The sequence below is a fragment of the Puntigrus tetrazona genome, chromosome 14 (genome assembly GCF_018831695.1).
Source record: "Puntigrus tetrazona isolate hp1 chromosome 14, ASM1883169v1, whole genome shotgun sequence".
In the NCBI taxonomy this organism is placed as follows: domain Eukaryota; kingdom Metazoa; phylum Chordata; class Actinopteri; order Cypriniformes; family Cyprinidae; genus Puntigrus; species Puntigrus tetrazona.
This window is the reverse complement of record NC_056712.1, coordinates 8888381-8960469: the sequence shown is the minus strand read 5'-3', so window position 1 is coordinate 8960469 and position 72089 is coordinate 8888381. Positions and strand designations below refer to the sequence as shown.

Sequence of the window (72089 nt, the reverse complement as noted above, 5' to 3'; positions counted from 1 at the left end):
CATTTATTGCTTTTGGACAACAGACGTGTGTGTGTGTGTGTTTTACAGTACATCTATCTATTTAAGTGTTACATATAAACTTCTGCCCTACTTTTGCGACGAATGGCGCGTGTGAGATTGTGAAGAGAGAAACAGAGACAAAAGAAGACAAATAAACACGACCAATAGCTCAAACTACACGGGATCTGTGTGGAAAGGCAGGCCTTATTTTGAAAGAGAATTCGTGGAATTGTTGCAGATTTTTTTTTTGTTGGTACGACATGTCTGGTTATATTTTACTCATTTGGAATTTGGTTTCTTAGAAATGTCTGCATCATTATCTTAGAAACAAACATATACTTATCCATTTTTCATATTTTCACCAAAACACTGTCTTTTTTTGTAACCTAGAGATGAACCATGTTTTGTCTATCAGGTCTTTACATACTGAAAAATTATTAAACGTTTCCACCATTGATGCAACACATTACATAATATAAAAAATTTTAGAACTTCTATCAGAAATCATGGAACACTGGTATATATATATATATATATATATATATATATATATATATATATATATATATATATATATATATATATATATATATATATATATATTGTATAGTGTGTAGTATTAAACATGTCAGACTTCATAAAGAAACATAAAAAATAAAAGGCAAACAAAATATTAATAAAAATGGTTTAACTGAGTTATTTTGCTCCAAAAACTTGATTTAACACACTTGTGTTCCCTTGTTTACCCGACAGCTTTTACAAAAGCCTAACAATACTGGAGGAAGCACAAATCCACAAACATTGCAATTCAAGCCAGTTTTGAACACGATGTTGGAAAACATCATACGAGCTCACTGCCAAAAATCTTTGTGTCAGTGGATGTTTGGCTAAACCTCCACCTTATTTTTCAAAGCGGAAGTAAGCTTTTCTCTGTGAATGACTCTTGATTAATTAGCCACTGTAGAGAAATAATCAGAATAACAACAACGTTTGGTAAAGAGTAAAACGGCTTGTGCTACAAACCAGTGTGTTCATGATTGAGATAATATATTGAAGTAATATATAAGACCTCCGCAAAACAAGCTGATTTTAAAAGCTAAAAATAGCTGGAAGTGGATGAGACCGGAAGCTAGACACATAAAATTGTCAATTGGCCATGCCCGCTCTTACAGGAAAAATAATACTCAGCTAACACTTTTTTTACTACTTCCTGTGTCACAACTTGCCCCACACCCTTGTGATAAAGAGGTAGTCTAGTACTTAGCATACACTTCTAAAAAGAGTACTTTTTGTATATTAAACCCTGGACTTTAGAGTTATTTTTGGCTCATTTGGTAAAACTAAAAGACATATTTATATGTAATTCTTAATAAATACTTTTTTAAATATATGTATATATGTTATATGAATGTGTAAAAAGAAAGTGAATGTACAGACTTCAATCTAATCTTGTATGGCACAATATATTGTAGACATTTCTAATGATGAAGCTGTATTTAGTATCATATTTTTGCTTTAATTGTCTAATAAAACATTACTTGAGTGTAAAACAAGTGTACCTTTAAAGCATGGCAAACGATTATTAATGCATTGATTTAAAATACACATTAAAACTTTTGCATAAAGTGCACATTTTAAAAGTGTACTTGAAGTAAGTGTAGGCTGAGAAAAGTGTACTCAGGAAAGTGTGCTCTCTTTAAGTACTCTTAAGTTTTTATTTTATTAATGCACATTCTTAAAATAAACTTTTGAAGTGCACATGCAATACAAATAAACACATTTCTTACTTTTTTTTGTGTGCTCGCAAGGGACACTCCTCACTAATATTATAACCAATTCAAACCGCTCTGGCGAGTTTAAAGTGAAGTATTTCCAAGCTGCCTCTTCTACGAGAAAATAACACCACTTTACTGTTAAGCGGCTTAATTTAAATAATAGATCTATATATATTCCAAAACTGTGATGCAGCCCTTGGACCGGGGTCCTAACAAGAGCCTCTTGTTATTTTACACATCCTGTCTCACTTCTCCCTGGAGTCCGCTGGTTTAGGCTGGGCTTAGACTGTGGTCATATAGACAGGGGCCAGACGTTTCTGTCTGTTTCTCTATACACACTCCATTTCTGATGTTCTCAGAAGGCTGCTGCTGCTGTGCCTGACTGCTTCACGCTTTATATAACAAGCTCTCATTGACAGGTTTATTTTAGCAAGTGCTGGGCACATTACTTAAAAAAAAAGTAATTAGTTACAGTTACTAGTTACTCTCACAAATAGTACATCACTATAAAACATTGTGCGTTAATGTACACTATTTTAAATGTGAATATTATTAACTCTCTACTGACACCTAGTTATTGTTATTGCATTATAATATGATATTGTGCTAATTTAGCATTATAAGACAATGCAACTTTAGTAATTAAAATAGTCATGGATGTATATTTGTCGTCTGAACTTAAGACTGGCGGTGGTGCTTAAGATGTTATTTGTCATTTAGCGTTTCTATAAAAAAAAACCTAAAATAATTGTGACTACGAATTCTACAACTAATAACAATATAAATCGCCCTGTGATTAATGAGCTGCTGGGTTCATGAATATTAATCACGTTGTCTGCGTTCGCGTGAATTGATTTGCTGAAATCAAAACAGGGGCGACAGTAGGTGAGCGCCAGCCAATAAAATTGTCGTTAGCGCATTAGCTCCGCCCACTACGGGAGAAACCGGCAGCTCTGAAAAGCTGAAGAATTCCGTTATTGTGACAGAAAATTACAGAATAAAAAACAAAGAATATCGTTTACATGTAGCGCGTCACAGTGTAAACCTTCACATTATAGTTTATGGTAAATCCATTAAGATGAACTGAGCTTATAATAAATGATAGTAACCCCGCATTTTATTGTTAGTAAATGTAACGGCGTTGTAACGAGGGAAGCTAGATTACTCGTTACTGGAAAACACAACTCCGCGTTTGGGGGCCGTTAGCCGTTTTAAAAGCGTTTCTGACGCTAAGGAGTGTTTCGTTACATTTGCCACACTATTACAGTTGTGGTTTTTACAACTATCGCTATTGAGTGTGTACTCTGTATTGAATGTGTGTGTGTAACTTCAAGAGGCTTCCCAAAGTCCATTTCTTCTCGACATTGATTCTGGGATCAAGGTGCGAAGCCATTGTCTGCTCCGCCTCACGTGTGCTCCTCGACATCTGCTCTCCACAGCCATTCCCTTCCTTTCCGACAAACCGTTCACACAGTTCGTGATGCTTTCTGACAAAACCCAGATTCTGTCTGTATGAGGATAGGCGCTCCGCTCGGAGTTTGGCACTTTGGGAGTGTTATTATTAGAGTGCAGGAGTTTTTAGAGAGTATGAAGGGTGAAAACATTCGAAGCGGCTCACATTCCGTTAATCAAACCTTATTTCTGGCTACTTTATTATGTAAGCGATGCATTCCTGCGTAAACCTCGCCATTATCGCGCTTGGCTGTTATGGTTGTCAAGGTGTTTTCGGTGGTAGTTAGCTTGTTGCTATGCAGATGACTCTAATAAGTAATTAGAGGGTGAATACTAAACGACAATGAGCATCCCTGTGCCCCGCTTCCTTTGAAGGGCAGAGCGCTTGAAGTGAGTTCTTTGAAGGGTGTAAGGCATTACTGTCTCGTTTAAGCGGTCGGAAATCCGTTGGAGCTGACCGAATGTTACCTTTACAGCATTTTATCAGCTGTTGCCAATAAACATGTCTTATTCACCATTAAACATTCCCCCTCTTAAATCACATTCCTATCGCTGATGGCCAACGTCAACCCCAACTTCGCTTCAATTTTTTTTTTCGAGAACTCTCAACCCAACATCGCATGATGGACACCCACCCCCTGAAGTGACCATCTCATGTTCCCTTCGCTAAGTGCTCTTCGTGAAGGGATTCAGTTGTCCACTTTTACCTGGAATGTCCCTACAAATGGCGTCTCCTTTCTGAAGCGCCCTTGAAGGACGCAAAAAAAAAAAGCCAAACTGATTTTCTCAAAACTATAGTGTAGCTGTTTAAAAAAACAAACCCCCCCAATTATGATTACATTTTTAAATCAAACATTTTTAAGCATTATCATAATAATTATTATTACATTAAATAATTTATACAAATACAGTGGCAAGAAAAAGTATGTGAACCTTTTGGAATTTCATGGTTTTCTGAATAAATTTGTCATAACATTTTATCTGATCTTCATCTAATTCATTGGTAGTGACAAACACAATGTGTCTAAAAATAATAACACAAAAAAAAAAATCTGATCTTTCTTGTTTTTATTGAACACAATCATTCAACATTCAAAATGGCAGTGGAAAAGTATGTGAAACCTTGAGTTAATGACCTCAAAATAGCTAATTGGAGCTAATTGGTTTTAGCACACCTGGAGTCTTGTTAAGATAATAAGTTTGGAGGTGTGGACTACAGCTACTTTGACTGATAAAAACCCTCAAACCTTTGGATATTGCTCTGCACATGAAGAACATGATTATGTGAGCCATGCCTGCGCCAAAAAGAGCTTTCAGAGGACCTACGATCAAGAATTGTTGATTTACATGAAGCTGGCAAGGGTTACAAAGTTATTTCAAAGACTTTAGAAATTCACCAGTCTACAGTTAGGCAAACAATCTACAAATGGAGACAATTTGGGACTGTTGCTACTCTACCTAGAAGTGGGCGCCCCGTCAAAATGACACCAAGAGCACAACGAACACTCATCAATGAGGTAAAGAAACAACCCGAATGACAGCCAAAGATTTGCAGGCCTCACTGGAACTTGCTAACATATCTGTTCATGAGTCTACAATACGTAAAACACTGAACAAGCAGGGTATCCACGGCAGGACACGCTGCTTATTAAAAAGAACATTGCTGCACGCCTTAAGTTTGCAAAAGAGCACTTTGACACTCCACAGCGGTATTGGCAAAATGTTTTGTGGACTGATGAAACTAAGATTGAACTATTTGGAAAAAACACACAGCACTACATCTGGCGTAGAAAGGGCACGGCATATCGTCATGAAAACATCATCCCAACTGTAAAGTATGGTGGAGGAAGCATCATGATTTGGGCCTGCTTTGCTGCATCAGGGCCTGGCCAGCTTGCAATCATTGAGGGGAAGATGAATTCCCAAGTATATCAGACAATTCTTCAGGATAATGTGAGAATGTCTGTACATCAGCTGAAACTGTGATGCAACAGGACAACGACCCAAAACACCGGAGCAAGTCCACAACAGAATTGCTTCAGAAAAACAAAATCCGCCTTTTGGAGTGGCCAAGTCAGAGGCCAGACCTCAACCCAATAGAGATGCTATGGATTGACTTGAAGAGGGCCATACACATGAGACGTCCAAAGAATATGACAGAGCTAAAGCAGTTCTGCCAGGAAGAATGGCCTAAAATTCCTCCTCAGCGATGTGCAGGTCTGATCCACAGCTACAGGAAGCGCCTGGTTGAGGTTATTGCTGCCAGGGGTCAACCAGTTATTAATTCTGAAGGTTTTCAGTTGTCCACTTTTACCTGGAATGCTACATTTTGAATGCTTGAATGATTGTGTTCAATAAAGACAAGAAAAAGCCAAACTGATTGTGTCAAAACTATAGTGTAGCTGTTTGTCAAAAAACAAACTAGATGAAATTATGATTACATTTTTAAATCAAAATTTTTTAAGCATTATCATAATAATTATTATTACATTAAATAATTTATACAAATATATACTTCTTTTAATTTCTAATGATCTATTTTGAATAACATTTATTATATTTCTACTAATTTAATTTGCATAATAATAATAATAATTGTTATTATTATAATTAATTTCTAATATTTAATTTAATAGGAATATTTCGATTATTAATTTAACTGTTATTGTTAAATAAAAATATCATTTGACTTGAGTAGAAAAACAACAACAACAACAACAACAACAACAATAATAATTTCTGCGAATTAGATTTTAATAAAATATTTTAGACCATACTGCTAACAAAAATATTATTTTACTATATGTGTACATTTTTAATAAATTTTACTTATGTCTATTATTTTATTTTAAACCAGATATTTTAAATACTTACTAGATATGCTATAATTATTTTATCATTTTTTTATTATTCCTATGGATTGAAGTGAAATTGGTTTGAATTTTCCCTTTTGGGGTGGGCCAAACACAGCTGTAACCAAACCTGATTTTATTTAATGATCAGAGATTTTCAGTTTAAACTAAAGTGATACTAACGCTTGCCTCGTCAAACACCATTAAATCGCTTCTTTTAGTATAAGACCAAAGGAATTTGACAAGCGCGCTCGGTTACAAATGCCAGCCTTGAATGTTATTTTTCAAGCAGGACCGCAGCGTCCCAGCAAATGAGGAATTGAAGGTTCACCCCAACATTTACTGTAGGTGTCAGCAGAGCCGTGTGTTACCATGTGGTCTGCCTGGATGCTGCTGCGACGCTTTGAGCCAGATGCGGTCATGACAGCCGGGTCATTTTCTGAGGCCATCATCAGCTGTCAGTCATTTGGACATCTGTGGATGCGCCGTGTGTGTTTGCTCAGTGTAGAATATCAGGGCAGAGATGATATGTTGTACCATTACGGAGAACTATCAGTCTTACAGCGCGCTGAAAGCTTCGTACGAGTTGCTGTGGAGACTTTTGTGCTTCTGTCTGTGATGATTCATTGTGTTTGTAGCAATGCACAAACAACGTTCGACAAATACACACACAGTGCATCATCTTTGTTTAACCTTCAGCTGTGCCATTTTGAACCCGTACAAATGGGATGAAGGCAGAAAGGTTTTCTTGAATGTTTGAGCTTTTATAAAGAACCTTGAAGTTCTTTTGAAGCATTCTTCTCATCGTGTTGACTCTTACGCTCCATGAATAAAGCGAAACTGCGAGTTGGTCAACCTAGTCTGACTTGGAAGTAAACAAACCTCTAAAACATCTCATCTGTTCTCCAGAAGCGTCTTTACTGTCCGCCAGCACACAAACTCTACTACGGCGACGTTTAAAGTCTTGCAAAAAAAAAATCTATTTAGTTATGTTAAATTGTCTTTTTTTTAATCTCACTGTCAGCTGACGCCGTTTCTGCCATAAGAGTTAAGAGAGAGGTTTTTAAATTGTATTTGCTATAGTAAATAAATGAACTAAATAAAGTAACATGTCTGAAAAAGCAGAGCGAGAGAACAGATTTAGGATTTACCAGCACAAACCAGCTTGTGATAAAAAGCTATTGTCAGGATTAATGAAGACATGTAGTGAAAAATTAGCAATGACCTTAATGCATGTGCATTTGTAAGATTTTCCCTTTGAGAGGCAAAATGTACAAAAGGAAAGTATTTAAATAAATAATGCTAGGTGATTATATAGCATAGTCAATTTACTGGTATTTGTGCCGTCGTGTAACGCAAAAAAGCACGTTCTATCACATGTTGCGCTTGGCGTGACTGTGATAGCTGCTAATTTGCGCTGCTTTTGGTAGGTTGTGTTAAAACCATTGTTAAAATGATCCGACTGCATCCGTGTTTGGTAATTTGTGCTTTGTCGGTAGTTCACCTGCAGAGCTTTCCCACCGGATTGCAGTCTGGTTAATTTGGCCCTTTTTGTAAATTGCCTCTACTTTTTGAATGCAAAATATTTCCGAATATTTAGAACAAGTCAGAATTTATCGTGCTTCCGTTCTAAAGCGTTCTGTCTTTTTGATGCTGAGGTTCAGTTTGTGAAGTTCAAAAGGATGAGCCTTTATGCGAAATGCAAACACTTTTTCTAATATTTCTAATACACACAATGAATTTCTAATATTTGTAAAGGATATAGTAAGATGTAACTTACTGTATGCATTGAGAAAACCAACATATGCGTCTGACAGGAGGACATGTTTTAATTAAGTCTGAAGCACTTAAAATCGAGCATGGCCAACACTCGATTTTAAGGTGTCCTTGATACACATATTACATGTACTTACTGTAATGATAACAATTAGTTTTGCAAACTTACATGCAAGTAACTCTAAGCCAAATCTTAATCTTAAACCTAAACGTATATTAACTACATCTGGTTAATTAATATGTAATTACACTGTAACAAGGACACCGTAAAATGAAGCATAACCAGCATGTTTATGTTTAGGACAGTTCACTGGTTAAAACACTGCATGTGTTCTCAAAAGAAATATATTGAACTGTATTTTTGGTATGCTAAGTCAAGACATAATCCTAATGCTATCCATATAATAAGTACATTGAGGTACTTACACTGTAACAAGGACACTTAAAACAAAGTGTAACTGCATTTATAGTATGTGATACTTGTAATACATGAAACTTGTAAAGTGTTTACTTTAATGCGTTCTTCAGGTGTTGGGTGTAAAGTGTTACACACAATATTCAATATAAGTTGAAAAATGCATTAGAGTTGTAACACGTTACATGCAACATTTCCACCCAGCACTGCATGCTAATGTTCAAAAAAAGAGAAAGCCGAGATGGTTTGAGCTGTGCCTGACCAGGATGTTTGTCAGTGGCACTGCAGGAGCGCAGGTGTCCCCCTGCAGACCGTGAGTGCGTATTGAGAGGGGAGATGGAGAACAATGGGATCGTTGCGGCGGCCGTGCTGCTTCTCTGGGGCTTGCGCTGTGCTTGCTAATTGCGGCTCTGGATGTGTTCAGATCTCTTTGAAGTATGTCTGAAGAGGATGCATGAAAGACCGGCAATTACCGCACATCATGTAATTGCTGTGAGACAGGCAGCCGTATGAGAGAACTCACTGCTTTCTCTGAGAGCGAGTGTGTGTGTGTGTGTGTGTGTGTATACACTTTCTTGAATTAATGGAGTAATACTTCACAATATCTGTGTAAGAAAACATCAAATCAAAGGGATTGAAAGCCGAGCAACAGAGCGGTTTGAGCTTGTTTGATGCGCGATTTGTACATATTTTAATAAAATAGCTGAACTAATGCTTAATTTTGGTTACATAAAGTTAATCTCATTTACATACATACCGTGTTTAAGTTTGATCCAAATCTTAATTGATGATATTTAGCAGCATTAAAGTTGCAATGAAATCAAAATGATTTGTTAATTTTTAATGGAATATTGCAATGTGTACGATAAATGATTTATTGTTATGATTTTAAAATGTATGTGTCTTTGTAATATTTAATTATAACAAAACAATGCTACATTTGTTTAGTACACACGAGTGTCGACCAATACAGGACATTTTTATTATTAATATATTATACCCCTGATTATTGCATGAAAAAATATGCAGTGCATAAAAAAATAAAAGTGTAACATCACTATCATAAGCATGTGTGTAGTGTGTGTTACTTGTACAATGCTTTCTTTTAAAAAGTGTTACTTGTAAAAAGTTGTAAAATGTTATATTAGTTACATATAGCTTTATACATAACACATTACAAATGGTGGTAAAATATGTTACAAGTTGTAACACTTAGCGTTACATAGAGCAGTATATACATACATACACACATGTTATATATATATATATATATATATATATATATATATATATATATACATGCATTACATGTTGTAAAACATTGTAAAAGTTGTAACATGTTATTTGTAAAGTTACAAATAGCGTTACATTATATACCATTCATTACAAGCTTTAAAATATTAGTTGTAACAGGATATATGTAACATTACATGTAGACACCCAAGATCAGTTTTGTCTGTTGTAGTGTTGCTTACATCATACTGTTGTTCGCCTGGTTTTTACTCTTCTGTGATATTTTATTGTAACAGTTGCAAACTGTTGTGTGTGGTCAGGTGTTAATTTGCACTTAACATTCAAAGTCTTAATATATATTAAACGGCTTACTTGGTATAAAAGTAGCCAAACAAACCAGCAGACAATGCATTCACAGAACATAAATATGAATTAAAGTTGTAATTTTATTACACGTTATATGCTTTTATAATAAATATTAAACAGTTGAGAGCTGATCAAGAACAACTCTTGATCTATAGCTAGCTAATAATGATATTTGATTATAATAGCACCCAAAAGGTAGGCTAAGGTGAATCATTTTAAGCTGTTATCGGTGTTTGAAACACATTTTTATTACAAAGTTATATACCCAGGAAAGTTACTCTACGTTAAGACAAAAGCTTTAACCAGGTAAAATGTTATATTATATTAAAATGTCTATTGATGTTTTGACGCTCAAACATTAAAACAAACAGATACCCTACCTAGGCTATGAAAATGAACTGAGGTCCGATCTGATCATGGGTGCGTTTCCCAAAAGCAACTGGTCGCAAGTTCTGTCGCTACCAACAGTTCAATGGAAATAACGAGAACGACCATAGTTAGCTAACGATGGCCCTGCCATAAACCCCCATGGCCTCTGGCCCTGAGCCAGAGAAAGACAACTCAGAAAAAGTATGCCGACAATGTGGAAATAATAACATTTTATGTACTGATTACATTTTTTTAATATTGCGCTTTCAATTACCATTGCCTATGGACATATCACAAATTAAATAAAATAAAATGTAATTTCGGGTAGGCTACTGTTGAGGGCCCTCTGGTGGTCACGGGGCCCTAAGCAGCCGCTTAGTTCACTTATGGCTTGAGCCAGCTCTGCCGGGCATTACAAGTTGTAAAATATAAATAACACGTTTCCCCCAACCATGCACTGATGTTCAAAAAAGAAAGAAAGCTGGTATCAGATTGAAACCACTGCACCATATTATATTATTTTTTTTACTTGAAAATTGGAAGTGTTTTTATGCTCGTACCGACAATTAAAAAAAATACAGCTCTTTTCTCCGGTTTGGATGAATCTCAACATTCTGGATGTGCATTCAATCAGACCTGGGAAGGTTCACACCAGAAAGTGCACATTAGATATATAATTTATGTGGCCACATCTGCTCTGTGCTTGTATGTGGATTTGCATGTGTGCGTGTTTTAGAGAGAGCGAGGGAGGGAAAGGCAGAGAGAGCAGTGTGGATGACTGCCAGACTCCTATGGAAGTGCTGGCACGGACAGCCGTGGTGTTTACCTGAAGGTCACACTGCATATCAGCGGTAACCCTGAGCACATCTCATCACAAACAGACACTGAAAATCACACAGAGGCAAGACTGAACTCGGTGCGCAGCAACCAGCATAAACCTAATTCCATATAAAAATATATATTATCACAAGATCAATAGAAGCGAGTGTCATTGCTTCTCGTTCATATTATATTTCTAATATATTTTTAGTATATAGTCTAGTGCAGGTGCGTAATCCTGCTACTAGAAATCTGCCTAGAGACTTTTCCTGCAAAGTTCAGCTCCAACCCTAATCAAACACACCTGAACCAGCTAATTAAGATCTTCAGGAACATGTGATAATTACAGACAAGTGTGCTGGAGCAGGGTTGGAAGTGAAAATAGCTCTTCACGATCAGGTTGGTCTCTACTTTTTAAGGAACCTTTTGGGCCACAAATATTAAAGCGCATTGTATGATTGTTTTTTATAATTGTTGCTTCTCAGACGCAATCCCAACTGCAAGCCACGTCACTCTGTGGGATCTCAGGTGTCACCGATGTCTTAATGACATTTATTAAAACGGTGGCTAGCCAACAAAAATATCTTGATTGCAACGATCATGAATGACCTGTTGGTTGATTAATAAATTTTTACATCATTATGTAAACTTGTTGAATTTGCACATTACTTTCAGTGTTGGTGGTTTTACAAGTTGTAAAATATGTAATAAGTTGTAACATGTTATATGTAATGTTACATACAGCATTTTATGTAACAAGCATTACAAGTTGTAAAATATGTAAATTTTTACATTATTGTTATGTAAACTTGCTGAATTGCTTTCTTTTACACTTTTCTTTCAGTGTTGGGGGTTTTACAAGTTGTAAAATATGTAATAAGTTGTAACATGTGACGTGACATGACATTTAGCCTTATATGTAACATGCATTACAAGTTGTAACGTTATATATACTGTTACTTGTAGCATTCTACATACCATGCATTACAAGTTGTAAAATGTGTTCAAAGTAAAGTGTTATATTTAATGTTACATACAGTGTTACGTTACATACGTAACGTGCATTACAAGTCGTAAAAAATGTTATGTTAATTTGTAACACTTGTAACATGTAGCGTTACATGTAGCTTTTTACATACCATGCATTACAAGATATAAAATATGTTAAAAGTTCTGACATATTACATGTAACGTTACATATAGCAGTATATGTAACATCTATTACAAGTTGTAACATGTTACTTGTAACATGTTTTCCCCCTAACACCATCTTTGATTAAATTGTGGCTAAAAGCAGTCTTTGTGCAGCTCTGTCATATTAGTTACGCTATAATTAAAGACATTTTTTATGGCTATAGTTAAAAGTTCTTTATTTATTTTTTCTTGAATGCTATGTTTGGGGTTTTCAGTTCGCCCGAAAAAAGCTCTGTGCTACTTATACTGGCAAAAGACTAAAATTATATGCTTGTCTAGCTCACTTATAATAGACGTTTTGTGAATGAGCGTAATGTTTCTTGGGCGAGTGCATACTTTTGTGAGAAAATGCACTAGCATTATAAACATTTAAATGTAAATAAATGATTCTTGACCATTTTGTGCTGTGTGGTATTGTATATAGTGATCAAAGCTAGTAGAAACATTTCCGTTAAAAGGGCTATAAAAAATGGTTCACACAATCAGTACGCTGTACTTAAAGTCTTTTGAAACCATGCAACAACTTGGTAAATTTTAACAATCATATTTAGATTTTAGTGCTTTACTATATTTTGCTGTTTTAAATATTGTTTATTACTAACCAATTGTTTATTATGAATATCATTTATTTTCAGTTAAATTAATTTGAATTCTGAAATTAATGATATTAATAAAGCCTACTGGTAGACTCAAAACGTTAACGTTAAAGCTACAACTAGAATTGGTTGCCGTTTCCCTTGATGGCCTCGATGTGTTTAGCTACTCTGCAGATAATGCTTTGATATGAGCCGAATAAACAAAAAACAACCTTGAGGCAAACTCCACATTTGCAGTTATGCCAGGTATGCATTCGTACTGCGTCTGTCACATTTTGAGCAAAGCAGAGAAGTTTAAGTGATGGCATACAGCAGGAAACCTTAAAAAAGTTCAATGATGCAAAAAAAAAGATATAGTTTTTATTTTGATAAAGTGTGTCACTGAACCATACCTTAAGTATTTTTTTTAAACATGATTTGCAGTTTGAGTATCATATACCATGTTTCAATAAATATATAAAAATATTATCCGCATAGATACGTGTCATCTTTATTATCTGTGATTAAATAATGATTGGATAAAATGTACTAATATCATAAGTCAGCAATTTTGCTGCAATATAGGTTTGGATACTTAATGACTCCATAATAAGTAACTAAAAAATTGTATTTTGTTGCGCTTAAGCACTGAACTTCACACAAGGCCAAAGGAATCAGTTTCATCCGGTTTGTGATGTCAGCGCTGGATCTCGAAACGCCATTGGTCCACAGCTCAGCAGGCCATGATGTCAGCAGCTCAGACGGGGGTTGTGGTAGTAATGGATTAGTATGGCTATTGCTGCAGGAAAGTGCATGTTAGGACGTGTGATGTAATTGTGCGTCTACTAGGCCTACATGAGGAAAGTTCTATTTATTTTGCTGTCAGGTGGAGATTGTGACATGTGCCGTTTCAACATTATTCGAATGTTACAGTATGTATAAATAATACTAGTATTTGCAGAGTTAAAATGGTAATGCTAGAAATGTCATTGAAACTATCTCTTCATAAAGCCTGTTGTATCATGTTCAATGCACAAATCAAAATTTTGTTAAAATGACAGTATCACGCAGTCGGCTCCCTCCGAATGAGTTTATAATTTTCTGTAAAAAGCATCCTTTAGGTTGTGTTTTTAATGCTATGAAAAATTACGAATTAACGAATATATGAATGAATGAAAAATGAAATAAAAGAAAAAAAATAAATTAACTATGTAAGAATACGTTTTCAAGATGAACTAAAACTGTAAGTCTTTTACCTGATTGCAATATTTTATTTTATTTTATTATTATTGGAAACATTTTGAAATGTATCAAAACGCAATATAAATAAGACATATTACTGGAATATATAAAGGTGACAAATTATATTTATATGCACTTTATGCGAGTGGCTACTATAGTTATTAGAATCTTATATATTTATCAGAATTTCATCGTACTTTTTGGTCATATAAATATCAGCAATGACACCAAATTGCCCGATAAAAGGTGTTTTTTCTCTTCAAGTATGAAATCATATCAAATATATAAAAAACAGTCTATTATTCCTGTTATTATTATAGTGTTCAAAGTTAATATAACAAACACTCCTATAGTTTTCCAAATACTTAGCATCTTTTTTGTATTTTAGGTTCTCTCTCTCTCTCTCTCTCATATATATATATATATATATATATATATATATATATATATATATATATATATATATATATATATATATATATATATATATATATATATATATAAAATAAACAATTGCATTTTCTTAAACTTTTAAGACTGTTCTGGTTTTGTTTAGTAATATATCTACATATGTCTAAACCCCCACACCCTGTTCTTACATAGTGTTAAGATAGCATGCATGTACACGCACACACACGCACACACACACACACACACACGGCCGCCATTCCTTCACACAGCAGCAATCAGTAATCAGAAACCTCTGGCCTGCTTTCCACACTCAAAAAAAGGCAACTGCCAGAGAGAGAAAAAAACGATTTCACCCAGCCAGTTTACCAGGGCAGCCAGCCAATACTGAAAAAGAGAAAAAGAGTGAAAGGGAGGGAGTGAAAGGGCAGGAAACTCCATACATAGCCAACAGGAAGACAAGAGTTGGGGAAGGAAGTGCCTTGTATGGTCACAAAGGTTTCCTGGCTGGCCGCGAGAGACCACATTTCTTTAGCTGGTTGGTTCCCTAAGCCCTGGATCACATGACACGCAGCGGGAGAGGAGAGATTTGAGGGCCTGGGCCACAGCGTGTGTTTATGTGTGTGTTCAGCGCTCAAGCCACTCCCTGCTCTCCCGTGCTCCAGCCCTACTGCTCGGTGACTGGGCTAAGCTAAGCTAATCCTTCCAGCTCAGACCGTGGTTATGTATGCTTAAAAAAAAAAAAATCCCCCAAACGGCCACTCAAGCAGAGCAAGTAACCGAGCCACACATTCCTTCGGCGTCATCGCCTTTATGCCGTAAAAGACAAAACAAAACTGTTCAAACTTGTTTTTTAAAATGAGGAAAGTGAAACTAAATAAGGAGCAGATTCCACAGAACTGCTAGCTTGATGTGTTCGAATGCATTTTGACCAGTATTTTTGTTAGGATCTTATCTGAGAGTAATATTTCAGATATGCTAACATCAGGTTCGTCGAACGCACGAGAGTCTGGCCAGAAATGAGGATTCGCGTTTGTTTTGAACGCTTAGTCCAAGCCTGAGTTCAGTCCCACTGTCCTCTCATGTCTTCACACATCCCTATTCACACTGAATAGAGGGTAAAGTGGGACACTTAAGCATAATAAGCATAATTAAGCATGATCTATCATTATGTGCATTTTCTTCCATTGCTAAAAATCTTACATTTATTCTAAACTGTGGAATGCCATCGAGCATAATTATCATTATCACCAAGTGTCCCACTTTTCATTGTGTCAAGTATTCGTCCTCTTGGAGTTTAAAAATGTAAAATATAAATTTTATTTATGACATAAAATAAAATAAAAGCGCAATCTTGTGCAACACAGTTTAAACAAATCCAGTTTCAGGTAAATGGCTGTAACATCCTAAAGCACGTGTGTCAAATATGGTTGCAGTTTTTGTTGTAGTGCATTTTTGGGTATTACATTCAATATATTTGAAGCACACTGGACTGCAACTTTATTGCAAATGTATTTAAATATATGGCATGCTTTCAAATGATGATGAGTCATTATAAATGCAGTTGGCAGTATTCTTATTTAACCATATTTTATGAGTTCAACTAATTGCATTTAATAATTTTACACCGACACATTTTAGACAACATTCAAATCATTTGGTTCACAATTAAAAAGCAGATTTCAAGTGTATTATTTCCATAAGTATTCTTTTAAAGTGTTTTTCTTTTTTGCATAGGAGTATTGTATATATAAAGATATGTTATTTGCAGCGAAGAATGCAAATGGCCAGATATTCAGATATAACATGCTATAAGAATTGACCCGAGCAATGGCATTAGAAGATGCAAACCATATCATAAAAGGGCAGTTTATTTCATGATTAAGGACAGGTTGCAAGAGTTAAAATAATAATAATTAATAATAAAAAGACTTTAAAGAAACACGCAATCCAAATTATGACATCGAATGAATCGGACTGCAAAAATATCTCATTAAAAGGGCCATGGCTAACGATGCACATCAAATATATTCTGTGTACCTTAAGAAGTGTTTATGAGTGGCTACGAAACGCTTCGGTAAAGCAAGCCCTCTGATTGTTAGTCCTCAAACAGGATTTCTACATGAGGCTGTTTTACCTTATCAGCTCATGTGCAGGGCAGCATCTGACCTTTTAGACTGCACCGAGAACAGAACAGTCGATTTTCTAGCCTTTGTGCTGGTGAGCGTTTGAAAGCGAGAATCTGCGTAAGAGAGAGAGAAAAGGACACAAAACAGAACGGCAGAGATTTGAGTGTTTAAGCCATGTCAATGTATCGACGGCAGGATCTACCGGATGATTGACATGTTGATGAGCGAAAATCAATTCACACTCATTCAATTATCATCAATTGCCGCCGTCTGAAAGGATTCGGCGTAACCGCATGTTTATTTCAGCGTGTCACAAATCATCATTGATTCAGAAAATGAGTGGTTCTGTTATATTATTAGCGGGAAATTCGTGTTAGTGTTTGTGGAAGCGCGCATATCTAGGCTAGATGTTATACATCGGAACGGCCTTTGTTTAATTTCGGAGAACGTTTAAAAGCTCCTTGGTTCCTGGGAGAATTTACATAGCAATATGTACGTAAACATAGCAGGTGCGTGTTTGCTTGATAATAAAAAAATATTGCTTTTTACCATTTAAAGAAGCTCGGATGCACACCGGGAGCTTTCCAGGAGCTTTTTAATACAGGCCCAGAGAGTTGCGTGTGTTATTCATAAATCTTCTCTGCTTGTGACACATGTAAGTCCAAACACCTGCTGCAGTGGCGTATAGTAAAAGAAGATGATGGATGGACGCGTGTTTGTGTGTGTTTGTACACAAAGCAAGGGATGGGCTGCAGACATGGATATAGGGGCAGTAAAGCAGACATCCATATTCTGTCAGTTCATAACATACGTTGGGACTTAACCACACACCTGCCCAGTGTGAATTCAGAGAGCTAGTTCTTAGAAAAACACAGGTGATGGATATAATGTAAACAGTGAACCATATATTAATGTCACAGACCTAGAAAGCAGCAGGGTAACCTTTTACCTTCAGTCCTTTCAGGAATGCTGTCATACCTGAAAAATTGTTTTTCTTGAATATTGCACAACACTTTAAGAAAAAGGCTATTTTTGTAATGTTTTTTTGAAGGACTTCTCAGTCAAAGACTTCCAGCGGTTGAATACTTATGCCTGAATTAATGTGATGCGTTTAAGCGTCCATCCTGATTTTGGAGCTCTTCACCAAATATTGCATGCAATTCACTCTTGGAAATAAAAGGATTGGATATGGATTTCTCTGTGAAGCCAGAGAAGAAACATTTCTGCCTCCCCAAAGAATATTTTAGTGAAATTTTTTAATTATATATATGAATATTTTATATATATATATATATATATATATATATATATATATATATATATATATATGTGTGTGTGTGTGTGTGTGTATTTTTTTTTTTAATGTGAAGAACATTGAGGAATACTTAAACCAGAAATGAAGCTTTGCTGAAAAGTTACTTATACAATATAAGATGCAGATGAGTTTGTTTCTTAATCAAAACGGATGTCAAAATGTTGCATTACATTACTTGTAACGTAAGAGTAAAACATCTGATGAAAACATCACAATAATCTAAGAGTAATCCACACCACTGCAGTCTATCAAAGTCTTGCAAAGTGAAATATTGCATTGTAAAAAACTAATTGTTAAATTCTGTCGTAAATTACCAAAGTCCGTAATCTTAATTAACATAGGCTATCCTCTGCTGTCTTTTCACATGCATATTTATTTAAAATGTTATATTGTCAGGGTGTGGTTTGCGAGAGACGGAGTGCTAGACGAGAATGCTCTAAACATAAATCTTTTAAGCTTTCCAAATACGAAATAAACAATATAGGTACAAATAGGCAGACAGGCAGGCAGAACATAAACCACACGTATTAACCACGACAAACTGAATGCAAATACACTGGACTTAAATACACACAGGAAATCACTAAATTAAGTAGACACAGGTGAACACACTAAGACAATTAACTCAAACGAAAAGTAGGGCACACAGAGCACATGGCACAAGATAAAAACAAAAACAACAACAAAAGAATCCCTACGTAATAATATATATATAATATATATATATATATATATATATATATATATATATATATATATATATATATATATATATATATATATATATATATAATATATATATATATATATATATATATATATATATATATATATATATATATATATTTTTATATATTTTTTTTTTTTTTTTTTTTTTTGCAAAACCTGCTTTAAACGCAATGGATGTTCGCACTAAATGTTGATTTAATTGAGTTAAGTTCATTACTAAAGAAATTCTATTTATTTTTATATTGCATTATGCGTTATTTTTGACAGCAACCTCATTTTACAGCATTTCTGCACGAGTGCCTACAATTTTCACAGTACTATAAGATCGTAGGTAGGTTTTATGTGCACGTATATCTGTATATTGTTCCCAGATACAAGCAGTTTCTGAGTGGCACTTGTGCCATTAATTCCAGTTTTCAAAAGTTTGAGAATACACAGTTTTGCTGTGTGCCGTGCTGATTCAATGCTGCTGCAATTGTTGAGGCTGTATTGTTGCAGCTATCTGCGGTGTGTCCATCTGTCTCTGTCATGGAGCTATGGCCTGTCATTATTCTGAGACTTTTCCTCTCGACTCATTAGACATTTTTGCACCTGTAGTTAGGTCTCTTTGGAAATCCGTTAGCTGCTTAAAACTAAAAAGTCGTTGCAAACCTAAACCAAGCTACATATTTACAAAGAACCGTACGGTTTTTGTCACCACAACATCGTTTCAGTGTGTTTTCAGGCGATTGCTGGGTGTTTCTATATCAGTTGTTCGGTTTTTATTTGTGTGTGTGCGCGTGTGTGTGTTTCTAGGTGGTTGTGGAGGTGTTGCTGTACGTTTGTAGGATGTTTTAAATGCTTGTTGCACAATACGGTTGCGAATGTGTTCTGTCAGGAGAAATAGTTTGAAAAATAACAGCACATCTCTCTTCGACAAGTGCTGAGTTAGGATCGTTCAAATCCCTAACCAAACGCAATAGTAATAGTGCCGTTTGCTTAACTAGTACTAATTAGCACTAATTGTCATACAGTACCTCAGCCGAGCTGCTAATTAGCAATCTGCCAGTCTCATCTTTTCAGATGCGTGTTTATTAGTCGCGTTGTTTCTTTAAAGCTGAAACCCTTTTTTCTTATATATGCTTTTTGACTCATTTTATCCATCCACCATGCATGTGCGACTTCCTGACTTGACTAACTCCAACACGTGCACACACAAACATGGCTTGGCTCAGTGTCAGACAGTAAATAATGGGCATCCCGTAGGAGGTTACTTCACGCAGCAAGATTGTCAGGGTCACGGCAAGAGCCTTTACAGTGTGGGACACATGCGTGGCATTGCTAGCGTTCTTCTGGTTGGAGGAATGTGTGTTCCCTGCATTCATTTTGTTATAAGATTTCCCCAGTCGAAGCGCAGAGGCAGTTCAGCTGAAGAACAGGACACTAGTGGATGTGCTTTTGGACCTGGCAGACGTCAATGAGCTAGGAAAAGAAAGAAAAGTGCAACTGAAATCTGCTTTAAAGCTTTTGTGTAAAACTGACTCTTTCTATCCCAGTCCAATATGTAGCACGTCGAGGGTTGGTTTTAAGTGCAAAATCGGTAAGGAGCAGGTAGCAAGCATTTTAGTTGGATATATTTGCACTAATGGTCCTCTGGGGTCCTCCACATATTTACAGATTGCATAGGAAGTCATAATTAATACATCGGTCGTGTTCACCAATCAATCAATCAATCAATCAATCAATCAATCAATCGATCAATCGATCAATCGATCAATCGATCAATCAATCAATCAATCAATCAATCAATCAATCTGCCAACAATCAGCCAATCAATCAATCAATCAATCAATCAATCAATCAATCAATCAATCACTTTTTGGTGAATAACCAAAATTTGGAGAATAAAGTGTCAGTAATGTATAATGACAAGATTAAACACTCAATTTTCAGCTAAAGGATTTCATTATTAAATGCAGAGACATCGTTGTCTGGATCAGCTCAGTTACAATAGGATCTCTGTAATCAAATCGACGATAATCGCTGGAAATTAAGTGTCCCCGAGTGAGCAAGCTAGAGGCAACAGAAGCAAGGAACCTGTGACAGAATGGAGAGAAAGAAAAACCTTGGCAGAAACCAGGCTCAGTTGGAGCCAGTTCTTCTTTGGCCGGACAATCAGCACTTGATTTCGAGTTCAATTTTAAGCCCATGTGTAACAGGTTTATTGTGTGTGTGATCTGTCCACGGGGCTCATCTGGGTGTTCTGCTCTCCGATGAAGGTCACCTCTTGGTGCTGATCTGGATACGGACTGAGAAACCGAATAATAAAGAAACTAATATTAGCGTAGACGCTTTTCTTTTTTACAATGTAACGGATACATTGTGTGTTATGGTTCCAGCTGATCTAATTAATACAGCCTGACAATCCTTTAACGAATTTTGAATTTAATTTGTCATACCTATTTATCGGGGAAATCTTATCACAACCTACCTATTTAGTCAATATCTAAGAAATTTTTAATAAAATGTATTGGTATTTATCGTATTTATTGGCAACCACACACACGGTACTATCTAGAGATTCAGCTTTCTGATCATTCTGAATTGAATTTAATTTTCAGTGTGTTGAATACATACAATATGCAATACATACAATGTCAAATAGCCATTTATATACATGCATATACATGACTGTAACAGCAAGAAAAAACAAAGCAGGTGTTCTGGGAAAATAATTAAAAAATGTATAAAACGACAGATATATTTCTTCCCTTTCACCAAGTTTCAAAACTCAGAAAACGAATGTATCAAATGATCTCAGTTTCTCAGTTGCAAACATGGTTTGAGGTTTAATTTACGTTAATTCTGATAGCAAATAATGCATTAAAAAGGTTTCCCATTCCTAATTCCTTTATTGTTCATTTGTGTTCAACTCAGAAATACAATCTTTGCTACATATGACATGTACCAATAACTCTCAATGAGCTTGCTGTTGCAATATTGTCTTAACCAAGTTGGTATTGGACTGCCTATTTGTTCATTCAGTGGCAGACAGGTAGCGTATACGAAAAAAGCATGTTTAGGAAAACTCTGGAAACTGTCATTACTCTTGCAATTACATTAGGTGCAGCTAATGGCAGAGAAATTACACAGTGTACTGAAAAAGGTGTGTGGGATTATATATGTGTGTGTGTGTGTCTAAAAATGCATTTATCACTTACCTCTTCAACCTCAACATACGCTGATAATTGCTTTCTGACATCCATTAATGTCAGTAAGCTTTTGATGAGAGCTTGAGAGGGAAGTTCTCCGCTTCTCCATTAAAGTAAACAGAATTTCGATTTTCATGTGCAGGAGTGCTATGCCCGATCATAGAAAACCGCCTTGCGACAATACAAATAGCGTTTCGAGCGTCGGATCTGATATTTTTGAATAACACGCGCTGTAATTCAGCATCTTTCGCGCTCGTGCAGTTGCTTTCTCGGCCCATGCAAACATCTCTCCTGACCTTCGGTGAATCGAGCGCCTGCGTGAAATTCGTCAAAGAGCGACACCGCAATGGACACTGTGACATATTCACCGAGGCTCTTTTGAAACCAGTCCTTTCAACGAATTCCCGACGACGCTATGAACGAGCGATAAGTTACATCTGCTTTAAAGGCCAATATAAAGCGCAGGAGAATGGCTGGCGAGCTGAAGCCGACGGGTAAAAGCTTAGCGCTCATTTCCATTCTTATGCGAGCTTTTACCCTGTTGAACCAGATGGAATAACAGCGCGGATCGGAGGGTCATTACTCACAATGGAGTTCTATTAGGGCACATCAGGGTCCACGGCTGAGCCGCAGCCGGCTGGTGTGAATAACACTTAACGGAGCCCGTATTTCCAGCGGGGGGAGAGGGGAAAAAATACCTGCGAGGTACTCTTTTGTAATCCGACGCAATTATCTGAGGCTTCACGTACATTAGAGCCGGAGAATAGTGCGGGTTAGAAGTAGGGGAGGTTAGAGGGGGTTATTGTGTATTTATAGCGCCGCGGCTGCTTGACAGGCCGGGTCTGCAATCCAATCACGGCTTAACGCTGTAATGAGGATGGGTGTCGGAGCGGCAGGGTTTTTAGGGAAAGTGAGTGTGTTTTTCTCTCTTTTTTCCTCTGGTGATTTTGTGTTTAACCTGGAATAGCTACAGGTTAGAGTTGTGAATACCCATGAGTGTCGCTGTAATGGACAATAACATGTTAAAAGCACATGAGATGTATTGCATTAGCTCTTTACATGGCTCGGTTTGTATGTGGACTGCCCTCAGGATACATGTCAGAATGTGACAGTGTGTAGACTTTATGTGATAGCAATGCGTGCACCAGAAGCTGAAAAAATGGCACCGGTTTAATTGGTGTGACAGATGTAGCGGAGAGTGATTGGCTGGTTAGTTAAGACTCCGTTTACACGATAATAATGCGCTAAAAACGACATGAAACTACACCTCCCTTTTAGCCTCCCTGCTAAAAAAAAACCCAAAACAAAACCGTAGAAGCCCAATAGAAACCATCACAGAAATTTAAATGGTTTGCATTAAAATACCTCTATGAACCATTAGCTGTTTACAGTAAAACACTTACAACATTGGCTTTAACATCCCACCAATAGAATCCATTACATACCAGTATATAGTTTTCGTTAAAACCAATACAATTCCCATTATAACCAATAAATCTATTACATTTTTTATTGTGTTTTGGGCAGAGCTCATAGTTTTTTTTTTTTTTTATCAGCAGGGCTGTTGACATGGATTTGCAAAAATATCTAAAAACACTGTATTATGCATGCCAGGCATGTCACCAACTACATGCGATACACGTGCGCACGACACCATTGGTTTTTTTTCTGCGGAATTTGCATTAATTGCAAACTTTGTTGTGTAAACGACCTTTTAGCTGCAGACAGTCAGTTAATCAACAGATGAACAATATGCTAACAATATATGAGCTGTAGTTTTATTCTATATACGGAATTTATTTTTTGCATGTTGACAAGAAAAATGCAAACTGACAGCTGGTCTGGAACAGAGTATACGGTGCCGTTGTTATAGAGCAGCAGAAATATCCTACCCTGCTCAAGTAACCATTCCTCGCCAGCTTAATTTCAGGTTTTCTTGCATTTTTGAACTGCCCTCTAACTTATGAGAGAAACCCACTTTGAGGTTCCTCTTATGTAAGAGCCGCGAGCTTCACAAGACATCGTGTAGTTATTATTTTCACTAACGAGATATTACTTGGTCATGCATCTCTGTTATGTTATTCATAAAGAACTTAACCTGGCAACTTTGCACTATTATCATCAATTATGAAAAGAGATCATTGTTTATCGTTATTGTTTTGCAAAGTAATCACACATTTTATAAGAAACTTTATAAAATTTAAGTATTAGAATATATGATGAATAAAATATAACAAAAATATTTGTATTTGTATTCTGTACCTGTGAATGCTATTCATGCTATATTTATATATGTATATATTTATCTATCTATATCTATGTCTATATCTATATATATCTATCTATATATATATAGATATATATATAGATATATAGATAGATAGATAGATAGATAGATAGATAGATATATAGCTGTAAATAGCATTCACAGGTACAGAATACAAATTCGAAAATGTAAAAAATATATTTGTTATATTTTATTCATCATATATTCTAATACTTACATTTTATAAAGTTTATTAAGTTGTCATTTTGATATACATTTATACTGCTTTGATCTGTTTGCTATGGTTTCAGGTTTTCAGGTGATTTTTGGAGGAATATATTAAAAACAGTTCCAGGTACCGTCATATGTTTTAATTATATGAATATTTTGATAATATTTAAGAATAATTGTAACAAATATGCATTGCATTGATGAAATGGACGCGATCACTAAGCTACGAAACTTCATTTTAGAAATGTGGTCACCACAGACAACGAGTCAGCTCCCTAGGTTTTGTAAAGAAAAACGAGTCTAAAACACATTCCAGCGACTTGAAATGACATGCGTTTTGTCTCAAAAGATGCAACACATTAATAAAACGGATGAAAACCCTTCTCGTTCTCACTCGAGAGGCCAAATCGATTCTTTACATGAGCCGCACCGTCTTTCGCGTTAACGTGATTTTAAAATGGTCGACATTGAAAAATCTATAGATACGTGAGAGCATGCAGCTGACATTCACTGCACCAAACACGACTTCACTGGTCAGCGCGAAGCTCAGCAATCTATTTGCAAGCAGATTCTGCACATCTTATATTAGTATGTAATTTGTATTGCTCTAATTTCTGGGTGGTAAGAGACTACACATTTTCACAGCAGGTAGCCCAGCATCCCTGCCACATGCCCACGCACCCTGGTGACATCAGCCTCCATAGAGAAGAGAGATTGGTTCCACCTCATCACAAGGATCCTAAAAATACCGCAGCTTCTTTCACTGTATCAAAGACGACCGTGGAGGGGGCACAGAAAGTGAAGGGTGCCAGGCATTTTGACTTGAACAAACACGGTGGTCCTCGTCCTTTCTGTCTTTTCAACAGATAAAATACGCTTTAGCGCCATGCTGCCTTCGGTTTGCACACCTTGCATTGTATGGATCCGTGGCCTTGCAGCTATGTAAACACCGCGGCGGTATTCACTTCGTATTCGCCCTCTCTCGTAGCCGTGCCTATTACAAAGACTGTCACCGAGCAGTATTTGAATTCCCAGTCTCGCGTCCCTGCAAGGATGCCTGTGGCAACAGTGGCAAAGAAAACAACCATGCTATGACACAACAACAACAGCAGCAACAAATTATAATCCCTAGACGTTCATGCAGATACAAAATATTACACTACTAATACAATCAAAAGAAGAAGAGTTATTTTTGCAGAAATCAGCTTTCTTTGTTGAGTTTCGTCGCCTTGCATTTGTTTCGTTTCCTGTTTTAAGGTTGCCTCGTTTTTTACATTTTCTATTTATGTTTTGTTTAGTTTCATCTGGCTTTGATTTATTTTGTTTTGTGTTGTTTGTCACTTTTTGTTTTCTGTTTGAGGATTATGTTTGTTTTGTTTAGCTTTATCCAGTTTTATTCGACTTTATTCGTTGTTTGTTTCGTCTCTTCTTTTGTGTTAATCGTTTTTATTTTGTCTTGTCTTGTGTTTGTTTTGTCTTGTTTCTTGTATATTGTTGTTTATTTTTTATTTTGCTTGGTTTTGGTTTCTGTGTGAGGGAATTTTTGTATTTCTTTTGTTTTTGCATGTTTCGTTTTTCTTTCTTTTTTGTTGCTTTGTTGTATTTATTGATTTATTTTGCTTTTTGCATTTGTTTTGTGAAACAAAATTTGTAAGCTTTCATACCTAATACATACATAAATAGACAAACCAAACAAAAGGCAAAACAAAAAAGTTAACAAAGCAAACAAAAATACAGTAAAACAAATAAATTAACTTAACGATAATAACATATATATATATATATATATATATATATATATATATATATATATATATATATATACATATATATACATACATATATACAATATATACTAAAACAGTGTTCCATGATGATCCATGATATATATATATATATATATATATATATATATATATATATATGTGTGTGTGTGTGTGTGTGTGTGTGTGTGTGTGTGTGTGTGTGTGTAGAGAGAGAGAGAGAGAGAGAGAGAGAGAGAGAGAGAAATAATTTAACAGCATTTATAGCTTATATAAAACACACTTCACACTTACTTATAAAACAGCATACAGTCTTTATATAATGTATGAGTTTGCTTTTGACGGCTGTTTTACATCACAGCTGATAGAGATGTGTTTCATTACATGGCAATGTATTTCTCATTTCGACATCAGCTTTCCTCATTTGGCATCCACTGATGAAGTGGTCATCATCCTTACTGGCATGTGCCATTAGTCAGTGGCTTTAGCATGAAGAAAGCCATTGTTCAGTTGCGTAACTAAATGTTTCATTCATATCACTTATTGCATTATTTATCACAGCTAAAGTTCACACACATGATGGTGTTACCTAACAAGTGGCGTGATGGATTTGTGATGGCACCCAGCCACGTTTCGCTCTGTTGTCATGGTTAAACGCGATCAGATCAGGCCAAGAGAAACTTGCGCGCGACATACCAACATGCGACGCGCGAATGCGTTTCTTTTTACTTGAGTTACAGCTGTCAGGACGGCTACGATGACTTCAGCTTGAGAAATCACTGAAACCAATTAAACGGCTGAATTATGGTCATCTAGCGAGGGTTATTTGGAGCGGAGCGCAGATGGACAGTCGGTCGTGGTGTGTATCTGTGTGCGTCAGGGCAGGTGTCAGCGAGATGGCGAGAAGCTGCTCTCACTGTAATTGACAGGTGGTGTGTGTTACGGCTGAAGTGAAGTGACATCACTGGCATGAACGCAGCAGGTGTAAATGACACAGGACATGCGGAAAAGTGCCGGAACATTCTGCCCAGAGCGCCCATCTTATCCAAGCAAGAGCAGCAAGACAAAATACAGTCAGGGCTCACGAGTCATTTCAGGAATGAGTGTAAAACAATGCGCTTCTCAATAAAACGACTTTCGGTTTCAGCTCGTTTATGTTATCAGCGTAACTTATCTGCTAGTATCTACCAGGCTTAATCATTAAACACCTTTTTATGAAGAAAAAGACGCTTTCCCCGCTGGTGAGTTTGTCAGACGAACTGGAACGTAGTCGACGGTTTCGCCACTTTGACTCATAAATCTATGTTTGTCTAACCAAATGTTATTTTCTTTGATCAGGTTGTCCTCATATTTTAGCCGTTGAATTAAAGTCATAAAAATATTGCAAACCATAAAAATGTTGGCGAATACACTGCTTGACAATATATAACTGGACAGACAAAAAATGAAGAGCGTGACGTTAGAAGTTAATTAAACCGTATGATGCTGCTCGCATTTTATGATGATTATTTAGTTTGTCAGTTTGTTTTTTGACACAATGTGAATTGGATAATTAGACTACTTTTGGTAACACTATTTTAAAATACCAATTTGTATTTATCTACCGTATTACCGGCATAATGGCTGTTTATTAGTAAATATAAAGCACGTGTTTGTGCTTTATTCTGCGTATTTCAGTTTCTTTAGTCCTACCACATATACACCAAAACTTAACAATTACCAGCCAAACAGGAGTTTACTGAGGCAAAGTTCACAGTTAACAGTTAATTTATAGTGAGAATTGGACATTAAAATAAAGCGTGACCTTATTCGGAACGTAAAACTGGCAAAGCTTCAAATTTAAGCACAGTTAGAAAAAATGGGGCACATCTGCATCTTCTTTACCCCTAAAGGGTGCATATTAGTACTTTGGAGTACCCTCATGGTGCTTGCAACATGTGCTTTTGTTTACTAACATGCACTCTTTAAAGTGTCCCGTTGAGAGCGCTAGCCCAGTGAAAAGCTGTTGCCCCCCGTAGGTACAGTTTTCACTTGAAGCAGTCACTTAAAAAAGAAAGAGCGCAAGACATATATGTTTAAGATAATGCCATGTATTCTTCTTATGTCTGAGAAGAAATTTTGGTAAGACTTTCTGTGTTTATAAGGCATTACAATAAAAACTTAAGGCATTATAATAAATTCAACTTTATAATATGTTGTATAATCTCATGATTATTCACAAGAACAAGTTTTAATGTGTTATAATATTTGCTTATTTGCGGTTATGATGATCGTTTATAGCACATTTATTTCTCAAACTGCCGTAAAATGAGATATCAGATCAGATTAATGCGTAATGTGACACGTTTGCTTGAATTTTTTTTAAATGATATCAGTTTTGATTATTTTGCTGCCATTTAGACAGCTGTTGATAAGTACCTCTGCAACTGCATGTCAACTAGCCTTCATTAGATTATTAGTAAATATATGCTAACACTTTATTTTGATGGTTCCTCCACAGACATACTGAAAATAGAATATGAACAATTTTACCTACGCTGCAGTCTACTAACACTCTTAGGTTTATATAGTAAACACTGCATTTTTTTTTTTTTCAGTTGAAAGTATTAGCTAGCTCACGTTAGCCTCAAAGGAAACACTCAAATAACAAGATGTTTTAAGGTACTTAAATAAACAACAAGATATAATATATTCCATTATGAATGAAGTAGATTTGATATGGTGTTTACTGTGTGTTATAAATAACTATACTCTTAAAAGTTATAATCACAAATTATATTATAAGTTTTTTAAGATTTACGTGAGAACACATTATAGGGTTTTATGCATTCACTATAATGCCTTAAGTATACCCTTATAATGTGTTATAAATACGGACTTCCGAGAAAGTGTTACCGAAATTTCCTCTTTCTATGTTTCCATCTCTTTGATACGATTCTGCAGAAGAGGCACAGTAACCCCACAAATGGCTCAGAAACAGGATCTTCCCCTCCGTCTCTAGCAGATGTGAGATGCGTCCAGACTGATGCTCCTCCTGTGCAGCAGATTGAATGATGTCACTGCTGGCTACTGCAGTTTCCCAGAGCATGCGATCACGATCACAGATGCGATTTCACATCTGTACAGCTCAGTTCTCCGGTAATTCGACACATACTGGCCTTAGAGCGGCGCACGTCCTGTTCGTTTTGCTTAATAAGTGTAAACAATTAAAACATTTACGTCTATAGCATACGCTTTCCTGCTGAAGAAGCTCGCAGTAAATTGCACAAGGCACGAGATTTGTGAGCCTTTGCTTGAAGAGACAGTATCTCTTCTGACTGTCTTCACTGCTATATTGCTAAATATTTACTGTATTCATATCTCATGTGATACTTTTGCTGCTGTTAAGGTGGGATACAGATAAGGTTAGGTGCAAGTTTGGTGGGATGGGCAGGTTTAGGTTTAAGGGATCCAACAGTGTAATTGTAAATGTAATTATTTACATATATAGATATTTTTTAAAACTATAAGTGCAATGTAAAAACATGCATGCGCACAATAAGTGCATTGTACCAAATTATTAATGTAAATGTAAGTACCACAGTGGTTAAGGCCGACTAATAACATTTTGCAGTATCCCTTTGGTTTTTAAATTGACTTTTTGAATACAGATTACTTTTTTGCACACGCAAAAACAACTTTTCATCCAATACTGCCAGGGAGCATATCTAGAAATGGGAGTCAGGGTGGGGCAGAGAGTAATAAACTTGAGTAATAATGTTCCTGCTGAAGTTGATGCCTGTTTCCCAAAACTACATTAGTGCCCAAAATGTTGCCCTGTGTGGAGCACCTTTATATAACAGATGGATAGCTTTACTTTTTAATACAAACCCTGCAGGAGGAAAATGACTTTTTGCTTTATATTAGTCATGACCAATGTGGACAGCTTGTGGTGAAACAGCTGTGAGTGTTCACGTAACGGCGCGCGGTTCATTGGCAGATAGGAAGTGCATTATTGATGAGGTACTGAGCAGGTGTATACTTTTGGGGTTTGGAATCGGTGCATTTCAGGGTGTTTGATGCAAACGGTGACGTATCTGATGACTCTAATCTAGTTATATCGTTGTAAATATTCAAAAAGGTCAGTGTTTGTGGGAAGAATTTAGGAGGCTTGTCATCAGGGGAGGAATGATATCAGTGCTTACCAAGCGACAAGAAAAATGGGAGCTGGAAAATTAAATTCAGTGACTGCAGCTCTGATATGTAACACAAGTATGCATATCTTAAACCAATAAATAAACACTGCTTCGTTATAAAAGTAGGGCCCTATGAAATTCATTTAAATGTTTCTGGATTTTTTTTTTAAATTCCATTTTCGTTTTTCTAGACTCGGTTTTAATGGTTAAATTAAATTTGCTTGGTAATTTTTTTTTTACCCAACCGCTGGGCTACACCTGTCTTCGATGGAACAACCCAGCTGCTGAGTTACAGTCAGAGCACAAGCTTTTTGCATCCTACGGGAGAGAGCGGTTTTCAGAGCTGCTGACGGCTTGATGCATTCTTTCAGGAAAATAAGTTAATAAACATTTATATGCATACCAGTCAACTGTATAACAGTATTTCAACAACCTTTTAGAAGACCTTAGCAACCATATAACATATTCTAAAAACACCAGGAACATGTTAGCAACCACCTAGCAATACCTGCAAAACAACCCAGAACTCCCTAGCAACTGTATAGAATTGTACTTGGAACCACTCAGAACATCTTAGCAACCAGAACACCCTAGTAACCACCTATAAATTGTATAGCCACATTTTAGCAACCCTTAGAAGACCTTAGAAGCCACATAACAGTGCTCTCGGAACACCATAATAACCTCCTAGAAACAATGTAGAACTCCTTAGCAACTATATAGAATTGTGTTGGCAACCACTCAGTACATCTTAGCAACAAGAACACCCTAGTAACCACCTTTCAGTTGTATATCTGTGTTATAGTAACAGCTCAGAAGACATTAGTAACCACATTACATTCTAAAACATCCGGAACACCTTAGCAACCACCTAGCAACACCTGCAAAACAACCCAGAACTCCTTATATCAATTGTATAGAATTGTGCTCGCAACCAGTAACCCCAGTAACCACCTACCAACTGTATAGCCACATTCTAGCAACCCCTTAGAAGATCTCAACATAACAGTGCTCTCGGAAGACCATAACAACCCCCTAGAAACACTCGCAAAACAACCCAAAACTCCCTAGCAACTATATAGAAGCAACAGCTCGGAAGAACTTAGAAACCACATAACAATGTTCCAACAGCTACCCCTTAACAGCCGCTAGAAATTCATTAGGATCAACCCAGAACACCATAGCAATGGCACAGCAAACACCCAGAAATTCTAAGCAACCACCTAGCAACTACTCAGACACCCTAGCAACTGTAACTGCGGCAACACAGAACATCAGAGTTCAAAGTCATACATTTCCTTTAAACAATGTTAAAATCTAGTCTAATCACCAGTTCTCAAACAATGAACACCCTGGAAATAATTTCCATAAAATACCTCAAATAATCAGGAAACCTAATCATTTTAATAACACTGCTGTTACACAGAGGCGTGAGAGAGACGATCTAAAGGGTGAAAGCGCATCCTCCTGCATTTCATCTGTAAAGAGGTGAGCAGATTTGAGAGTTGAAGTGCAAAGCTCCGCGCCTCAACATCATCAATTCTCTCAATTCTCTCTTTCTTTAGCGCTGTCTCTCGCTCTCTGTCGCCGGCACATTAAAGTCAAGCCCTAATCACTGTGGGGACTTAGCCAATGATGTGCTTATCAAACGGCATATTTCAAAAAGGGATCTTAAAAGGCCTGAGGGCAAAGATGCAATAAGAAAGCATTTGTAGTTGGATGAAAGGGAAAAACGACAGAGAGAAAGAGAGAGGGAAAGAGTTGCATACGGACCTTGCATCAGAAATGGATGGAGCTTATTAGCATATGCCATTTAACTGGGCTCAAGGATCGAGGGATAGACAATGAGAACGAGCTCTAGCGCCTTTCGTTCTTTTCTTTTTCATTTTTTCCTCCTCACACCCTCCAAAAAAAAAAAAAAAAAAAAAAAAAGGTCCAAAAAGAATAAGAGAACAAACACTTATTCTAACAGGCAAAGGCCTTGAAGTGGAGGCTCATGGGAGAATTGGTAAGGTGGCTTTATTGTGAGTCGACGAGTGGGGAAAAGAGCGATGCATCATCTCGCTTCCTCCGTCTCCATGGCTGTCATTCTCCAAAACTGAGCGAGGCCTCCGTGTCAGCCGGTCGACTTTGATATGAGCAAAAGCAACTAAGTCGCTACGAAAGCCAGCAAAGGGAAAACATTATCAACACATCCAGCGCTCATGAAAGAGCTCTTTTCTGCTCTAAAGTTGGGTGCGAGGGGCACGTTGTCACAAAGTTGGCTTTAAACTTGTTGTGGGACGGCGCTTTGAATTCCCGCTCCCCTAAGGAGTCTTCAGATGCTGCTAGCGCTCGACTAGCGCGGCCCTGTGTGATGCCTGTTGAATATGAAACTCACACCGTTCTGAAATGACCACGGATGTGGGGATTGGGGTTTGTTATCACAGATGCTTCAGAGCAGTGTGAAAGTTCTGCCTCTGAATTAGCCTGTAGTGAAGAATGAACGAAAGAGTGCATGCAATGTAAAACATAGACCTTTATTTACTTGGATAGTCGTTTACTATAGATTGAAAGCGTTGTTTATGGAAAATTATGTATTCACATCATTCCAAACCTGCACGTTTCACGTCTGCTTCAATGATGTTGGCGTACCATTTTTTAATCTCTGCCCAGAACTTAAACATTTTTGCATGAACTTCTCTGTTAACCAGAAAGACTTCCTTTCTTTCAGCTATAGTGTAAAAAAAAAATGCTGGTTAACCATAATCTTTCTGGTTGACCAGCATTTTTTAGTCTACTATAGCTAGACCGGCACCAAACCCACACTGGGGTGTGTTTCTTTTCAACAACATATCTCACATATTCACTACCATAGTATGTTTTAGAAATTAACTAGTCAGTCAATATCAAAAAACTGTAGGACACTGAAAAAGGTGTACATATTGCTTTTTACCAAAAAAATTATTTGTTCAGACAGTTCACAAAACTAACACAGGCCCCAAGATATTTGGTTATATCTGAACACACAACATATATCATCTTCTTAACAAACAAACAGTCGTACACTTTTCATTTAGTGACGTCTGTTTAGATTCATATGCTGTTGAAGATCATGTTAGCTTATGTGCGTGTAAGCAATGCATCTATTGCTTATTTCTCCTTTGCTTGTTTGGAATTCGAGATTCTCTAGTATTTCAGAAGGTGAGGAATGCGCCTTAAAACAGCAGAAACGTGGATTGGTGGGAAATGCTGCCAGTGGTTCGGAAAGAGTTAATGTTGGATTACTGCTGAAAGTAACGAGCACAAGATTGTGATGCTGTTTAAGAATGATTATCGGTTTCAGGAAAAACAAACTCTTTGAACTATGTCGGTAAGGATGGAAATTACAACCATAGCGCAGTTAGAGCTTTTGGGAAAAATACCCCTGAATCAGCATGGATATTGTTCTTGCTGGGCTAAACTGGTGGTTTTAGCGTTGGAGGTTTTTTTTTTCTTTTTTTTTACTCGAGACCCTCAGGAGACTCTGCGAACGTCTATTAAAGTGACCCTGTGAAATAACAGGTGTGTATGAACAAGCGAACGGTGCTTTCTTCATTGTGGTTCACTGACATCTGATTCAGGCAACGGCTGTCTTACTAAAGACATTTGTAGAGAGTCAATTTGGGATTATGAGACCAATTACCCTAATTACTTTTCTTTGTGTTGTTCTTTCCCTTCAACTCGCTCTGTCTCACGGTTGTTATTCCCCTTTTAGATGCATTCTGGTGCTGCTCTGTGGCTTCATCTTTTGGGCTGATATTGCCTCATAGTTTGGGAAAGTCCCCCTACACAAACAGGCCAATTTTTCCATCCCAGGGCTGCTGACACACCCTAAAAGTCTGAGATTTGAACATATTAAGCAGAGCTTCAGTTGCTCTAACTATCAATGTGATGAATGAAAATCATCTCATTTCTTTCTAATCTGCTCACCCATATGGTTACGTTTATATGCGGTAATAAGATAATCGACCTTTACGGTCTTCGGCTTTTTTCTATGATAAATGAAGAAAGAAATGTATAGACATGCCACACATTTACGTTTACTCCCACAACTTCTGTCACATTAAATCTGTTCAACTCGTATCTTGCCCGTCAAGGCAGTTTAACCGAGCTATAACGAGCTCACAAAGCACGTACAGATGCCAGGATGGAAAGAGACAGAGAGCGTTTTTTCATTTGATCTTTTTGGTGGCAGAGAAATTAGTATGAGCAGATTATTATTTTTCTTTTACAAAGGCATTCATGTTGCAAGGTAAAACATACAATAGAGCAAAAGCTGCCTTACTCTTAAAAGCAACTTCGATATTGAGACTTTTTTTCCCCTGACAAACTCAATAGACACGGAAGCCCATTACAAGGGCGTCTTATTAGTGTCGACTGATTTTACAAGATTGCTATCTATGTATAATTAAGCCCCAAGCGCATCCAGTCACATTCGTACATGCTATCTTTTGATAACATATTCTCATGACGCCCAGGAGCTCTTTTGATAAGTAATAAAGAGAGACAATCTGATCTGCCGTATCAACTCCATGATTGGCTTCTCAGTTTGCTGAACTTCTGAACAAAAGAACGCATCAGTACATATATTTTTGATGTCAAGTTTTTATTTATTAATTTTGTTCGCTTTTTTTCTTTTCCTTTTTTGCTCTAGGTTATATTGCAGTTTTGATATCTTTTGTTATGGTAGACGTGACTTGTTCAACTGAAAGCTTGGATGCTTTCAAATCCAAGCAATTGTAAAACTTTACGATAGATTAAGCACATGCGCTAGCGCTGTTTGAGGGTGAAACATTGTCATTATTAATCTGAGCTACTGAAATTATTCATTGCAATCAGCTACTCTGTCATTTTAATCACATAACATTTTATTATGAATCTATGCTGTCAGGTGTATGAGGAAATCTGGTAGTGATTTAAATTTGGTAACTTGAGACCATGAACTAATGGCTTTTAATGACATACTGTATTACAATAAATTGTTTTTTAATATGCAGTGCTGTGTGCGTGCGTGTGTGTGTGTGTTCACTCTATAAAGCAATGTTCATAGAGACCTGTTGCTAAGCGATGAAAAGCACGACAGGGATGCAACATATATATTTATATATTTAGGTTTTATTTATAGTTCTGTTCTGGAAGGATATCTTGTACACCAAATATCCCATTGGCAGTTAAGCGCATTCAATGTGTTTAGAAGCCATAAACAGTCACTTTTTCGAACAAACACAAATACAAAATAAAAATAACAACAAAATAATGGACTGCATGTAAATAACATACAAAAAATCCCATGCCTACTCAGTAGGTAACTACAGCATTCCAACTCCTCAAGATGTAGATATGTACATTTCCGTTACAAAAATATAGTTTATAGTTTTCTTTTTTGCTTACATCCCAAAGAAATGCAGTGCCCTCAAATCCTTTCCCTTCTTTCCTTGAAATGACTTTCTGAATATAGAAAAAAGAAACGAGAAAACAAAATCCCTTACACCTTAAGGCTAGATGCAATGCATCCACACGCTGATATCTGTCAAAACATCTGCAAGGCTTCACAAAAGGCACCAAAAAAATTGAAGATTTGTGGTTGACTCTTTTCTGATGTTTTCCCCCTCCATTTAACAGGTTTTTGTTGTCACATTTGCGAAAGAGAAATATAGTACCAGTGGATGATATTTACAAAATAAGAGAAACTAACATCACTCTTCCACATGCGTCAGAATACTTAAGTGCTTCTAGTCAAACAAGGTCAAGAACTTATCACAGCATTTTTACTACTTAATACAGAATGTATCTTATAAAATATGGCCCTGCTCAAGAATAATACAATGCAAATATTCAAATCAATGGTCACAACAATGGTACTAAAAAGTGAAAACAAAAAGGAAACATGGCACATGTACAATATACTGTAGCTTATGTATATTATTCAAATGTCTTTTGTAACTGTACACCTGTCGAGCTTGAAGCCCACAGGCTTCAAATACGCCGATAACGTCCTTTAGCCATTCTGCGTCTGTGCACGCACAGTTTGAGGGAAAGCTTGCCGAAGCCTGTTGCTTTTGCTAGTCATTTGAAAGTCTTATACGCCTCGTTTGAAAAAGGTTAGGATTCGAAGGGAGAGAACGGCACAAAAATCCCTTTTGTTTTCAAAAGTCTTTGCCGAGTCCTTGACTGTTTTGTAACCGAGCCATGTTGGGAGCATGGTCAGAAAAGTGCTTTTTGCAGAGGGGACTTAGAAGTCACTGATGCTTTCTGTTCCTTTGAGTCAAGCCTTGAGGACTGCGTGTCAAAAGTCTCAGCAGATGTCGGATGTCCGAGGGGAAAGCGCCGCTTGCATGTCGGGCAGTGGGGTGGTGACGGGAGAGCTGTAGATGTTGCTGGCCACTGAGGTAGGGAAGGAGGTGGCCACCTGCGTCTGGAAGGTGCTGGTCGCTGAGGGGTAAGTGGTTGCGATGGAAGGAGATGGGTAGGAGGTGTGCACCGGCGAAGAGTAGCAGGAGTTCACTGGGGACGGGAAGGAGGAGACCGGAGAGGGGTATGAAGTGATGGGAGAGGGGTAGCTGGACACCGGCGAGGAAGCTGAAATGGATACATTTGCAACCGAGCTCTGCACTGCAGCGCTGCCTTTCTCCGCCTTCTTGTCCTTCTGCCGAAGGTGGATCTTGGTGTGGCGCTTGCGCTCGTCACTGCGGGCGAATTTGCGGCCGCAGATCTCGCAGGCGAAGGGCTTCTCGCCTGTGTGCGTGCGGATGTGGGTTGTCAGGTGGTCGCTGCGGCTGAAGTTGCGCATGCAGATCCTGCACTGGAAGGGCTTCTGACCGGTGTGGATGCGGATGTGGCGGGTCAGCTCGTCTGAGCGCGAGAAGCGACGGTCGCAGGTCTCAACGGGGCAGGCGTAGGGGCGCTCGTGGGGAGGTGTCTTGCTTGGCCGGTTTGGGTACTTGCGCATACGACTGGGCTTGATGAGCTGAGACTGGTAGACGCTCTTTAGGTCCTGAGAACCGGTTTGGGTGGCAAAGGCCTTGATGGTGGACAGCGGCGTCAGGGAGGGCTGCTGCCCCGCTTGTGTTTGGAAGGGCTTCTGGTCGGGGGCCACCAAGCTGATCTCGCTCTGCTGCTGGGGAAACAGGTAGTCGGGGATCATGGGCACAGGGAAGCTGGTGCTACAGGCCTTGCTGTTGGGGTATGACGAAGGGTACTGCAGCGAGGTGCCCACTGCTGTGGGGAAGTTTGGGCCGGACTCAGGGAAGATGTCTGGGCTGGCGCTGGAGTAGGTGGGAGCCGCTGAGTAGATGGGGTTAGGCTCGCTCTGGTGGACGGAGCAGCTCAGGCTGGCGCTGGACGTGGATGACGAAGTCGAAGAGGGGATGGAAGACGAAGAAGAGGAAGAGGGAGCAGCTGCCTGAGAGGAGGAGGATGGGATGGAGGTGGAGGGCGGGTTGATGCCCACCAGCCCGCTCACCAGACTGAACAGGGGTTCAGCCCACAGACTGTTGCTGCAGTTGTGGGCAGGTTCGAGCGTGAAGCGGCCCGTGTAAGAGATGGGGGGCAGCCGCTGGGTGGAGTAGGTCTGATCTGCCAGAGGTTTCTCGATGGCGATTTCTGGAAGCGTGTCTGCAACAGCAAGCACAAAACATAGAGAGAGAGTGGATTAGAAACCGTGGCACAGCTAGTTAGCTCTAAATCATCTTGAGCTCATTTGAGTGCACATAAATAATCCCAAAGGTGTTTTAGTTGGGGGGTCCTGCTGGCTGTCGGAACTGTGTTTTCCCACAATCTTAGACAGAGCAGCAGGTGCTGATGGAATGCAGGGGCACCCCCCCACCCAAACACACACACGCAAACACACACACACATTTGCCGATCTCCCTCGGAGACAAGAGCCAGCGCAAGCTAAACCATCTGCATGTGCTCTTCTCTCAACGCTCTCTTTCTCATTACTGCCATCCTGATCTCTTTTTTTTTCTACTTGTACAGCTTATAGTTATTCAGTCTGCACTTGCAATGATTCAAAAATTAGTTTTAAAATTAAGCTGTTCTGCAAATTTTAAATGCCTCATTCCTTCCAGTGATTTTACTTAATAATAACTACTTAGTGTTTGTTGTCAGCTTTAGTTAACATTTTAAAACTTTACATCAGTGCAGTTTAATTAAAAAATAAGTTACTGTAATAATTATTAAACTGAAAAATTCACATTTAAGCATAAAGACACATTATTATTAACTACTGAAGACAACTGCATTTTTGCACAGCAATGCTCGCAATTCTCTGTATGAAAGCAGCATGCAGCTTTTTCACCATGCAATTTAATCAAAAGGGATTTAGCGCTTACCTCCAGCAAGGTGATCAAACTGCTCGCCGGGCTCCCCAGAGCCAAAACCTGTGCCTTCAGGTGCCGTGGCATTGAGGAACGGGGTCCCTGCAGAGTTCAGCATGATCATCTCCTCCAGCTTGGGGTAGTTATCCATGGGGGAGTGAGGGAAGCTCAGGGGGTCGGAGATCTGCAGAGCAGGCAGGAGCATCTCTGTCTTGGCTGCAGCCATCTCTCTCTGGAGTGTGCTCGGTGAGGAGAGAAGTGCACTGGAGAGATCAGCAGCTAACCCCTCTGGGACGACAAATGTGAAGAAGCTGCGATGTCTGTCTCTCCTTCTTTCTGTTGAGCTCCTCAATCTCACAGTTTGTCTTCTTGTTGTCTTCCCTCTTCTCCGTTTTTGATTGTCCAAAGATGCAGAACAAATCCACTACGTCTCAGATAAAATAAGTGAGATTCAGAATGTCCCTTCTGACCATTCCCTAAAATTAACTTTTTCAGCAAATTAGATCGCTGTTTTGTTTCTTTTGTTGTTGTTTTTGAATTGATTTGTCACATTTATTTAACGTGTTTGTTATATATATCGCAACGTGTTACCTATCAGCTGTCTGCACTAGTGCTGAATCGCTTGGGCTCTCTAGGCTCTTTCTCAGCTCAGAGAATCCCTACTCCTTTATATATCCTCTTGCCGTGACGTAGATGTCCATATTTGGAGTGGAGGAAGCCCATATTTAGGCACTGCAGTGGAGGACACATGACGTTTGCCTAGAGGAAAAAAGCAGATTGGGGAGCTTAAACATTAAGTCTGTGCATTAAATGGAGGGGAGATGCCCGTTCCTCCTCCACAGCAAATCAATGCGTGGTAAGCGCAGCGTCTCTCCGCTAGAAAGAGAAGCGCAAGTCTGCCTTTTCTGCTCAAAATTCTCGCTAAGATTTCGGGTTTCCCGTCTGCGCTGTAGCAGAGCCCTGGCCGGAAGATCCCGCTCCGCCATGCCATATAAGGTCGTGACTACATAAGGCTTGATTCCGGTGGATTTCCACTTCCATGCCCTTATTTGGAGCTTCCTGATGTAGCGCTGATCGGCGCTTGGCAGTGAAAGGGAGACTTGGGTGCAATTGAAGTCCAGAGCTCCGCACAATAACTAATGTCAGCATTATGCTGCCTCGCCCGTTCCAAGATTTATGAGAGAGAACTTTTTTTCTCAACGCTTAAACAACGGTGCGCCTTCGGTGCAGAAATATTCTCTTATTTCAACATTAGCACAAGCACTTTAATTCGTAACACGCGTCGTTTTTTCTATAAGGGCGCTGATTCTACTAACCACGAAACAAACGCTTTACAACAACCCATGCAAGAAAAGCTTATTTATTCCGACGTACTGATCTCATTACGAATTGAACGCCGTGCAATACAACGCAGTTTACCACGAGCGGAGCAGCACAAGACAGCACTGTTTTGTTTCGTGAAACTTGTTTGTTTGCGAATTCAGATACTGTTACACGACTGATATTAGTTTATGAGTCGTTTTGATACGACCGACGTGTTTCTGTAAGCATTATCAGCATTATTATTAATGCATCGTTTTAAACTACAGCTGTCGCCCAAAACCGAGTTTCTTATTCGGCATGATAAATGACATGATAGATCTAATAGGCTATATTTTGCTCAAAAAATAAAATTAATTAATTTATAAAAAAAGTTTGTACTTTAAATTTGAATTAAACCCGCTCGCTTGTTTTGATAAAGGGGAGACGCTTGGCTATTCCGGGCACGGCCAGCGCGTTGGCACTGATGGATGGAGGGTGCTGACAGAGGAGAGAGGAGATCTGTTTAATTGGGGGATGTCCCGGGCTCGATACACAGGGATCCTCTCTGTCACTCAACGCCAGACACCCATGCAAATAAGCGCTGCAGCACGCTCTCCGGACGCCGGTGGTGTACTGATGCTCTGTAAATTGAGGAGAAGAGCAGAGTGCGCCGTGGCTTTGGCAGGGAGATCGATGTAACTTTGCTGACTCAATAGACTTTAGTCAGGGCAGACGCCATTTTAATTTAACGTGAACGAAAACGAGGCTGCGAGGGACGCGCGAGCGGTTCATTCAGCGTTAACCGTTTCTAAAATTCCCCAAAGTGCACAGAAAATACACAGTACAACATACTAAATGGATTTTCACCAAACATACGATGGCTGCTGAATCAGGGTTTGGGGCTACCTGTTGCAAAACTGGGTTAAGGCTAGAAGGCATACAACAAAATCTACTGGGCATCAGTTGTATAAGTTTTGTCACACTGTACAGCGATATTATTACTATTAGATGGTTTTTTGCCTTACTGCAAGGGGTGGGTTTAGGGTTAAGGTCGGCGTAGACGTTAATAAAACACAATCTAATAGGTAGAACAATTCAATTTATTGTTAGCTTGCAGTTTTTGGGCAAAACCATCTGCACCATCTCTAACAGGCTAAAAGTGCACCTCTAAATGTAAGGTGCTAACAAAAATGACACAATGGACACGTTAAAGATCCGTGTGTTTATTTATGAGCTGTTTCCACACAAAAGAGGTTTTTGTGACGAAAGAAAAGAAAGACAAGAAAAGCCGTTTCACAGGCGCAGCAGGTTATTACGTTATGATGCAAGATTACTAAAACATTTTTTTAACGTGTAAAATCGTGCACAGTTAGGCCAGGATCCTCCAAGCCTGCCTTGTTTTGCAAATTACTAGCGCGCCGCGTTTTCCAAAAATCTTTAACACGTTTTGATTGATATCGCTCGCTATATATGAAGAAAGATAAAAATGGTCTCGAATAGGCTAGAGTAGAATGTAATTGCACAGGTGTCTCGAAGAGAGATGTAGGCGAATGTCATCCGTCTAATGATCAACAACTTTATATAACTGGAGCCTCAGATCAGGAAACGGGGTGGCAGTTGGTGACTCACTATAAGTTTAACAAGAGTAGTGGGAGGGTGTTCCCTTACCAGGGAATGGGGGTGGAAGAGATGGGACAGCCTGGGTAGCTTGTCTAACCTGATGTGTTATTGGCTCGTGTTTGTATAAATATATATATGTGGAGGGGGTTTCTCCTTTTCCTTGTTATGAAAGGCCGGTTCTCCCCGCACCTACGCCGAAGCCCACGCCTGTGTCTGTCCTCGCTCGCTCGGTCTATCTCCTGCTGGTTAATATTTCATTAAGATCTGCCAGCCTGCCTGGGTACAGAGAAAGAGAGAGAGAAAGAGAGAGAGAGAGAGAGCGCTTCACACCCCCACGTTCAGAGGCAAATACCAGGCATCTGCTGGAATTAATCACTGGCTCTGGCTGGCAGCCTGATGGAGATGCTCTATCTCTCTTTCTCGCTCTCCTTCGCCCACCTCTGCCAGCCCCCCCAACCCGTGCCATCTCCATCGTCAACATAAAGGTGAGCCTGTCGGGGGTGGCCGAAGAGCAGACAGGATGACTGGCTGATATATGAGCATTTGACAGTCTATTACACGATTTAGGGAGGGTGGAGCAAAAGAGCAGCGTGTGTTAAAGTGAGTGGAGATCACGGATGCCGATGCGCTCCTGATGACGGTGGCAAAGCGAAGAGAGCGAGAAAATTAAGTCGATTTAGATCAGACCAAAATATAACGAAGAAGAGACTCCTACGGTCTTGGTATTGATCAAGGAGAGTGGAATTATGAGATTTAGGAGTAAATTTATCTGTTTTTATCTCCCATTAATGCAGCGTCCTGCTATGTATATTTATATAAATACTTAGAAGCGCTCGCAATAAATGTGTTTGCAAGTAGGAGATAATGTATTGATATGTCTGGCTCAATAACCTTTTACAAGGGGTTTCTCTTTCTGGGTTCTGCCTGGTTAGGCCTTTCAACGCAGCAGCGTAAATCTTTATCGCTGCGAATCACTAAAGGCTTTAGTCGAAGAGTAGTTAGCAACATTTGGTCTTCAACATGAGTGTCAGTTGATAGGCATAAATCATTTATGCACGTTTATGAATTATTCTAAAAGTGTAGAAAGCAAAAAATGGATTATTGTTTATGTTTTGTCCCAAGGCCATTTATTCACTGTGGATATCATTTCATATTAAATTTAATAATACAAGTTTTAGCTTGAATGTTTGGTGCACACGACCTTTTCAAAGTTTGGGGTCAATCTTTGACCCCCCAAGATTATTATTTTTCTTCAACAAGAATGCATTAAATCCATAAAGAAATGACAGTACAGACATTTAAAATGTTACAAAATATGTCTATTCCAAATAATTGCTCTTCTTTTTATCTTTCTATTCATTCAGAATCTTAAAAAAATGCATCAGTTTCCATAAAAATATCAAGCACAGTTGTTTTCAACTTTGATATTAATACAAAATGTTTCTTGAGCAGCAAATCAGCGTATTAGACTGATATCTGAAGGATCATCAGACACCGACGAATGGACTGATGACTAAAATTCCGCTTTAGCATCAGAAATAAGGACTTTTTAAAACACGCTAAATTAGAAACCGTTACTTTAAAGTGTAATAATATTTTACTGATCAAATAAACGTTCAAAAATCGAAACTTCTGATTAGTAGCATGCTGTATAAAGTGCGTTTGTGAAAACTAGCATATGCATTTGCATGTGTTCTAGATATGTTCCACTACATTATTATGCCCAAGTGAATCTGAGGATAATTGTTACATGCTCATCTGCATCAGGCACTAACCACAGCGTTTGTCGTGACTGTGATGTAGGCCCTAAAGCGCGACTTACAGTATGTCCTGACATCTGATGCACACATTTGTGTCATTAATATGACAAATGCCATGAAGCCACTGTCCTCTTGGGATTTTTAGCCAGCTGAAGGTTACAGGCGACAGGAAAACAATTACCAGAGCCCACGAGGCAGCGACAGAAAGCCAGCCTCTAAGACCTGCCCCCAACTGAGTCATTGCCTGCCTTTGTGCTCTGTTTGATGTGTACAACAAAAGGAGGTTCAGCTATGTGTCAGAAGACCAATACCTGAGGCCTATCTGTTACATTTAAGGGGACTTCCTGAAAAGAGCCGCTGCACGTCTAGTTTGCTAATCTAAATAAATATAGAACTGCCTAAAAGCGTCTAAAGAGTCTGAGATGGAATCAAGTCACAGGTTTTCACCATGAATGGTTAGGCCACATGTATGAAGTATGAGTAAGATAACCATTTACAGTGGAATAAATGTCTAGCTAATTTTAGTAGCTGGTGTGAAACAACAGAGAAGTGAAACCGAATGACTTGCATGGTTTGGTATAGTTTTTAATGGATCACTGCCTTGTTGTTTCTTATGCAATACTCTTTCCATCTGTGTTTGGGTAACAGAGAGTGTAAACTGGGAGTGCAGTGTAGTGGTAAAACCGGCCGGCTGGATTTTTGTTTGAGAGTTTTAACTGGGTGTGATTTCACATTCATTTGAAGACAGACACTTCCAGATTTCTGCTAGGCTCATATTTCACTTTTTGCTGCTCTCAGTTCTACATGAGCTACCACATTTCCCTTTTATAGTCTATTTAGAGATGAAGGATGTTCTGTAGTACTAAAAAAACATTTTATATAGAAAATGTAAGGGGCTTTCCTAACTCTCAAGCCATGATGCTAACCTGTTGTGTGTAGTGATTGTTAGTGCGTGTAAACACACACACACTCACACACACACACACACACACACACACACACACACACACACACACACACACACACACACACACACACACACACACACACACACACACAATTTTCCAGTTAAAGTAACTTCAGTTAAATAAAGGCCTCTGACAAATGGCAATGAAACTGGCCATATAATTTTTTTCTTTATTGTAGATGCAGGTTCATTAAACAGCTCGTTATATAAATATTTTTTGCAATATTTCACACCAGTTTCAAAATTTCCAGTGACTGGCACTAAACAATGTTCAGTTTTCTGTGAAACAGTTAAACACGACCTTGGTAACATTTTATTATGCCGGTTAATGTTCTATATCAGAAATGAAATGCCTGTTGAGTAAGTTTAGAAATATAACACATGCACTAAACACTACCCCAAAATTATCTGATAGTGTAAACATAAGCAAATGTGAGATAAAAATACCTTTGTTGAAGCATCCATTTGAGCTTATGCTTTTAAATTTCACAAATGCAATGTTTTACCAGGTGCGCTACCGAGCAAGTTTATACATTACATATTATGTGAAAATGTATTAGTCTGCAAGTCATGCAATATAGTAAAAGTGTAAAAGTAGTAGTAAAATTAGCAAATGTTTTAGTGCTACAAGTGTTCATTTCATCAGGAAACAGCAGTGAAATGTATATACTGCATATTTTAACAAACATGATTACATTGTACCAAACAGTCTCCGTTCTTTAGAAGTTTACTTTTCCTCAAAATACATTGTGTATATCAACCTGTTACTGTCTTCTTGGTGGACACGGTGTCAGATAAGGTTAGGCTGGAATGCTGGACCACAGGATCTTGTCGATTCAGGATTGCCTGCAGGTAACTCACCGGAGTCTGCAGCCAGAAATGGGGGGCATTCCAGAATCATACAATAATCATAACCATTGGAACACAGCATGTCATAAAAGATGACAAGCAAGAGGGAGAAGTGAACCCGAAATCATCCCGACAAACAGTACAACAGCTGCAGAGAACCTGGGCAAAAGAGTGAATAAATCAGAAGGCCCTGTCAGAACAGCTCCAGTCTGGATCTCCGTAGTAGAGCAGTTCTGAAATAACGTTGAGGCAAAGGTCCACAGTCTCTAATTGGATAAAGGAAAGCTTTGCAGGTCATTCAGTTCGTTAGATATGGGTTACATCCCAAGTTATGATTTAACACAATCTTAAGCTTCTTATGGGCTCTAATATTCCAGTGAATATCATTTTTCACACAAAGTGCATGAAGGATGCAACTTGGGTTACATTAGATTTTTTCACTGATATTATTGCAGTGCATAGCGGAGTTGCACTTCGCGTTATTCACTATGACTATTTTTAAAACTGATGAACTGTGGATTTTTTCACAAAGATTCTCGCGGTGTATTCTGGGATTGCTTTATATGCGAAGGAAGGACACACACAATGCTGTGCGGTATCCAAGAAGACAGCATAATTATACACTTCCTACTGTTCGGAACAGCCTTCGCTTCAGGAACAAGTCTGTGACGCCTTAAAATACTGTCTGGGAAGGCAGCTCTAGGTGTTGGTGCAGAGCACTAATTGACAAATACAGTTAGTATTGATCGAAAGGCGAACTGGAGGCCTCGGCTACGAGTATAATGTTCAGGAATTGTACAGATGGCATGGTTTTTATGGGATGCTAGCAGGCATATATCATAATGCGGATCTGAGACAGCTGTTTGGGTTATGTCACTAATATCATTCCAACCACCGCTCCGAAAACTGATCAAGGTCTATTTCGCAGCTGAGACACGCTCTGGTTTTGATATTAAACTGTACATTCATATTTTCGCATTAACAAACGCTATATGAAAGTTACCATGCAACCCAAACCTGTGCGTATGCAACTTATAGTCGAAGGCTAGAAGAGACATAGAAAGCAACACTATAGGATGTGCGCTTGTTTTGAACTCATAAAACAAGGTTGTCTGTTAATGGGAAAACCGTGACTTGTGTTTTGATAGCACACTGAAAAGCTGCTACCCCGGACTTGCTAGGGCACAGACTCGACAGCTCCTTCAAATAAATGTGTTGATGAAAGATGAAAGCGTACACATTACATCTCTTATGGCACACCTCTTCAGTGACCTACGCACAGGCGTCACTGTGTTTTAAAAAGCAGTGGGAGCAGCCGACGGGGTTAAATGAACTTTTCATCACATATTTAGTTAGATAACTTCGTTCATCTTCGTTTTTTTTTTTGTGATCCTGAGTTTGTGTAGGTGACTGGATAACCCTTGTGAAAAATAAGTACACTTTAAAATACTTTTCAAAAGAGTATTTATGTATCTGCAGTGTAATGTTTTTGGAAATTTGTTTCCACTTTATGTTAAGTGGCCCGAATACCTATGTGCTTGCAAAGTAACTGGAAGTTTAAGTAGCATGTTACTACGGTGTAAGTACACATTAGTATCTCGAGCTGTATTTCTGTAACTACACACATGTAACAACCGTGAGAATGGTGGGTGTAAGTACAAATGTGTAACAGGACATGTATAACTACATTTTGTAACAACAATAAGAGTAATTGGAACACTTTGATCGAGGGGGTGGAGATGGTAGGTTTAAGGATATGTAAAGTGGGAGGAGTTAGATTTCGAGTAGGTACATTACTGTAATAATGGTGTGTAACTTGTTACATGTAAAAGTGGTGTTACCAATGTCCTTGTACACATTAGTACGTACACACAGAGGGTTGTTACATGCGTGTAGTTAAATTAATATTGGAGCTGTAGCTACTACGCAACAAAGTGTATTGACACTGTGGTTACACACTAGGTACACATGTTAAACGCCACGTTATATAAAGCGAGAACAGAATTTTAACTATTTGCCATCAAATAGTTGAACTTCAGAGTGTTTTTGACTAATTTAAATGTGACTGAATTCAATATTTAGGGTAACTATTTAACTACTATGTACTTCAAAAAATACGTACAATGTACTTTGGGCATATTGTATTTGGTGCTATTGAGGTGGGAGACACGTATTTACACAATAAGTGCAATGGATCACATGATTAACTTTACAGAGTAAAGGCCCTCTAATAGACTAATTGTCTCTTAAACATGGTTTAGTGTCTTCAAATGCACTTAAGGAGCCTGTTATGCCACCGATATAATATTATCTGTAAAGCAGTAGGATGCTTGAGCCTGACTGTAGTATAACCTCTCTACAGAGCTCAGATTTACCAGTAGCGCATATCACATCTGGCACACTATCAAATACGTCATACGTTGTTAAGCCTCAAACAAATCAATCAACATTTTCCTTGAGCAAAATATGTCAGCAATGCCAAATGAATCGCATGAATAGAGTGAAGGAAGAAAACAACTGAGGGCATTTCTGCCTTCATCTGTGTCACATGACCCGAGTTACCCTTTAACTCATTGTTAAATGCAGTGCACACAGAAGCCTGTTTCTGTTGCCACAGGAAATTAACACAAGCTTTCTCTACATGCAGTAGATACCTCACACTCCTCGCCCCGTGTCTACGTTTGCTGTGTGTGTGTGTTTGCTTTGTGCTCCAGCGTTTGAGGAACACGAGAGAGGGAGAAACGCAGGGTAGACAAACATACACCCACATATATGCATTTACACATATACGCGTGAACTTGTACACGCTCGTAGAAAGGCAATAGAATCCTTAGCTACTTAATTAAAGCGGAAGATCTGTCTTCGTACGTTTGCCGATATCAAGACCTCTAGATTTAAAAGACGTGATAAAGCTTGACGCGACGTGTCCTTTGCTTACTTATGAAACCCAACATAACATAACAATGATACGCATACTCTGGGTTCAGAAATAAAGCGAAAAGGAAAAAACGGCTTTTGATCAACACTGTACAGTACCAAACTACAATAACACAACTTTATTTGGCCGCACGGCTGGACATTTGCTCGAACAAATGTGAGGTTTTTTTTTTGCGTGTGTGTGATTTCACAGGAAGGTTTTCAGATATAATGGTGTGAGATGTAAAGTATGTTGAAACACAGAAGCGAACACACTTTCTGCATTCTTTCACAGAATGTGTCGGTGAAGCCACATCACTGCACGGTATCTCAGCACACAGTTGCCATGGCAAAGAAGTCCTACTGGTCTCCAAGGTACCCAAGCCTATTGTCTTTGCTTTCTTTATTTAGATGAAAACATGATTTATTGTAGAGGATACTGGTCTGCTTTGCCATGAAATTGGCAAATATACACACACACACACATATATATATATATATATATATATATATATATATATATATATATATATATATATATATATATATATACACACGTATGCCTAATAACAAACCACATGTCTTTATTTATCTGAAGTTTAAAAAATACTATTAAGTGCAAACTGAATGTAATGTTGTTAGACACTTAATTAGACCTTAATTGGAATAAAATTAAAATGCATTATAGTGTACATTTATAAGAACTGCAATTAACTTTTAAGTGCTTTTTTGACTAGGCTGAGTACATTTTTACACGTAATTTCATAATTATTTTTATTGTCTTTGAAATATGGTTGACGTGTACCACCAAATAAATGTACTTCTCCATTAAAACGTGAATGTCAGTTACTTCAATATTTATTTTTAATGACACATTTATGATGGTTTGAAGTATATTAGTATACTTTATACAGCATATCAGCTTTAAATATAACAATGAATTACACTACAGGTAAAATTCTAATTAAATAATATACAACAGTCCGGTTTTTATATTCACAGAAGTCTTAATATCAGAATAAGCATCTTCAATTCATTTACTTGGAGTTTGTTTTCGCACTAATTTCTTTGTCATTTGCACAAACTAAAAATGCATTATAGTTCAAATTCACAAGAAATGCCATTAGCTTAACTTTGGAGTTGTTTTTCATGTAATTTCATGTCTTTGAAATATGGTTAAAGTGTACTTCCGAATGTAAAACTTTAAATACTTTACTTATACCTTACTTTTTTATGCTATAAATGTATTGTAATACTGTAATACACTTTTAGGACATTTCTACTGAATGTATTCAAGTATGTCACATATAAAGATGCATTTAAAATACAACAATGAATAACATTACAGATAAAATTATGATCAAGCAATACGCACAAAGTCATTTAAAGTGTTTATAATGTACAATCGACATCAGTATTATTATGTCATCAGTATTAGATGACATGTCTTTAACCTAAGTATTATCATCTTTGTCTTCACCTCACACGAAAGCTGTGTTTGTTTGCGGCAGTGATGGTCAACTATCAAGTGTCAGATGTAACTGTCAGTATGTGACATTTTTCCATCACACACACCGCGCGAGTGAATGCTTTTCCTCCAGTGCTGTGGCCATTTTACTATATATGCAAAACCCTCCGTGAGGTCTGCACCTGTGGTCTTATAGCGGGGTGGAAAGTACAGTACACAGACTGCTGTTTGTTCCACGTCTGCTTTACATAAACCGATCATACATCCTGAATTCAGTTCTCATGATTATGATAACTGTTCTATCAATAACTCACACATAAACGCACGGCTCGCTTTGAAAAGAGTTATTTTACGAACCGCAACTCTTGTTTTTATCCCACTCTCTGATTTTATCAGAGGCCGTCGGCTCTTGTAGATTTAACCAAAGAGCTGAATATGTGACGGTGTGTTTTTCTGCATACAAGAAATAGGAAACGTTTTAAGCCCGTTGCTAGAAAAAGGCAGAAAGATGCCAATGAAGCGACACGGTTATGAGGCTAACCTCTAACCGCACTCGTATCCATTTTCCAGCGCAGCGCAGCTGTCATTTGTCGTCTAGCCCGCAATTACCGGGGCTCACAAACAAGGACGTGATGTCACTTCCTGTGCTCCGTGATATCACAAAACCAGAAATGGAGAGTCTAATGCTGACGCGTGGAAAGCGGAAACAGCTCTGTCTCGCAGACAATGCCGCAACAAGCCAGATCCTAAAAAACCAGCCATGTGACCTTGCTTACAAACCGAATGAAAAACACACTTATCTGATGAAAGCCGCTTTTGATTGCTTCCCACCGCTGCTGGTTAATGTTTTGGGTTTTTTTTTTTAAATAAGGAAATAGAAATAGATCTTTGCATGTCTGACACAATTTACAGATGTAAAAGTTCAAAATGACACCACCAATAAAATCCTGCCTTTAGTCATAATCTAAAGCAGCAGAGTTGAAATGGAATATTACATAAGTCTCTGCTTACAGTTAACATCATTTCAGCTCGTATCTATTAATACTTACTAAAATGTTGTGTGTCTTGCGTTTAAAGGCACCAAAGAAAAGTCTTTAGGGCAAATAAAGCTATACCATTAGCTCTGTGACGAAAGGCCAAGGTGACTAATAGCTTCAGAGTACGGAAAATTTGACGTGACAGAAGTGTAATAGTCGTCTGACTGGTTGTGATTGGATTGCAGAGAAGTGCAGGACAAGTGTCTGCATGCTCCCTGGTCCTATACATGTCAGCGGGGTTGTCTCTCCGCAGGCCTGAAAGGCTCATTATTTCAAAGAAATGCTAATCCGAAACTCAACAGGTGACGGTGGCATAGCCTGCTGTTTAAGCGCGTTACAACCACTGGACGCGAACATTAAAAAGTTAAGTATTCTCAAAAACACGTTTGCTTTTGAGCGTGATTCATATCAACATGTTCCCAACTAGTTGTTTCACAGCCTAAAGCCCTTTACTGCCAATAAAGCGACGCGGTGTAGGGCAATATCAGTCAATCTCCGTGGTGTGAATATAAACGTCCCCACCAGACCTAGCTATAGCCCCCTCTGAATTAGACGGCAAATCCTTGTATAATTCTTGCAGAATAAACGCCCACCAATAATATCCCGCCGGCTCACGCTCTTTATTGGCATCATATTTCCCCCTCTGATTACGCAATAATCTGAGATAGAAGATTTATGATGGCTGGGAATTGGCGCTCAGTTGAGATGGAAACTACAAAGTTTTATCTAAAACCCTGTGTTTTAGTATTCCCTGAAAGCATGCTTGCTGAGCATTGTTGATTACGAAAAAATGGAGGTTCTGTTACATTTGATTGAAGAATCTTCCGGTCAGAATTTCAGAATTTGATATATATATATACATACACACACACACATATTGCAGATTGTATAACACAGGGAACAGCCAACAACAAATGAAACCAAAAAATACAAGTATATATATATATATATATATATATATATATATATATATACTGAACAAGTATATATATATATATATATATATATATATATATATATATATATATATATATATATATATATATATATATATATATATATATATATACTGAACATATTAATGCATTCTGCTATTTACTTCAAAATGGTACTATTTAAACAATTAAGATAAAAATAAGGATATTAATTATTTATAAAATAAATGATATTTAATTATTTAATAAAATAATGCATTATATATTATTATAAATAATTAAACTACATTTTAAGTAATTTTTATTATTTAAATTCAATTGAATTAATCTAACTGCATTGCTGCTGGGCAGCAATTACATGAGATTAAATGGAGAGCCAAGGGAGACTTTTGCTTTGCCGTTTTCAGATCTGTCTTATAATATCTTACTAGACATCAAAGACGTTTTCGAATGTTTCTATTCAAATTCTCCAAAGTACAATCTGATCCTTGCTGTCCAAATGAATTTTATAGCTCTGTATTCGTACTGTATATCAACAGTTCTCTTTTTTGTGCGCGGTATTTGAAGAAAACATCAGAAACATAACCGAGAAGCAGAGCAGCCTGTAAGCAATACAATTTTCCCCCCGGGGATGGTTATATCACGGTACATCGTAAAGCAGTGTTACTTTTTTTGGAAGTGTTAATGGTTACAACTTGGCAGTCGCTCAGTAAAACGCAGCCGAAAAACGCAAGGTCGAAGGTCAGAGGTTAAGTTGTGAACTCTGTCTTTTGAAAGCACGAGGAACGGCAGAGGACTTTGGAGGAAAACTGAAGAATGGGATGCACAGGAAAGAGAGAGTCAGAGTCGGAGGGAGGTGGGGGAGACTGGAGCTGATCCAGGGGAAATCCAGCTCCACATGGCAGAGCTCAGCCTCGGCTACAGTCAAGCAAACGCACAGGGAATTTTATACAGTACACTGTTCATCAGCATAAAACAGCCGCCTCATAGACCAATAACAAATTAAAGTCTTCTATAAATATAAAACTACCGTAACTATCTCAGCCCATATTAAATCTAAAATGGCTCTAGGAGTAATTTCGCCGTATGCCGTTTTTGCTGGCTGAATTCGGTAACAGTGTTTAATAAAATTTGTGTGTTATAGCAGTGAGGCAATAGCCTCAAGATTGCAATGGCTGTTTAGAGACTACTTTAACCAAGGTTATTTTTCATTGATACGTAATATGTTGACATGATGGATACACTGTCACAACGTGTTTATGAGGAGACTCTCAAGTGTAATGGCGGAGTAAACAATCTGAGCCGCATTCGAGGTACCTTATCCCTTTAAGTGAGCTTGGACCGGTCCAAATGTCTCCGTAATGAGAGCATAGCATGTCTTGAAATAAAAATACGCTGCTGAAAGATCTTTGGAGAAAGAGTTCACCCGAAATCCGCAGCAATTTAGTCATTATTCGGTCACAATCGCATCTGATTTATGCGTCTGCATGTTTAAAGTTGAAATGGCGAGACTTGCCGCACGCCAGGTTTGCTCCTGCGGCCCAAACGGAGCGACGCCGCGATCACCAGCTTGAACTCGTGAATGGTTTGAATGCTCTTAAAGTGGCTTCGGTTGAACATATCTGCCCGATGTGAACGTCACTGGCGCTTCTAAGTGACTGTATAATGTTGTATCTGAAAATATGCAAATGAGAGCCATCGCAGCGAATGAGCATGTATATTTCTATTTAATTAAATCTGTGATATTTCTTCAGAGGTGTTGGAATATAGTGTAGGAGTATTACGGACAACATTTATGCTATTTTAAGATGCCTTAGGCCTTTTTGGTGCTATCAGCCCATTTACTAGACTTCAAGTCAAACCTTTATTTCTATTTACAATGGAAGGAGTCTCGAAGCAGCTCGAAGCACGAAAAGAACAGAATAAATTATGGAAACTCGACTATAGAGACGATTCAGATTCTGATTCTGTGTCAACATTCAGCTCAAATCACTTTATCGTTGGTTGAGATTAGATCAACAACAAGGTAAAGTTCATCAGTTTGGAAAGTAAGTCATTTAAATGAAGTAAATATTCATTCAATTCACTTCAATATCAGTTTTGATGTTGCAAAATGTGATTTAGTGATTCATTTCGAGTTTTGTTCTTATCCAGTGGTTCGGATATCCAAAGTCAGTGCGGTCCATTTACTATAAACTACTAAAAGTTAAGTGTCTTTTAGGCCTTAACTAAGCGAGCCAGTGATCAGTTTAGTGTTGATCTCTTTCCACCACAAAATATCTTTTTTGTTTCTTTCTCTTTGTTCCCACTGAAAAAAAGTCTGGGGTGCATAAGTGGTAACTGAATTATAATTTGCTTTATTTATAAAAACAAAAGCAGAAGTTGGAAGAATACACGCAGTCACCTTAGTCAGGTTCATTACTGCCATCCGCTCTCTGCTGCCGAAGGAGTCGGCATCTGGTTATTTATAGCGTGACTTTTGCTTTCTTTACTCTCAGACAATGAGGTCTAATCTGCTTTCTTAAAGGCTCTGCTGACCCAATGGCCTTTATTCATGTATAGACAACAGTTCAAAGAGAAGGGAATAGTAAAAGGGAAGGATGGATCTGGGGTATGCGTGGCCTCTCCCACTCAAATGAAGTGAAATAAATGGAGATACACACGTAAAAAAAACAACAGCTAAATAACGTTGAGCCTGCATCAGTGTGACTGAACTGCCTCTTGTAACATATGCCAGTGTGGAAAGCCTCATCTCATTAAATATGTCTATAATTAGCTTGATAATGACACTAATTAATAGTGCAGTGTTTGGTATGCGACACCACACCATAACTCTTTAGATTCTAATTTATTTTTTTTATTGATTTAAACACACATTGTAAATATCATTCTGTAGAATATAGAAGGCAGCTAACATTCTGTACAGTGTATATAAAACATATATACATTATTACACACACACACACACACACACACACACACACACACACACACACACACACACACACACACACACACACACACACACATATCTGTCATGGACTGTGATTAATCACATTTAATCACAAATTTAAAATACTATTACCTGTGAATGTGTTGAAATAAAGAAACGCATGGCAAACAAGGAAACTTTTCACACCTCCGCCAGGTATGAGACATAATCCTTGTTATCATTTTATCATTGCTCTTCTGTTTTTATTCAGCCTTTAAACTGGCCATAAAACATTCGTTTCAATCCCAGTAAACATTTACCCAACTATTACCAAAAGTGTTTCTACACAAATACATCAAAATATGTTTCTTGCGACCTTATGTATGATAGTAAAACAGATTATGAAGAAGAACTGCACCTGTTCCGCAGCTGCTTTGTAGCTAACATTAGCACCATGCTAAAATAAGACAACCATGGCATTAATGGCGCACTGTTACTCACTTTAATGAAAAGATCCACTTCTCAAGAAAATCAGAAACAAACCGTATCCTATCGTCATGATTATTTCCGCCGTGCAAAAGCTGTAACATGTAAGCTCTGACTTGTTGCAACTCTTAAGTTGCCAGGTATACATTCCAAGTATAATACACATTAGTAAAACGATCCATTTTTATTTTTCTATATAGACTCAGGGCAGCCGCGTTACATTATAATAGTAACTCCAAAAAAGGCTTCAAGCACAATATAAACAGTAAAACGCGAAACCTCTTCTCAGTATATTATATTTTTGTACATTTAAGCCGACATACAAAACACTGCTGAGAAAACACATTTGTGTATTTGAACTTTTGACTCAAAACCATGATCCCTTGAGTCAACTTCCTCCGCACACACACAAAAAACACATATGGTACAGATTCTCTACATATTTATCCCAAACATTCTCATGATTCAATCCGCTTCATAATTTACACCACATTACGTGTGATTTTCGCGCCGGTGAAAGCATAAACTTAAAATCCCGCGTGTGCTGAAGCGCACCTATGCAGTCTCCAGCTCTCTAAGTGATCAGAGAGACTAACTAACACGCCGAATCTAACCTCAACAAACAAATCCACGACATGTTTTACACTCCCAGCGGTTAAAAACACCCAAACACCATTGTTTGAACTATTTATTTTAGTCTTTTGAAGCCCCTATATTTAGACGCTGTGGCTTCAGAACAGCATGGAAAAGGTGACTGAATTTGTTTTTGCTGCAACATTTCCTGTGTGTCGCGAGGAGAGGAAAACCACACGCGCGGTGACGCTGCAGCTGAGAAGACAGAAAGGGCAAGTCAGAGGCGTGGAAAACTAGATAGCAGGAAGTTAAAAAAAGAGCGACAAACTGAACTCTTGTTTTATTAATCTGGTCTAAATAGGACACTCCCTTTTTAAGCGAGAAACCATAACCAAACAAGACAAGGCGGATGGCGTTTGAATGGGTTCACTCTTTAGCAAAAGGGTTTAGGATTTGTTAGCCGAGGCAAGGAAGAAAACGCTTACTAAAAGAATTAGCTAATGGATTAATAAACGTACAGTTAATTCAAGGTGAAAATAAGACATCGTATCGGTCACACGGTATTTTAAGGCCCGGTGTTTGCTATTAATACACCACTAATGTAGCATTAATAAACAGACGATGTATAGCATGCCTGCTAATAGTGAGAACTGAACCCTACATTAAATTGTTACAATAATATATTGAGATTTTCATTGAAAAATTGATCTGGTTTTAAGGACGTAAAAAAAAAAAAGACTGGGAAACAAGACAAAAACATAGCTGATTTTTTTTTAGCAAATGCAATAACAGGATATTTTTGTCTTAATAAATAAGTCACTCTCTACGCAATGCAGTTTCATGTCCTCGCAGAATGTGTCATCTCTGAGTAAACGTCAAACAAGGCCAGATACTCACTGTCAGGCTGTCTTTCTTTATATGCTTGTAAACGAAACAAGATTCGACCTTAGTCGACTTAGTTAAATAAGTTAGTTGACCCCTCGCTCCCCGAACAAAACCAAAAATAAATTAATTTAAGAAATGCTTATTTACATATACAAATGTTTAAAAACTGAAACGCAAAAAATAGTTAGTATTGTAGTTGTTACATTTCGGATTAAGAGATCTAAAATATCGTGCAGAATTACACATTAATCTGTGCTTTTATGATACTGCTAAACAACCAATATGCTAGTAAAACAAAGTGTCACCAATAGGTTTTTACCAAAAGTTTTTTGATACTTGGCACTTCTTTATAACTGTTTGTGAAATTTGCTAAAATAGTTTCTACATCATTTATTATTTTAATGTAATACATTTTTCTTTGCCTTTTTGGAAACTTGGAAACGAATCAGCTGACTCGGTGTCTCCATGTAAAAAAGCACCAGTGTGAAACTGAAAGACGTGTGTGTGTGTGTGTGTGTGTGTGTGTGTGTGTGTGTGTGTGTGTGTGTGTTAACATGCTCTATAAGGATATGGTCTAATCAATCAGGAAATAACAGTGGAGCACATCCTCATAGCTCAGGCAAAGGAAAGAGGCTTTCCATTGGCTTGTGTTTCAGCAACAGACATTTTCCACATCTCATTAACCACTGACCTCTTTCTTCAGGATATCCTCGTGATGTACCGGGCCTTTTCACTAAAGGAACATCTACAGAAGCTCATAGAGGGCTAGTATATTGATCAGCAAGGTCACGCTTCTCATGGTTTCATTACAACGCCTCCAAAAACTATGTGAACGCATACAGTAAGCCACGCTTAAAACATGTGAATTTCATTATATTAGATAACAGGATCTCTTTAGATGTCTTCGTAACGGTAATATCTGCATCCATAGGGTTGCCATGGGGACCGAAGCAGAGCTGCTTCCATAAAGAGAAGCATCCAAAGAGCATCGCTGCCAGTGTTTGTCCTAAACCTCTTATTCACTCTTCACTATAGGTCACCCGCTTTTTCATTGCAGCTGCTGTGGTTTTGGCGTTTCATCCGTTTCTTCTTTACTAAATGTGTGCCCTGCGGACTCTGTACACGCTGGTAGGGACCAGTCGCTCCTCCTCGCATCAGCTGTGACACAGCCAGGCCTCCGTATGGCTGGAGGTCGAAAGGCCACCTCGGCTCAGGTGAAGCGCTCCCGCTGCTCCTGGCGAGATCTGTTCAATATGGCTGCTGTATTTCTGATGACACCTGACCACGGTAGCAATAGTGAAGCAGGAGACAGTGACGCCCAGGGGAACGAGAGCAGCTGGATGGACGTCAGGGCCGTGTTTACACACACACACACACACACACACACACACACACACACTGCTGCCAGCGCAGGTCACTACTACTCAATGCCGCCTGGAAAACACTGAGAAGAGACATCAAGCTCAAAAAAAGACTTTTCTTAAGAAACTGTGAGTGTCTGCTTGTGCAAAAACACGTTTTTCCTGTTATCGTCTAATGCTTTTGTAAAATGTTCTTCTTGGATGTTCATTCAAGCGGTTGCTTGCTCAACCAATTCATAAGGGCTGAAAAAATATCAAATGTTAAATACCCGCTATACCAATTAAAAGTTTGCGGTCAGGGATTTATTTTTTAAATTGATACTTTTATTTAGCTTAGAATTAAACTGATCAAAAGTGACAATGGGAACATTTATAGTTCCTGTTAGTCTCCTGTTCGAAATAAAAGTTGTACTTTCTGTGTATCAGAGAATGCTAAAGGAAATGCATCATGTTTTCAGCATTGATAATAATAAGAAATGTTTACTGAGCAGCAAGTCAACATATTAGAAAGATCAAAAATCAGGTAAATTAAAATCTGTTATGTTAACCATATAATATAATATAGAGAAAAACTAATTCTAATATAAACATCTAAAAATCCAGCACTTAATAAATATATATCTGATTATGTATAATTTACAATTCAGATCCATATAATACTCAACAAGAAAAATACACACTTTTTTACATTGTTATTTTTATTTATTTACTTTTTTATTTGGTATAGTAAAAATAAGATGCAAGGCAGATTTATGGTATATGGTTGGTACAATGTGTGTGTTTTAAATGTATTAACATTATATAATTGTAAATTTACATTAAGGACATTTCTAAACAGCAACAGCAAAAATAAATAAATAAAAAATAAACAAAATAAAATAATGCACTTTTAAAATTGTATTTAAGATAATTCGGCCACACTTTATTTTTATGTCCAGTTCTTGCTATCAACATACTACTTATTTGCTGCTTAGTAAGGTACTTGTTAAGCTTAATTACTGGGTGGGATTGGGGATGTTGAATATGCAATGCAGAATATGTGCTTTATTAGTACTAATAAACAGCCAATATGTTAATAAAAGATGCCAATAAACAACTTGTGAATAGTGAGAATTGGTCTCTATACTAAAGGGCTACCGAGAATTCTACTGTATTTTTACATGTCTTTGAAAAACACGAACAAATCTTAGCGAACCCAAACTTTTGAATGGTAGTGTGGGCATTATCAGTCCATAATCATAAACATGTGGGATGAGATACTCGTCAAAGTGTAATATTTAGTGGAGAATTGGCTTGGTGTATTCGGGATCCACATGACTCAGAGACGCATTATTATGTTGTAGCTCTACCCTGCTCTCGTTTAAAGAAATAAACCATCTTTTAAGATCTTTAAAAGAAGCTCGGAAGTGATGCAGAATGAACAGTTTTTCTAACCCACACCTTATTCCTCACGCTGAAGTTAGACAGACACTTCAAATGACCTCCTTTATTTCATCTCCTCCTGTGATTTTTTTCTTAAATGCATGCCATTACTTGCTTCTGACTCGCTTTAGATGCAGCTCCAAAGCGGAGATTTGATGTTTACAAAAGGGAAGGAGATTAATGCAGACAAACATCATCTGACTCACTTTAAAACTCAGACAAAACAAAGTATTATATTAAAAAATAAAACACAAGGAAACTTGCAGAAAGCGGACATAGACTGCGGTGTGACCCCAGGCGCAATGACAACAAATATGATAAACGCAACAAATTATGTGGGGCGTACTGTATTTTCATAAAGACTCGTTCGGCAAGCCGACTGGGAGGGCGAGAGAGCGCTTATCTTCTCCAGTTTTGAACACCTCAATGTCTGACGGGAACATTAAGAGACCTTAATATCAAATATAAACCGAACAGGCATGTCATATTAAAATTTTGTTTTGATATGTTACATTACAACACAGTGGCTTTGTAGGTGTTGACCTTTGGGCTGGGAACACACGAGGAGGAGGGATCAGCGTACAATGCCATATTTAATTATAAATAAATAAATGTCAAGCGCATATTGCAAAAGTGAGTCACGCAGGAACGGGAGATTTACATATTGCAAAGCGCAAAAATGAAAGGCCACACACGTTCTACAAGTCATCATTATTTTTGGAGTTGGAGGAAGGTGACATGGTTGAGGTTCTTGTTAAAAGCAAGACCAGTAAGTGCCTGGGGTTCTTGTTCCACATCGGTTACAAACTCGAGTTTAAAAACACAGCTATACGTACCAAACGAGATCTGATCTTGAAAGTTAAAAGGGGGGTAAAAAATGGTAGAAGCTATGGTGGTGTGTTTTGAACTTACCTGTGACAGCCGTGAGTTTTGCAAAGAAAGTTGACGATGTGCCTTATTTCTGTCTGAATAAATTTTCCTCCTGGATCCGCACACACACAACTCTCTAAGTAAAATGTCAAGGTGCATCTTTTATGCTTTACTACTGATGTTTCTCACATCTCCGAGACTCTATCAGCAGAAAGCTCACAAGAACTACAGCATATACTGCGAGAATGAAACGCGCGCTCGCACATAAATGGATCATTGTCTTTTATCGGTCTATTGATTGATAGGTTCTGATAAAAGTCTTTCTTTTGCATCATTTTCCTGTGAACGTGAAGAGTAACCCAGCAAGTCTGAGTTCCTCCATGTCTTTGTTCCTATTTAAAAACACTGTGCCGGGAACAGCAAAATAAAAGGGAGTATAGCATTTGAAATATTGAAGAAGACGAGGGGGGAAAAAAAAAAAGCGGTGTTGTCAATAATTCATCTGCTTGATACAAAAGGAACTTTGTGTTAGAGAGATTTACGAGCTATGACTAAGGAAAGTACAGATGTCTGAAGGAATGTTGTGGACTTCGGTGTGCTATAGATGTCATTTTTGTGTACAATACATGCCAAAAAGATGTTTTTAAAAAATAATTGGAATGTCCAACAGGCAAGTCATTTATACATCGGCGGTAGACGATGTCATTAGCGTTCACGCAGAGTTTGCCCCATGTAGACACTGTAGTTTCATAGTCCCACATCGCTCTGAAAAGGTCAACCCATGAGTCACTGTCCACCAAAAGCCCCACATCTAAAACAATGTGCTGTGTATTTTGGTTTTATGTATACAAACAATTCACATGTCGCCCACAATGAACAGCTAATCTTGTGTACCGTAGCTGTCAGTCCAGTAGTGCGGCAGGAAAGTGGCAAAACACACCCACCCGGGGAAAGTTTGAGTCCTGCTGTACACTGATTACCTGCAATACTGTGATAGTGAGATTGTGTGGGTTAAATGTGACAGTGTGCTACATTCAAAATGCTCACTACATCTATCTATCCGTTGCTGAGTACAAATATAATAAACATGCTAATCTATCTATCTATCTATCTATCTATCTATCTATCTACAACCCAAATTTCTGAAATGTCACATGAGCCAATATTTCATTTAGAGTACAACAACATAACAAGAACATAAATGTTTACACTGAGAAACTGTACACTTTTATCCGCTGAATGAGCTCATTTTAAATTTGATGCCTGCTACAGGTTTAAAAAAGTTGCATGGAGGCAACAAATGACTGGAAAAAGCGAGGCATTTTGAAAAGATTCATCTGGGAGAACATTTAGCAACTCATTAAGTTAACTGACATCAGGTCTGTAACATGATTAGCTATAAAAGGGACGTCTTAGAGAGTCTCTCAGAGGTAAAGATGAGCAGAGGCTCTTCAGTCTGTGAAAGATTACTTTGCAAACAATGTCCCTCGACATCTGATTGCCAAGGCTTTTCAAATCTTGTCATCTACATTGCATAACATCATCAAAAGATTCAGAGAAACTGGCGTATAAGGGACAAGGCCGAGGACCTTTGCTGGTTGTCCGTGGTCTTCGGCCCCAGACGACACTGCTTCACTTCTGTCTGATACTAAATGGGCCCAGGAATACTTCCAGAAACCACTAATGGTAAACACAATCCACCGTACCGTCTGCAGATGCCAACTAAATCTCTATCATGCAAAAAGCCATATGTGAAGATGGTCTAGAAGTGGGGTTCTACACTGTATCAAAGTGTAAAAGTGTTTTATGGTCAGATGAGTCCAAATTTGACATTCTTGCTAGAAATCACAGACGCCCTGTCTTTCAGGCTAAAGAGAAGGGATACCATCCAGCATATTATCACTGTTTAGTTCAAAAGCCTTCAGTTCAGATCTTTCATCTATAGAGAACATTTGGTGCATCATTAAATGAAAAATATGTCAAAGATTAACACAGCATCTGGAAACCTATATTAGGCAAGAATAGGAAAAATATCTATCTATCTATCTAGTTAGCTATCCTTGGTTTGGTTAGTGGTGTCTGCAAACAGATTGTCATTGGTTTGGTTAGTGGTGTCTGCAAACAGCAGTGTTTTCTGCAGCACTAGTATTTTGAACACTCAGATAGTGATTGGTAGCTCTCAAGCAAATCATCTCCGCTAATAGCCAGAGAGTGTTTTTATGAGGTTATATAAATTGGATGCTTTTAATGACTTATTTTCTGCTGTCAATGATCTATTAAATTACTCATTCCATCCTATATCTGTCCTCCCTTTAATTGAAGCACAATATACATTTCTACAATGTCATTTCTGCCCCAGGGGCATGGTAACAAGCTGTGAAATTAATCATGACTTGTGTAGTTTAAGCAGAAGTGGGGATTGTGTTGGGCAGGCTGAGTGTTAGTGACAAAGTCTCATGCTGGGTGAGACTTTTCTCTCCAGTCTTGGGCAGTTTTCTTTTACTTCTAAACTCAGGCCATTATCCCAGTTTCTTGTGTGATTGTTTGTATTATTGGCAGATAAAATATTTCCAGACAGGCTTCTTTTGACTTAAGCGTTCAATTACAAGTCATTACAAACACACCAGCACTGAGGGTAAAGTATCTTGCGCTGTGTGTTAGTAGAAATAGCACCCCCTGTTGGTAAGAGGATATGTTTTGATGTGCTGGATTTTGATTTGCCCCTTTTAGAGTGATTGCTCATTGCTATTCAAGGTGTAATGATACCTTCTAAATATGTTGCTCCAAAGCCATTACTGAATACATTTTGCCATGGAAAATTAACACAGTAAATCAGTGAGATGAAATAACCAAACCAACCAAGCGTTTCTTGTAATGCAGGTGTCGCACAGGAAATCCCATATCTGGAGTTTAGACTGATACAACTGATCATGTTTCAGGGTGGGTGTGCTAACTGTGGGAAACTGCACGATGGACTCCAGATGCATGTTTAATAATATGAAATAATGTGAGTCTCCATGTGTGTTTTTAGCGCTCACAGATGTTACTGATAACACCTGTAAGTGCTAAATAAAGCATGGCACATGGCTGCTTTCGTGTGCTCTGGAAAAAAATGCTTGGCTTTGGTAATATATATTGAAATGCCATATAAAAAATGCTTATAAAATGCATAGCCTTGGTTCTTAATGCCGATTAATATAGCCATCCACTAAAATAGGCATGACGCAAAACACCTGTTCTCAGTTTAGCACCTACTGTATAGAAGCAAATGTTAGATACATTTGACATGTTATATGGTTTGATCATTTTTAAGTAAAACCCTCAAGGTAATTACATTTATGCACAACTTGCATTATACATTTTATTACCTCATGCATTCTCTGGGAATCTTGCCACAATGTTAACGACATGCATTCCAAAAATGCTACAGTAAAATGCATTGTTAGTATTGTATTATATACAAAAATATCCACAATATAAATTTTTAATGGTGTCCAATACAGCTTTTACAGCTTACAGTAAGGGTTATGTTGGTGCTTCTGGTTCACGTCTTTAATATGCACACTAGAGGTTGTGGTCTTTAGGTCTTCAGAGTACCATGGCAGAAATACTGGTTTGAATCCTGCTCTGAGTTAGCATAATGAGCAGTTACACATATTTCTAGCAGTGGTAGCAATTTATTTTAAGGTGTCCTTTTTACACAGTACATGTACTTACTATTATGGTAACAATTAATTATGCATAATCACATGCAGGTAACCCTAAGGCAAACCGTAATTCTAATCCTAACCATATAGTAAATACAGTATTTAATTAAGTAGTGTTTATGTAATGTTAATGTTAAATTACACTTTAACTAGACATCTTAAAATAAAGTGTAGCCATAGCTAAAACAGCACACATTTGTACCTTACTTTCCCATCGACAGCTTTTGTACTGATTTTAGGTGGGCTGATTACCTTGGAAATCCTGCTTATCATATTTGACACAACAAAAGTTCATTTGAGGCATAATTTCATATGTCAAAAATGCAATCAACCAACATGCAACTATACCTCATTAAAAAGTAGAGCATTTGAGTTGTGCACAGACCACAGAACTGATGGAAGCAGCTCATGTCGAGAACAGTGACTGGAACAAAACCTTCAGACTCATTTCTGCATCTCTGTGAGTTACTGAAACCACTAGACACGTACAGTATGTGTGGTACAGAGCAGCTTTTTCGGCTTGACAGACAATGGAAACACTTTATCATAGGGACCAATTCTCATTATTAACTACCTGCTTAATAACTTACTATTAAAGGGTGAAAAATTAAGATTTTATCCTTATTCGCGTAAAAGATTTGTTCATCCTCGGAACACAACTTAAAATATATTTTGTGCTTGTGATTGTTCCATTGACTGGCAAGTAATGAACATTTTCAAGACCCATAAAGTATGAAAGGCATCATTAGAATAGTCCATCTGCCGTCAGTGGTTCAACCGTAACTTTATGAAGCTACAAGAATACTTTCTGTATGCGAAAAACAACACAAAAATAACTACTTTATTCAACAAATGTGTCACTGTAGCTTCATTTTGGAATGTATCGCATGCAAACTTTGCATGCTCTTCTATGTCAGCCGCAACACACTGATGTTTTTGTTTAAATCAAATCGTAAATCAAATCGTAAACATATCATTGTGTCATAGCTGACATAGAACAGCGTACGCAGTTTGCATTCAGCCTATACTCGACACAGCAGAGATGAATTGTTGAATAATTGTTAATTGTTAGCTTCATAACATTACGGTTGAACCACTGATGGCAGATGGAGTATTTTGGACAAAGTTATTTACTTGGCAGTCAATGGATAGCCACAAGCCTTCTGATTTTCATCCAAAATATCTTAAATTGTGTTCTGAAGACAAATAAAGCTTTTTTAAAGTTGTATTTAATGGTTTGTTAAAAGTGTGAATTGGATCTTAAAATAAAATGTGACCAGTTCCAGACATCTAGTTGTTGAGTACGGTTCCATTCACACATCAGAACTTTATAAAAAATACAATGTGAGTCCAGTAAATAACCAAAATGTTTGTTTATTGCTTCAATCAATAAGCTGTGAATGATGTCTTCAATATCAGTCAAGAGCTGACATCAGATTCTGATTATTAACACCTCCATTGTCTTGTTTTGTCCTCATAAATTGCAACGGTTTAATTAGTAAAGAGTAGTATCTCGTTTAGTGCTGGGCCAGCGACTGGGGTTAATGTTTATCTTAGCTTACAGCTCCTCTTCTTCTCAGGCACGTTAATGATGCTCTGTACTGAAATGACCCAAAGGATAACCCAATTACGCTTGGACCTCAAGGGTAATGGCCTGTGTAGAAAAACTTGATCACTAAGAACACGGAAACCGTGCCTTTGTACAAATTAATTACATTGTTTGTTAAAAAGTTATCGTCGAGCCTTTATTCTTTGACAGCTCTGCGTTTTCTAGCCAGAGGAAGTACGCTAGGGTGTCTGTGTCTTTTATCATTAGTGACTTGATTTCACTTCAAAGCATGGTGCTAACTTTAACCCCTGTTAGACGGCGATCGAGAAAGCGATCTACGAACTCTTGGCGAAATTACATTCTGACACTTGCAGCGCTCTCTCCATTCCTTGACTGACTGAATGGAAAGCAGTCAGGGTGGAATGAAGACATTTCTTGTGTGAACCTTTTGTCCTGAGGGACTGACTCACTAAAGCCCGTCTCATCTCCCTGTCCTTTGCGCTTAGTTGCCTTGGAAACCCAGAGGTAACTACTCGGAGGCTCGGAAACAGGAGCGCGATATTGACTTGGTGTCGGAATGCTCTACACAAGATCATCAGTCACATCACATTCCTCCAAACACAAACTCAATGGGCTCCATTATTCTTTCCCTCTTCAGACCGAGCGGGTTGGTTGAAATAAGTCACCAACTGGTATTTTTCATGTGAAAAGCTCCAGGTTCCGGCAGCACATGCATAGCGTTACTGAAGGAAATGGAAACCCTGAACGTTCATACTTTCCAGGACTTGTTCTGTAGAGCTTGAGGAGAAGACGAGCATGTTTTATTGATTTACCGCGAAAACGCACATGAGTTTCACTGTAACTCGTCCTCCACCGTGCCATCACAGAAAGACTCATGTTTATGAGGCGTCCAGAAGCTCTCGCCCAGCCTACTGTCGGTTCCGCTTCAGCGGTGCAGGCGAGGGCAGCTGAACTACCGTAATCGCTGCATCAATTACATGCATCTGCGGAGAGCGCTTGTTACTCAATATGTATGAGATTAGAGGCCTGAGTTCAATTGCCTTATTCATGTTTGTGAGGGAACAATGTCAGGAGAAATTACAGAGTGCACTACTTTTTTTCCCGTACTTTTGTTCTCCTGCTCATGTCTGGTTTATACGGACACAATTAGAATTTCTTTTCACCTGCTGGAGAAGCTGTTGGGTCTTACTGATATGGACTGTTATGATCTTAAATGCTGCTTCATTATGTTGCATGTGCTCATTTGTCATGCAGGGTATTATGCTGATGCCGGCTTTACGGTTTAAAATATGCATGTATCTTTGATGAGTATTAATTATGGCATTTTACATCATGCACTCTAGTTCTGCATCTGTTTATATGTCTACTGTTGTCTGCATTCTTTGAACTCCTCCAATGAAAAAGTAATGGGATTTTTTTTTTTGCATCTTTTTTGCAAAAAGGCTAGCCAGTACTGTAGATCAAATGCTGTCGAAAGATGTGTGTTTAAACCCTAAACAGATATGAGTGGAATATGATTAGCCAAAAATCATCTTGTGTCACTTTTTATATCATAAGCAAAACACATCCAAAGGATCTGCATCGTTCATCAATTGGAAAAAAATGTCCTGAAAATGATTCCAACGATATTGTTTCTCTGTGCTTTTGTATTTGTAGTTGTGCTGTGTGTGCTGCTATTCTTTAAGATTATTGTCGCGGTAGTAGTTTTGATGCGAGGAGCACACGACAAGTGAATTAAACTTAAACAGATTTAATCTTCTCAATGGGCAAAATAAATATAAACAGGCAGGCAGGCAGGACAAAAACCACGTAAGGACATCGACGATCGGACAACGTGAACTCAAAACACACAGGACTAAATACACAAGGAAATTGACTAAATTAACAGGGAGCAGGTGAAGACAATTATACAATTAAGGGAAGGTAGGGCACAGAGAGCACATGGGACGAGACAAAAACAATAACACAGTCCAGAGATGTGACAATTATAAAATTAAGAATATGACATATTTTAATCACTCCCAAGCCATCTTAGGTGTATATGACTTTCTTCTTTCAGATGAACACAGTCTGAGTTTTTTTAAAAAGTTACCCAAGAAAAAAAGCCAAGAAGCTGGATCTTGACGCTCTCACAGGAAAATCCAGAAGTCAGTTATATATGTTACAATTTGAAAACTAGAAATATTTTTTTGTTACAAAAACCCATCAAGACATAACCCTCCAGAGGCGTATAGGTTGGTTTTACGATGGATGTATGCGATTTACTGCGCGTGTAAACCAATGTAATGGCTGCTATCTAGAAGAAAGGTAACTTACATTATCAGAATGTCCAAACCATGGGTAGCCATGTTGATTTTAGGTCAAAACTTTAGTTTAAAGTGTACATTGCAACAGTCCATGCATTTCCTGACAATCAAACCCTTGCCTTTAGCAGCTCTAGCTCCACTATCTCTTTAATTTACTCTTTAATTTAGGTTCTAATTCTCGCTATTAACTAGATGCTTATTAGCATGCATATTACTAGCATATTGCAATTACTAAGCACATATTAATGCCCCATTCTGCATGACCATAGTTTAGACCCCTTAATCCTATCTCACAGTGGCATTACGTTTTTTTCTAATATTAAGATGTAAAGCACTTTTTGATTGCAATGAATAAATCAAACATGTTTGTCCTTAAATAGTTATACTGAAAGAATCATGCAATGTGAAAGTATATAGTGTTTTTTAATCCATATCCCATCCCTTATATCCTGCTGTCAAGAAAGAACAATATCCAAAACCCATGTTTCACCTCATGTTTTACCCCATCTTCTTCCAGCAGAATGTCTTCAGCCTTGTTTCTGTTTCAGCAAGCTTTACCTCTTGAGCTGCACATTTTGCGCTTGTTGTCAGGTTGCTGGTTGCACATGGACTCACGGGAGACGCCAGTGAGTGATCTGAGGTGACAGCCCAGCACGGCGGCAAGTGAGCGAGAATTTATGCCCCCTCCGCATATACACTTTGCTGCGATGTGGCCCTGCCAGTGTCCCATGGGCCTCCAGTCACTAGAGTCATGGGAGTTGGTGAGACCCCAGGGTTCATAATTTAATTATTTGAAATAGAGAAAGAAAGAGAGAGAGTAGGGTCTGATAGCACACGACACATTACTTAAAACCAAACGCACAGTCTTGCCCCCACCCCAAACGCATATAAACACACACACACACACGGATAAACACACAGAGCTGTCCGTGGAGAGGATTGGTGGAAGGAATTACATTAACATGGCTGTGAGCTGAGGGGGGTTTGATACTCATGCAACCTGATTGCGGCAGGAGGAGCGTGAGGGATGGGGATGAGCGCCGGCGCTGCTGTCCTCTACCCTGCGGAGATGTTTATCCAAATGAGAGTGGAGAGAGCCGCAGCGTGCTCATACTGAGGCCAAGATGCCTTCCTCAGCCTCTGCATTGGTTTAGCCTGCTGGGGAAATGTTTTCTGTCTCTCTGCTTTTGAACAATTCTTCATAAGTTTCTACATGAGTTGTGTTTTCTCGCCGAGTGCCATGACGATGAAGATGGTGCAAATGAAGCTGGTGATGATGATAATGACTGTGATATCAAAGGTGATTTAACAGATGGAGCTGGTGATAAAAAAATGGTGGGGATAACGGAATTATTTCTGGTGGTGACCACAGTGGTTGGTCATGATGTTAAATTACCATCATAACGCTGATATCACTATCATCACATAACAATAACAGTGAATGAAATGATATATGGCAGTTTAAATGATGACAATGATGCTGACCATATTGTGATTATGATGGTGATGACATTGTACATTAGTAGTGCTTTAATTGCCATTATGGTGATTCTAGTGATAGTGATGGTACAGTGATTTTACCAATGAACTGTGTAGTGATGATGGTGATGATGGTGACAATGTGATGATTTTGGTAATAACAGTAATGATGATTATGATGGTAATAACAATGTTGATGATGGTGATTATTGTAGTGATGGTAATGATAACAGTGATGATAACAGTGATGATGATGAAGCTGGTCAAAGCAGTCGTGTTTTATCATAATGGTGACCATGACATGGTGGTTCCTAGGATGGTGATAAAAGAAATGACGATAATGATGATAGCAATAATATTGTTGATAACTTTAATGATATTGATGGCAATAACAGTGATGGTCTGTGCATGATACAATGATGATGAACAGCGTTAGTGATCGTGATAGTGAAAATGCGATGACGTTGGTGATAACTGTGATGGTGATGATGATAACAATGATAGCAGTGGTGATGATAAAAATCAAGCTGCTGGTTATTGTGGTAGTTAACTGGTGATGATGGTGATGATAACAGTAGTGATGATGATGATAAAGCTAGTCATAACAGTGAGGTTTTCATAATAGTGGTGACCATACTGACGATAAGTTGATGGTGTTGATAAAAGTTGGGGTAACAATGACAATGATGGTATTAATACTGTTTTTTGTGGTGATGATGATGAACAGCAGTGGTGATCATAATAGTGACAATGTGATGATGTCTGTGATAACAGGTTGTAATTTCATAACCTTAGTAATGATGACAGTGATGCTGATGATGTCTTTTATACTGATGTGATGACAGCAGTGTTGATAATCATATAGAGCACATAATGTGATGATATCTGTAATAATAGTGCTGGTGATTATGATGGTGATTGCAATGATCCAAGGTATGTTATCATGAGTTATATTTCCACTTCACTGTGGTTTACAATACTACACACACTATAAAGTATATCTACCACTCTTTGAAGAGGAGAGCTGAGAAAAAAAATCCATCTTGACCCACAAATAAAGCCGAAGATGTCACTGGCCATAAGGTAGGAATCGACTATCTTACTACAACTGGCCCAAGGCTGTTCCACACCACTGAAACCCACATTAACACATCAGTCGCTACAGCTACTGCTGTAGTACATTATACATCACAATGTTGTATTATACATTCTACACATACTGAGCTGTCCATATTAAACAACACTCGATCTTTAACAAGGCTTCAATAAATCAGATATATAATTACCCAGTGCCAATCCAGACACAAAACACATTCTGGTCCCCTTTTCAAAAGCCTCATCCATATCCTATCAACTGAAGCCTTGAAAAACCAGACAGTGAAAACTCACTGACACATTGAACAGTGTCTTTTTTTTAGGGACAGCTGGCTGCCTTCAGTCTGTGAAAGTGGTGGACGGCCACAGACAGCAGACAGAACTGGAATAATGGAGGACTAACATTCCAGCAGCTAATTTTAGAATATGCATCTCCTCTTCATCCCATCAGAAGACTTGTATAAAAACTATGGCATGTGATGTCTATAGCAATGATTTGTCAAGTATCACTTTGGAGCAGAAATCTCAACAAGCAAAAAGTAGCATTGCGGTATAGTGTGGGGAATATACAAATGGGAAGGCAGGGAGAAAAGCGAGAAAGAGATAGGCTAGGTGGGAATCTCACATCAAAGAGAGGATACTTTCGCTTTCCCAAGGCAAGCCTCCAGCTTAACCTGCTGCTTTTCCTTGTGGAGAGAGTTCATTCCTGGTGCAATGAGAAGAGAGAGAGATGAGGGAAGGGAGAGAGAAAACCAGGAAGAACAAGCAACACCACTTTACAGAAAGGCCTATGAAAAAGCTTTTATTGGCACTGCAGAGTTTTTCAGTGCGATAGTTGGGTAAAGCAATAATGTTTTTCAATCAGAGTTAGCCTAGATGCTAACTGCTTTAGACATGGTGTTCATTTGAACAGCCTAAGTTTCTTAATATTTCTCTGGAGTATTGATAAATAAAAAAATACTAAATAAACTAAAATTGTGCTGATTAAGATGGTGTTCACAGAAGGAGTAATGATAATGATGATGTGGTGAACAGTGGTGGCGATTTTGATGATGATTTAAATGCAATGATGGTCATTACAGTATTGATGGTGAAGATGGTAATATCAGTGGTAATGATGAAGATGAAGCTGGTCAAAGAAGTGGGGTTTTCATTAGAGTGATGAGCTTGGTGATGATAAGGGCAAAAACAGTGTCGGTGATTATGATTGCAATAAAAGTACAATTGTGATGATGATGGTGATGGAGCTGATGATGATGATAGTGCTTGTGATGGTAATAACAGTGATGGTTATGGTGCTGATAATAATTGCGATTAGCGTAATGATAACTTTGGTGGTCATTATGATGATAATGTGATGTTTGTGATCATGGGTGGTAATTATGATTTGATAAAAGTGATGCTAATGATGTCTGTGATACTGGTATGATGACAGCAGTGGTGATGATGATGATGGTGACGCTCTGTGATAATTGTGCTGGTGATGGTGATAACAGTGTGTTATCGTGAGTTATCTTTCCACTTCATTTTGGTTTACACTTTGGTTTAAGTGATAATTATGATCATGATGATTTTTGATAACAGCAGTGGTGGTGATTATGACTGTAGTAAAAATACAATATTTGTGATGATTTTGATGACTTTAGTTGTGGTGGTGATGATACTGTTCATGATGGTGACAATGCGATGATGCTAGTAAAAACAGAAATGGTAAATATGATGGTCATAACAGTGATGTTGTTGAGAGAGTTCATACCCCATCAGTTACGCACATATTCCAAGCACAGTAAGTTTTGCTCATCTTTATCTGCTCTACTCATTAATAATAGCAGCAAAAAAGCCAAAATGAAAGATTAATACATGAAATAAAATGATTAGAATCATAATAGATTAAAATTGTTTTCTTTATATTACAATTAAAATGCTAATTAATGC

The 72089-nt window shown here is 38.1% G+C and overlaps 1 protein-coding gene across 1 annotated transcript; it reads right to left on the bottom strand.

The window, feature by feature from the left end:
• Window positions 1–35391: 35391 nt before the first annotated feature.
• On the bottom strand, window positions 35392–39266 carry egr1 (early growth response 1). Its single transcript, XM_043257030.1, has 2 exons — window positions 38630–39266; window positions 35392–37910 (listed from the first exon to the last, which is right to left on the bottom strand). Exons 1-2 carry the CDS (start codon window positions 38838–38840, stop codon window positions 36592–36594), a joined length of 1530 nt encoding a protein of 509 aa, XP_043112965.1. The 5' UTR covers window positions 38841–39266; the 3' UTR covers window positions 35392–36591.
• Window positions 39267–72089: the final 32823 nt, after the last annotated feature.

Coding starts and splice junctions, on each gene's coding strand:
- egr1 (XM_043257030.1), bottom strand. CDS start 38,840: ATGGCTGCAGCCAAGACAGAGATGCTCCTGCCTGCTCTGCAGATCTCC. Junction 37,911..38,629: donor GTTTGATCACCTTGCTGGAG/GTAAGCGCTAAA, acceptor TTGCTGTTGCAG/ACACGCTTCCAGAAATCGCC.